General features: G+C 38.5%; 1 pseudogene; it reads left to right on the top strand.

The window, feature by feature from the left end:
• Nucleotides 1-24,399: 24,399 nt before the first annotated feature.
• LOC149211202 (putative disease resistance protein At1g59780) lies at nucleotides 24,400-63,308 on the top strand (annotated as a pseudogene).
• Nucleotides 63,309-72,089: the final 8,781 nt, after the last annotated feature.

Below are 72,089 nucleotides of genomic sequence, written 5' to 3'. Positions count from 1 at the left end.
GAGACGGACACGATTGGAGAACTTCCAAAGCGGACATAGCACACGGGCTTTGAGCCAAATCCTCCACAATGGAGTAATTTTGGGTGGCCCTAGCATTAGGGTTAATCGTCGCGCGTTTGGCGGAACCTTTCGGTATCCTAGGTATAGTCTCAACAAGCGATCGCTCAATATGAAGGTCATTACTTCCGGGAACCGTTTTATCCTTAGATGTTTCGGCTTCACCATAATCACGTGACCGAGTAGTCACGTTAACGTTTGAACCCATCATAAAAACATTTGATGCTTTTTCCCCTTCCTGGTTGCCCCCTGAGGAGGTCCTAGGATTCGAATTCGCGCCAGCAAGAAGTTGCTGCCCTTGGGGAAACGGGTTAGTTAACACAGCTTGCGAACTAGAAGTCCCTTGCTGTCCTAACAAGCACTGAGCGTCTTCAATTCTAGGGCAAAGATGAGTTAGATGGTCCCCACTGCATAACTTGCAAGGAAACTTAACTTTCTTTCTCGACTCACCTTTACCACCACCAGCGTTGTTGCCAGATTTATTTGCATCGGGCTTCCCATCTGAGTTCTTCTTCTTACCACGTCCTTTCTTTTTCCCATTGGAATTTTGATTTCCTTTGGGGTTATCAGATTGGACGGCGTTAATGGAAGAATTTTGGGAGGCTTGAGGGTTAGACATTGTGACTTGGTTGTTAGGAGCAGTTTGTAATGACAACTACTGCAATTGATTCAACAAGTTCACTGTAGTCGAGTCTACTGACCCCACGATACTATCCGCGTGCGGACCTGGCTTTGGCTTAGCTAAATCAACCTTAGATCCAGGAGCATCTGGCAAGTACTTTTGGAGGATCCCAGACTGAGAGTAAATCAGTTCTAACTGCTGGGCCCTGAAAATGGCTTGCTCCTTATAATAGACCCCAGACATGGAGACATCCTTGGAGATCTCGGGTTGCAAAGAATTCAAAAACCACTCTAGACGGTACTCCGGAGGGATTTCAGCTTTAATGAGCCTTTTTCTCTGTCTCCATTCCCGAATGTGATCAGAAATGTGGGTTGCCTTATCCTGACGAAAGGTAGCCAGAAGTTCAGTTCCGGCATCATAGCGGACAGGCAACTGGAGGTGATTCAAGAAGATATTGGCTAAGTCTGCGAACGATGTAAAGCTACCCCCTGGAAACTCTATATACCATTTAGCCGCATTACCAGTCAAGGTGCACTGAAAGAGTCTCAACCTAATTGAATCCACGATGAGGGAGTTGGATGAGCACCACAAATGGAATGTGGTTACATGATCGCCCGGATCTTCACCACTCTTCCCTTCGAATTTTGGTATATCCGAAGGGAGTTTGGTTGGGACCGGAGGCCAGACCGGATTGTATCTGATAGGGTCGTTCATTAGCTTAGTGAGATCTGGCAAGTTTAACGTTGCCAAAAACAGAAGCCTAGGAGGACCTAGGGGATTCCACCCAGACTGGGCAGAACTCCCAAAGCTCTGAAAAGATTGTCCTGGGATTTGGGAGGCACTAGGCTGCCTGAAGTGACCAGTAGAACCGGCTGAACCAAAAGGCAAGCCTTGTGGTCCAGCAAAATTCGGAGTTTGACCAACTCCTGCCGTATAACCTCCGTAGCCCGCAAAGTTTCCTCCTAAAGAATGGTAAGGAGTTGATAACCCCTGATATGGGTTCCAAGCCGAAGCAAGGGGAGGAATGCTTTGAAACATGCTAACTGTGGAATACGGCCTACTTCCTTGTTGGCCGATAAATGGATTCGCAGTTCCTGCAGTACTAACCCCAGGGTTATTCCAACCTTGGAAAGGATTGCTGCTTTGTCCTATTGAAGAAAAAGGCATGGATCCTACCGTCAGGTTGGAATGTGGTATATGACCACTTCCGAAAGGAAAACTCTGGAATGAAGCCGATCCGCCCATCATGGACGTAGCGGTACTGAACAGAACCGATGGAATACCCTGTGATTGGGTGCCAAAAAGGAAGGAACCAGTACTAAAAGCATTGGTTTGGGCATTTCCACTCGTGGACGGAATGGAGGTAGACCCAATTAAAGACGTGCTAGCAAAAGATCCGAACAAGGAAGCGGAGGGGATGGAAATGGTTCCTCCCCCTTGCACCGATGTTGGGGTTTTCATAGTCGCAGCACTCGTAGAAGCCATGCTTCCAGTAGTGATCATAAATTGTAAGCGCGTAGCGTAACCTGGACTCGCTGGTCTATGTGACGGAGTCCCAACGTATTGCAATACGTCCGGATAACTAGATGGCAGTGGAGAATTTGGAATCACTAGAGATTCTGAAAGTTCTTCTACCTCTACGTTATTCTCCGCTTGAAAGCGAACTCGAGAAAGGACTGGAGTGTCCCTCTCTTGCTCAGAAGTGCCAGGCCTTGCTTGGCCGCTAATATCCCCGAGAGGAGGATCAATCCCCGATGCGTCAACCGGCGTGGGACGGGCCCCACCGGTAGTATCCCCTCTGCGCCTTCTAGGAGAAGGCTCTAAACTAGGTGGCGAGAGACCACGAAGTCTTCGAGACCGTCTTGGAGACCGGTCAGCCACTTTGAATTTTTTGTTATGATCTAACTAAAGACTCAAAAAATTAAAAGCTAAGCCAACTAAGAGCACAGAGCACACACTATAAAGTTCCTAAAGATACAGCCAGTCAAACAACTTCCAAGTATTTCCGCTCCGGGTGATTAGGACCGGACACCAAAATACGAGAAAGTGAATCAAAGGGCCTTCCGAAGATAGTCTGGGATGATGAGGGCCCAGTCCTATCAGCGAAGGTATCAGAGGAAGTTACGTTGACCTCCTAACAACAGCCTGCGCCGGTGCAAGCCCCCAAGCTTCGCAAGGGTGCCCTCCAGTAGTACTGTCGAGAGTGATACAACGTCGACCTCAGGTGCCACGGGATTCCCCTCCGCAGCCACCTATGCAGATCCCTAGGAGAGGCAACTATGGGTACCAACTCGTCGCAGAAGCCAGGCGGAACAGTCGTGAGGTAAGTTCGGACAAGTAGGAGAGGGGGTATCTCTCTTCCCTGTCTTCACAGACCCTCGTGCTTAACTCCCAGATCCGGAGCTTTCCTGGTCTTCCTAACGCTATTGGATTTACTCTCGTTAATCAGACTCTTATGTTTGACGTTTTACGTGGCCTTGGAGAGTTAACTCTCCACTCGCCTAATCCAAGGCCCTAAAATCCTAGACTTGTTGGTGTAATAACTAAAACAAAAAGTTCTAGTGGATTTTAATTAAGCGCTTGATTTTATTAGGCTGTTCTTTAAGTCACCAGGTAATGGAGATGAAACTTGTGGTGTTTTTATGGACGCAAAAGAAATTAATAAAACTTAGCTACATGCACATGCACTTTTGTTTTCGATGAAGAGCAATTTCTATGAGGTTCAGAGGTACTTGTAATATAAACAAATTTTCTTTTTCTTTTCAGACTCCACACTCACAAAAACTAACAAAACTAAATATGCCTAAAAATAGATGCAAATCCTACCCTAATGCAAGAACTATATGTGGATGCAAGATTCCAAGACTACTCTAAAAACAAAGAAGGAAAGTTGCTGCTTTACCAAATTTTGTCTTGCCACTAAAATGCTTAGATAGAAGATGATGTGTTACCAATCATTTCGTCCAAACAATAAAAACAAGTTCTAAGATAAAAACAAAGCACTTTCACTTCGCAAAAAAGGAAATCAAATGAGAAGCAAGTTTAAGAAAGCGAAACTCAAAAACTTCCAAAAGATTTTCTTTCAATCAAACCAAAAATTCTTTTTCAAAGGAAAGCTCTCAAAAAATACTGACACCAATGAATGATAAATGGGCAACCAAACACTTTTGTGAATCGACACCTTTCAAATGATGAAAACTCAACCAAAATAAATGTGTTTGCAATCGCTTTTGACAATCAAAAGCAGCAATGAAAGTCCAAAAGATCAAAAGACAAGTTTCAAGAAAATGGTAACAAACAACTTTCTCGAAACGAAGGAGCAAGTGGTCACAAAAATGATTTCGTTAAGCAAACAAAAAGTGTCATGAAAACAAAAATGGACACAAAGATTGAACCCAATCTTCCTACTCTGCCGAAACAGAGCAATCAAGATTCTTAAACAGAAATCTTGTGTGTCAAAAATCAATGACGTTTGCAATCAACGAAAACAAGACTAATACTCCTTATGACTAGAGAGAGTTCAGAACAAGATGCCCCCTGTCAAACAGAGAATTGTTACTGGAAAAGTGACTGCTTGACACTGACCCAAACCACCAGACAAATATTCAGCAAAAAGAAAATTTATAAATCTTGAAATTTATGTAATATACGCGCCTGCAATTAAGTGCAGAATGCGTGTATACGCGACTGTAACTAAGGAAACCTGCGTATACGCGGGTTCACTTAGTGCAACTTGCGTATATACGCTTCTGTAATCTAGGAAAAGAGCGTATCTGAAGTCTTTCAAGAAAAATAAAAAAACACAAACTGAAAAACTGGAAAAGCTTGGAGTTCAATAAACGATCAGGCAGTCAGAGCCAAAAAACAGAGGGGCTGAGCCTTAATTGGCTTGAAGACTACCCAAACTAGGAACAACAAGAGTGTTGTCCCCATTGGAGTCACCAATTCTGGTTGAAGGGAAAATACCCCTAGGGTCCTTTGGGCTAAGACTCTACCAGACTGAAAATTGCTTATTCAAAGAAACACACACACAGCCATCATTTTTACTTTTCAGCAAATTCTAATGTTTAGGGTACGTACCTAAGGTCCTACGTTCGAGATGGCCTTCAGGGTCCAAACCCTTCTTGGAGTTCCCTTCTTCTTCCTTTGACCTGCAAGACAAACAAATCAAAGAACACAACAATACATATACAAATACTTATGTATAAACCATCTTTATGCTATAAAGTTAGTTATAAAAATCTTTAAGTAACTACTTGCATAAGAATTCAAAACAAGAATCTCATAAGCATAAAGAAAGATTGTTTTGGGAACAAAGACGTGTTTCTTTATATATAAAGGCAAATAAAGTACATATAACGGAAAGATATCACCTGAACACCTTCAGCAGGCTCCAAGCAAAGCTTCCTCCCGGATTCGTTCCAGCCTCAAGCCTCCAACAAGAGATCCTTCCAAGTCTTACTCAATGATGATATCAAGGATGAATGATCACCAATACACATGGAAACAAGGGTTTCCTATGCAAAATGGGGGAAGTGCAGAAAGCACCAAGGACTTCAGACCTGGTCTAAGGGGAAAATCTCAGCATAATAATCTTGCTCTCCTTTCTCCCTCCCCTTGGCCTTCCCTTTGATGTCTTTTTATACCCTCTCCAAAGTAGTTTTTTAGTTAGGAGTTGGTTGGGAACAGTTGGGCCACGGGCACTAATAGGTGATCCAGCAGGTAAAACCCGCGATCTCTGCCCGAAAAAGAGGAATTTATTATTTTTTTAAGTGTTTTAATAGATACACGCGGGTTGGGTATGACAGACCCGCGTGTACACGCGTTTAACTCAGGGCAATGTCGCGTATAGGGAATAAAACACTGTTTTTTAAATTTTTGGACCAGGTCTGGAAGGAGGGGTTGCCCTAGGCCATAAGTGCAGCATCACAAACCATAAGAGTGAGATTTGGAGCTATAACAGGATGTGGATGAAAGTTCTTCATTGTCAGATCCTTTAGTGTTTTCCTTTACCTTTTTTCTTTTGGTTAAATGGAACTCAGTAGGTTCAATACCGAGCTTTCCACTCTGAAGTCTGGTGAGAGGGTGAGGTAAATTGAACTGTGAAGTCGCACTGATTTGAGATACCTCAGATTTCTGTGGTGAAATCAAGAAGCTATGAAGTTTGTGGATAAGAGACTGGACTTCAGGGGATTCAAGACTTAGTCGTTCTGGAGTATGATGGGTTTGAGAAGTGGTAGTTGATTCGTCTTCTTCTTGTTTGGATACTCGAGAACCAACATGCAATTGGGAAGTACGAGGTGATGCGGAGGGAGAATTACTCTTAGAATGGTCTGCAGATTTGGGTTTGCTTGCCATTCACAGTTGATGGCCCTCCTTCTAGCACCAGAAATGTTGATGCCCCGAAAATCGTTGTATCAACATTGGGGGATAACCACCCAGTCTGGACCTTAATACAACTCCTTTTCCATTTGGAATGGTGGCTCCGACTGGGGACAATGGGACCAGTTTCCCAGCAATGAATAAACGGGATGAATGAATGATTGATTGACTAATCTAATGATAGGCGAATAACTTAATTTATCAGCAAAATAAAAGAACTACTACTAATCCTAGGAACTATTATACTTTGAAGTGTAGCGCTTGATGATCTATGTTTATTAACAGACATATAGATGACTCCATCTAATAAACATGGACATTTATTCATTCAAGGATTACTTTGCTTAAATAGTTAAACAAGGTGATTAACGCAATATTGCTACACTCATCATTTATATCATCAATACATATATGATCAAAAGAAAAGAATTACCATAAACATCCAATAGTGGAGGGAATAAAGAAATGTTGTTAAAACACATACATATATTCGATAATAGCAAAGACGATCAAATAACAATTCATATAAAAAGAATTAATTCAGACATAGATAATAGTACCATATGAGCTGCGAGTCACTCCCAATATCAATAGCTGTTTGAGATTCTTCCTCCAATGCAGAAATACTTTCAAACAAAGACAATAGTGCACATTTGCATAAAAGCTTCTTTGCCAAAATCAGAATGATTGGTCCAGTTTTATAAAAGAATATTCCTGAAGTACAGTAGTGCAACTTCAGGCTTTAAGTCATGTACAAAATTTTTTGACCCTTTCCAAAAACATGAAAGGGTCTATAAATACTGAATTAAACTAACTATCTATGAAACTAAAATCCTACTTAATTGGTATCAAATGATCTTGAATATCTCCTTCTCAGCAACCTGGCAGTCGGCGACATGAATCATCAAGTAGGCTGTTTGCCTTTAAACTTGAGTTAGCTTATCGCAAGCATTGGCTCCACTTCGGGCGATCTATTGAGGCGAGAGTTAAGCTGGGTGGCATAGGTGGCATCCTGAATATCGGGGATAATATACCCTATTGCATCTGTAAGGCGTTTGAGGGCGGCTCTTTAACTGTGCGGTTTTACCAAAAAGAACCTAGGCGTCCCATGTTAAACTGTTGATTCCAGCAATTAATCTCCCATTTTTCTCTACATCTAGATAACATGACTGCTCCAATGTTTTCGCCGCCGTCAATTTACCTGGAGTGCATTGGAAATCATGTTTGACAAGTAGAGAGTATTATTAACCAATTCAACCAAATTACTTGTGGTTGATTTGCATCTTGAGATTGCCCTCTCTGCTTTCATTAACAGGGACTGCCATTTTGTAAATAATATTTCTTTATGTGATTCTAAAATTCTTGGTAAATTTGCCGCTTTTCCCTGATCAGTATCTTGCTAGTCAAGAAATTCAGTTAATGTTTCTTCAGCTTGATCAAAGTCTGTTCTAGCCTTTTCTGTTTGTTTACTTATTGATGCCGTCAAATCGCATAATGGTTCCGCCTGGGCGATTTGTTGACATAGAAGCTTGATTTGTGTTATTAATGCCTTATTTATCTGTAATGCTTCTAATTTGAATTCGGCTATCTGTGGAAGATCCTTTGTCTTCTCAAGCTGTGCTGATAGTTGAGCAATCTGATCATCTTTTGACTTCAGCATTTGTTCATTTGCTGCCCTCAGTTGTGCCAAGGCCTCAGAAAACTCTTTCTGCTTCTGGACTGCGCTGTGATCAATCCTCTGTTTCTCTTCCCGCAATTGTTGAGTTAATTGATTATTTATTTGCTGTTGTGTTAACAATTGTTGTTCTGCCTGCTCCGCTTTCTTCTGTGCTTCTGTTAGATGTGCTTGCAATAAAAAGATTTCCTGGTCTTTTGTTTTTAATAAAAGACTCACCTCTGATGCCTTGTCTATTGTTGCTGCCGAATAGGCTCCGGCATATTGTGATAGTTTTGTTAGGTCATCAGAGGGGTCAAATTCCTCCTTCCAAACCACATTTCCTGTGACCGTTTGTTCTGGGAAAAGGGAAGGTTGATCAGTCCTTCTCCTCTTCCTCTGTCGTTTTACCACAGCTTTGTGCCAAGACATCCAAGGGAGGAATTTCTTCTATCTGCAAAATAATTTGATCGGAGGGGTCCTTTGGGATTATTTCTACTTCCTTTGAACTGGGTAGGCCGCTGGTTCCACTTGGAACTTGTTTTGAAGTGGTTTCCTGTGTATCTTCCACTTTCTAAGTTTCGGTGTCCTTTAAGCATTCAAGACTACTGATAATTGAATCAAATTGCTGCCATTCCTGGACCAATTTGGGATCAATTTGAGTGTCCACATTCACCTCTATGTTTCTCTGTTTCTGCTCTTTAGTCTGGGTTTCCTCTTGCACTTTCTTCTGTTTTTCTGTCGTAACCGGAGGTTCCTTAGGATGTTGTTGTTCAGGATCGCTTGGTCTTGTTGCTGGGGTTGTTTCTAATAGATCTAGAGGCAGAGTTTGCAACCTCTGTTCTCTAAGTCTGTTGAATTCAACTAACCCTTCATCTTTGTATTCCATTATGGCCAACGATCTAACTTGATACATTGATTCAGCTGAGGAGAACAGGTCATCAAACTTATCTTCTATATGATCAAACTTTGTCAATTTGGCCTGTTCAAGAGCATTATAGGCGACTTTGTTGGGATCAAATCGCCTGTTAGGGAGAGTCGCTAGAGTTAATGATCTCATCTTCGTAGCTTCTTCTTATGCATGTTTTAAATCATGCAAAGTGTAGACACCACATCTAAGAGGAAAGGAGGGCCAAACCTGCTTCTGATTTTTCTTTAGAGTTTGGGTAACTCCTTCGGAAATAATCTGATAGGCTATCTCCCTTGCCAACGTTTTATCAGGTATGTACAAAGGAAGGAAATGAGGTTCGGCTTGGCTGCTGAAAATTCTTACATAAGTAAATTTCTCCTCTCCGAACCATCTTCCTATTGATGTCAAATCAATCCCTGCTTGGTAAGAAATTTTAGGAGCAGGTTTATTAAAAATAGAATAATGAATGGGTAACATAAATCCGTTGCAGACTTGGTATAAATTTTGCTTATAGGAAGTCTTCCACAATTTTTGATGGTATATATGAATAGGCGTGGGGTCTTGTGCAGTCCACCTCCAACCGAGTACAGGAAACTCAGAATTAAAACACAGGGTATCTAGTATATAAGCACTGTAGTAGAATGCGGGAATAAGCCTTTCTGAGACGGAAGTTTTAGTTCTAAAACTAAGAACTGTTGTCACTAGCCTATCTGACAGTATGGTTGCCCAATCCATTATCTCACTATTACATGCCACTTCCATCAAGGGAATCATTTCTATAGTGAAATTAGCGGAATCGTGCAACCCCCACAATCTACACATCATTAACCCAGCATAACAATACAGAGAACATAGAGAATCAACAGAGTACTTACCGGAAGTTTCATGCTTGTGTTTCGCCAGATTTTGCCTCCATTCCCTAATGGGTTCGGATTCAGTTTCGTTCTCATTTCGAAATTTCTCTAGAAATGCCTTGTTGTACTTCTTCTCTGGCTCAGGCAAATGATACATTTGCCTCAAATCATCAGCCTTGAATGAACTGAAGATTCTCCCATCTTTGGTGCAGAAAGTTCTATCTGTGATTGGGATTTCCTCAATTTCCCACTTTACTACAACCGTATATGGGATAATTTGTTCCCGAGCCGCTATCTGATGAAGGAAAGAGTCGGCCAAGTCTTTCAAAGTACCATCAGATTTTCTATTGGAACCCGCTCTAGCTTGTACTGCCGTTACCTTTGGTTCTTCGGCCTCGATCAAATTATAGGTACTTTGCCAAGTGGTCTTGCCAAGTCCAGAACATGTAGTATCAGATATCAATCCTTTCTTTTTAGTTGATGGATCAGTGACGGCTTGTCCTGTGGCTGGTGCAGTGGAAGCGATTGCGGTTTTCTTAGACTTCTTCCCCATTCTGCTTGAATCTATTACTTCGGAAGAATTCTGCACAGTAGTGGAAATAAGCATAACACAGAGAATTGGTAGCGAAAACCAAATACGAGTGAGATATATTGATCAATGCATGATGAGGGATTAACTTAAAGTGGCCGCGGATACAATCTATGAGAAGATTTTTTAAGCTTACTATTTCATTAAATGGTCGTTAAGACCTGCCAATCCTTTAAATGCCCATCATATCTCTTATCGGCCGAATGATTTGTTTAAGCGTGCCTTGGACATTTTGGCGGTTGAGCGCAAGTGAATCACTATTTGAAAGATAAGGCCTTTAATACGAATTAATCGTAATACCTCTACTTTAACGGTTTTTTGAAGTTTGCGCTTTTTGGATTTATCGCAATTGGGTGTCGGGGAAAACTTAAATCTTTATATTGACACCTTTTGGAATCCCTGATCGCTGATAGCGATATCGCATCGCATCGCATCGGGAGTATGGGCACTTTAGAAAGCATGCATGGTATTTCCCCGATCGCCGATAGTGATATCGCATCGCATCGGAGCGAAAGGGACGTGATCGCATCGCATCAGAGAGAAAAGCATTTGTTCGCATCGCATCGGAGTGGAATTTACTTTTGTTATGAGAACTTGTTATTTCTAATATCCGATAGCCTTCTGCATGTCATCGCATCGGAGAAAACCAATGGGCCTTTAAGTTATGTCTCCTTTGTCATTGCGATATGCGATCTTGTGATCACTTTATCGCAAAGATAAAAGATTAATTATTTATATTAGAAGACCAAATAATTGGTTTGCCAAAAAGATTTTTTATAATGCTTTCATTTTGTTTTCGGACCTTTTTGAATAATACAAAGTTGATACCAATTAAAAATAAAAATGGACCCATTTCATATTATAGTTTTGTGAATAAAATGCTATGAAATGGGGGGTTGTTGTAGAGCACAACAACCCGATCGATCTCCTGGATCTGTTCAATGAACCTAGTTGCCCTGTCCACATCACTATATCCATCAACCATGGTATCTTTACCAAAGACAAAATCCAAAGGAGACCTTGGTATGAAACCAAAACAGGTCTCAAACTGAGATATCTAGGTAGAAGAGTGTTTGGCTCTATTGTAAGCATGTTGCACATAACACAAGTGTTCATCCCAAAGCTTAGGGTGTTTGTTGCAATACCCTCTCAGTAACTAGATCACTGCCCTGTTAACTACTTCTATCTGGCCATCTGTTTGTGGATGAAAATCTATGCTTTTCTTCAATTTGGTGTCCATTAGTTCCCACAGACTGGACCAAAACTTCCCCACAAATTGGGTGTCTCGATTAGATATAATAGAATTGGGTAATCCAAAATGAACCCATACATGTTCAAAGAACAATTTTTCAGTTTGTTCAGCTATAATCTATTTACTACAGGGTATCAAAATACACATTTCACTGAACCTATCCACAACAACATATAGATGATCATGACCCTTCCTATATTTGGGCAGTCCTCCAACAAAATCCATGGAAATGCTTTCCCAAGGGTGAGAAGGAACTGGCAATGGAGTGTACAAGCCTAGTTTTCTGTTGTTGGGCTTGCTTTTAGCACACATAGCACACCCCTTTACATATCTAGAAACTGTCTCACTCATTCTTGGCCAATAATAGAACCTTTGGAGTTGTGCAACTGTTTTACTTACCCTAAAGTGACCTGATATCAGAGAAGTGTGTGCTTCCCTAATTATCTTTGCTCTCTCAGTTTATGGAATGCAGTTTCCCACAATGATATAAGAACCGGTCCTTTACATGATAGTCCAATTCTTCTACTCTTTTGCCTTGACTCAAAGTTGCATATACATCTTTAAAGTCCATTTCCTGAGCATACTGTTCTATGTAGCTTTCGTGCAGCACAATATTATGCTTAAGTATGGTAGATGCATTTATAATGGGTGTAGATAACATGTCTGCAACCTTGTTATGTATGCCCTTTTTATATTTGATGACTAAATGAAACTGTTGTAGAAAACCCATCCATCTATGATGTCTTGATGTTGCAACTTAGTTTGGGAGTGTAAATATTGAAGTGGCTGATGATCAGTATGTATCACTGTTTCTTTTCCCATTAAGTAATGTTTCCACTTTTTCACACTCTGAACTAATGCATACAATTCTTTATCATAGGTAGGATAGTTGACTACTGTAGGATTAAAAGTCTCAGAATGATAACATATGGGTTTACCATGCAATGTCAACACTTCTCCCATGGCATAGTCACTAGCATCAGTTTGGATCTCAAATGGTCTCTGTAGATCTGGCAATGCTAGTACAGGTGCTGTGCTATTTTTTTCTTTCAAGGTGTCAAAGGATTTCTGTTGTTTACCTCCCCACTGAAACACCTTGTTCAATCCTGTCAAAGCATGTAAGGGAGCTACAATTGAGGAAAAAATTGAAATGAACTTCCTCCAATATTGTGCTACTCCTAGGAAGCTTCTCACTTCTGTAGCAGACTTGGGTTTAGGCCAGTTTACAATGACTGCCACTTTAGAGGGATCTATTCTCAATTCACCTCCCCCTACTATATGACCCAAATAATTTAGAGAGGTTTTGCCAAATTCACATTTGGAGAGTTTAACATAAAGGTTTTCTCTTTTCAAAACATCTAATGTCTACTTAACATGCTTTAAATGGTATTTCCACGTTTTACTAAAAATTTATAATGTCATCCAGATACACAATAACAAAATCATCAAGAAAAGGTCTGAGTACATCATTCATTAATCTCATGAAAATAGCAGGGGCATTGGTCAAGCCAAAAGGCACAACCATCCATTCATACAATCCCTGCTTTGTTTTGAAAGCAGTCTTCCATGCATCTTGCTCTGCAACTCTGACTTGATGGTATCCACTGTGCAAATCCAACTTGGTGAAATAAACAGTGTCCTTCAATTGATCTAGAAGATCATCTATGCGAGGAAGGGGATAACTATTTTTTATTATTATCTTATTCAATGCTTGGTAGTCAATGCACATTCTCCACGAGCCATCTTTCTTTCTCACCAAAACAATTGGTGACCCACATGGTGATGTGCTAGGCCTGATGAACCCCTTCTCGAGCAACTCCTGCACCTGCTTCTTGATTTCAACATTCTCTAAAGCAGATAACTTGTACATCCCAATGTTAGGCAAAGGAACATCTTGCTGCAAAATAATATCATGTACTATTTCCTTTTTGGTTGGCAGACCTTAAGGTTCTTGAAACAAGACATCATACTCTGAAACAATGTTTTCTATATCAACTTGCTGATCAGAATTACAACCCTCAAATACATTGGTTTTATCAGTTTTTTTTTCCTTTACAACCATCAGTAAGAACCATTTGCATGAATTTATCATTCTTTTCATCTGTCCTGAGTTTATGAGAGTATAATTATTCTTGAGATTATGAGATCTTACAAAATATTCAATTCCATATTTAACAAGTAGATACTTGTTCTCAGCTCTATAGAAAATAGCCTTTCTATCATACAAGTAAGGACTTCCTAAAACAATTCCACATATATCCAAAGGAATTACATCTAACTCAACCTCATCTACAAATGTTGACCCAAAATAATACTTGAGTTTGCACTGTCTATTCACTTGTAGTTGTGCTTTATCATTCAACCATCCTAATGGGTATGGCTTCTTATGAGGTGTAGTTGCTAATCCCAATTTCTTTACAATTGCTTCAGAAATCAGATTTACTTGTGAGCCACTATCAAAAAAAGTATCAATCTTTTGATTTTTGGAAACAACTCGAATATGGAAAAGCTCATGTCTTTTTCTCTCATGTTCTTCATCAATAAAAGATTGAGCAGAATTACTAGTAGATGCTTCTAAATTCTTACCTTTTATGCCTGTGGCTGCAATGATTGTTTCATCTCCCGAGTCTGACCCCAAATCTTTCTGAATAGCTGTAGTAGTCTTCTTCTTCTTGCCCTTGGACTTCTTAGGCATCAACTCTGGATGCAGAATCCAACAGTGCTCATCATCATGCCCCTCCTTTTTACAGTGAGTGCATGAAGCTTTGCCTTTCTGTGCAGTGTTAGCCTTCCTTGCTTTCCACTTCTGCTTTCTTTTCTCCTTGCTCTTACTTACAGTGGGTTGGGATGGTCCCCCAACTTCTGGATTTCCATTCTTTCCTCTAGCTTCTAGATGAGCAGCTTGTACAGATACCTCATCTATACTAGTGGGATTAAACATGAGGATGGTACGCCTCATGTAGCTGTGTAGACCACCAATGTACTTCAAAAACGTTTCTGGTGAGTCTAATGAAATACCCAACATCAATGCTCTATTTCTGAACTCTTTAGTATACCCTTGCACACTTTTCCCTTTCAACTGCCGAAGAGTTTGCCAACTCATCATGGCTTGTTGCATGTAGGCCAATGGATAGAACTGCTTTTTGATGGCAGAAACAAAGTCACTCTAGACAGAGATAGTCTTACCATGCTTCCTCATATCAGCTTGGGTTCTTCCTTCCCACGAAACCAAGGCAGTGCCTCCTAGGCGTAGGCTTTCCAGCTAAATCTTACTCTTGTCTAAGTCTATGTTTTGTACTCTGCAATACACATCAATTTGTCTTATCCAATTGTCCAACTTTTCAACATTTAGATCTCCATCATATACAGGCAAATCAAATTTCACATCTAACTTAATCAAAGATGCCTTCTTATTATTCAGAGGGCTACTAGGAGGTGTAGGGAAGCTTTCTTCTTTCCCCTTTCCTTTTGAGTGGTCATGGGAATGAGATTCATCTTCTTCTTTATCTTGCTTGGAGCCTGATGAATCTTCACCCTTATGCTTTCTAAAGTCCCCATACATTTCTTCTACCATAGACTTTATAGCTAGGAAATTTTCTATGAATTGAGGGTCTGGCCCTATAGAACCTTCCTCTAACATTGTCTTCCAAGAATAGACTCTCCCAATTTCAGGATTAGTTTCCACCAACTCTCCTTCTCCTAATTTGAGCTTTGATCTAGTGAGCATTCACAGGTAAACCAACACAAGCTTGTCTAACCTTACAACCTAGAGCTTTGATACCACTTGATCTAATAATCACCCTATGAGTGACCTCAGTTGAAGATTTATTAAACAAAAGGTATTACAGGTCCATGTGCTGGTGTGTGTACTATGTTATTGAAGCAACAGATTGATCAGATTGCCAATACAAAAAAAATAAATGGAAAGACAATAGAGAAATACAGTAAGCAACACAAAGACACAAGCAATTTTTAATAAGGAGTTCACCCTATTCTCCAGGGCTATGTCTCTGGTCCAACTTCAGTGATGGCCTTGTTTTATTAGGTCTTTCAGCATAGAAATTACAATACAGGGACTCAATGTGAGTTCTCCTGAAGCCGATTTTGCTTGGCAAGGTGGTTCTTGGATTCCCCAAGGCACTCAGATTACACAGACTCTTGTTCTTCCTACCAGCTCTGTGACTCTTGGTCTATAGTGGAAAGAGCCAACTGTGATGCTCAATCCGGATAGATTCCTCTATGGGAAGGCTTGATTCTTCAAGCTCTCTGGTGCTTGATGCTGCCTGTGGTCAGCTCGGCCCTCTGTCTCCTCTGCATGGCTTTACTGCTCTCTGTATTCAGTCCTCCTCTCAGGGTTTATTGTTCACTGTCTCTCTCGGTCGCTTGGACTCTTCTCTATTCCTCCTCTCTTGATTCTCCATTCGAATGTCTCTATTCATGCCTTTAGCCATTCGACCTCCATGCTTGTTCGGTTCCTGTCCTGCATACGTTGATTCGCCTATCGCCTATGCACTTGGAGTTCCCTATTCGGTGTCAGCATGAGCGCTCAGGAAGTAGCCACGTGTCTCCATTGGAATAGTGCCAGCCTGTTCGTCGCTTTGTTTCCTCCGTTATGTCATGAATACGTTCTTTCTCCACCGTGGCGGTCAACAGATTCCAAGTCCCCTTAAATCGCAGCTTAATTCCCTATCGATTCCACTTCTGTCTATCAGGCGGAATCTCAACTGTCCAATCTAGGCTCCTCCAGATCCAACGTCATACGCATGTCGAGCGCGGTTGACTTTCTTGACCGATAACGCACGATCATGGCGGTTTTTCTCTCACCTCTGCTGCCACGTGTCGATCGCTGAGTGGGATCGCTCCGCTCTCCTCCAAAACCTCTTATTGTTCAAGGGCATCTCGATCAAACCACCAGTTTCTAGGTCGTGGGTCCCACCGTCGTACGATGGCGCTTTCCGTTGCTCCACCAATGGTCCTTTGGCTCCCAATGTGACCGAGTGCTTAAGGCTCTACCATTTCAGCCCTGTTTGCCCAACGATGCACGATTACCGCTTGGTGCTAATTGGCACTAATCATGTATCGAAAATCAGCTCCTTTTCCCATTCTGAGGCTCCCAAGGGCTACATTGACCTCCTACGTAGTCTCCACGGGCCTCGATCAATGCGCTTTGACCGAGGTCCTCGTCGTTCCACGCCGGCTGTCATGGCCACGGGTTCAGGGTGTTTTTTATTGCTGTTTTGGATTTCATTCGAGATTTGTTTGACTTGATTTAGTCACGGTTCTTTGACGGTCATCTATGGATCCAATTTGGATCAATAGAGTAGTTGCAATTTCATTTTCAATCTTAGTTTTTCATTTAGTTTTGTTGCAATTTCATTTTCAGTTTTTCATTAAGTTTTGATTCTGCAATAGACTAAACAGTAGTTGTAATCTCATTTTCAGTATTTCATTTTAGTTTTGTTTTCATCATAGATAGCTACAATTTCACTTTTAATATTTCATTAAACTGATTAGACAGTAGTTGCAACTTCACTCTTAAGTTCCTCTAGTTCATGTTTTGGAAACAATAATAAGAGCAGAAATAGGAACTCTGTTTTCCTTTTCTTAACTAAACTTTACTTCTTAATCTGACTTTAAGCACTCTTAGTCCTCATTTCATTTCTTTAGCAGAAGTAGATTTAAGTTTTTTGTTAAATACATTGTACATCATTAGGGATTAAAGGATTAAAAACCCCAAAACAACTTAAAACTCAAAAACACTGAAGTAAGAAGGGCCATCTAGCACATATAGTGCACTACACTTCGTCAGTTTATGATACCCGGATTGATAATTTATGTAGAGAAATTTAGGACACTAAATTGACCAAACATTTTGGCGTCGTTTTCAGGGAAGTGTAACTAGGTAGCCTTATCTCTTACATTCATCAAAAAAAAAAAAAAAAAAACAACAAAAAAAAACAATGACATGCATAGACAAAGAGATTCTAGGGGCAGATTTATAGCTAGGGGCAGAAATTCGATTCCTACAACTCCACCTACTCCACCAAGAGTGAGAAAGGACACACCTCCATCCCAGATTTATACTCCCAGCTATATGATTCCTGGAATTCAAGGGGCAAAAACTCAATCAGAAGATTCTCCTACATCATCTACCAAAACAGTCCTAGGAGAGAAATTTTTTGAAACTCCAACAGCAGGGATAACCTTTTTCACCTCCACAGGAGAGCCTATTGTAGTTGAAGAACTAGGAATACCTGGTGAGGAAGAAAAGGTAGAAACTCCCTCTCATAGTCCATTAATAGAAGAACTAGAGGAAGAGAGAATAACCTTGCAGGTTGAGCCCTATACTGACTCTGAAGAAACTATAATGGAAGAAGAAGAATAAGATGGAGAATTATCACTGTTTGGAGGAGGGGGTAGAGGGAGAGGGAGAGGAAAGAAGAACAAGATGAGAATTCTCACTGTTTGGAGGAGGGGGTAGAGGGAGAGGTAGAGGAGGAGGTAGAGGTAATAATGGAGGAGGTAGAGGAAATAGGGAAGTAGACAGCTCTTTTGGATTCCCTATAGTGGATGAGGAAACACATACCACAACGAAAAACATCTTACCATATGTCCTCCCAAACTTTTATGTGTTGAGAAGTGAGGACCTTGAAACATTTTTGTTTGAGTTTGAAGTCTTGTGCAGAACTTATGACTATTTAGAAGACTCTCAAAAACTCAAATTGTTCCCTTCAACACTAAAAGGAGCTACTTTGAAATGGTTCATGGGGTTAGTCACTCAATCCACTAGAACATGGAATGACATGAAAAAGGAATTTTTGGATAGATACTTGGATTATTGTATGCCTACCAATCATAAAGATGAGGTGTTCAAAATGATGCAAAAAAAGGATGAAAACTTAGAGGATTTGCTTGAGAGATTCAACTATAATTTGAAAAGACCAAAAATGAACAATTTAGATGAAGAAACTTTGAAAGCTCTTTTGTTAAAAGCCATTAGAGATGAGTGGATAGATATCCTTAACATGATGGGGAAGGGAGATATCTCTCAACTTCCATTGAGTGACATAGCAGAACTATGTGTTCATCTCTCAAGAGGGAAATCTAAAACCGAGAAAGGGCCAAGAGATCCTTCTCTTGTTAAAGCAAACAAATCTGCAACTGGATCTGTAAGTAGGGCAGAAATTGGCAATATGCTTAATGAGTTCAAAACTGACATTTTAGGGAGCCTTAGTGAGCCGCTAGACACCCTTAAAATTCAAAACAAGTAGAAATAGAGGCTGATGCTTTAGCCATCTTTTGTCCAAAATGAAGAAAGAAACATGCTCTAAGGGAATGCCCTTTAGATGCAAAAATTGTAGAAACTTGTATGATTTTTTCAGAAAGTCATGAGACCAAGGGTTGTCCCTCAATCCCAGGTCTTAAGGTTGTCTTTCAAGAGGAAGCAGTCCCAAATTCTGCAGAACCTCTTTGTTTTGTTGCAAGAAGACCTTGGCAGGGGCCACAAAATCAAGGATTTAATAATCCAATGTATCTTCAACCCCCACCAATTTGGAATTCTTGGCAACAACCTTGGCCTCAACCTCAATCTCAGTATCAATCACAACCATGGGTGCAAGGGATACAAAATCCTTATGGAAGATTTGCTCAATATTATCAATATCCTCCATCCTATCAAAGTTATCCTCCCCCACAAAATCAGCAGCAAAATCAGCAACCACAACTTCAGAATCAGAACCCTCAACTTTCATTACCCTTTCCACAACAACCTCCACAAAAAAGTCAAAATCCTCAACTCTTATTTCCATTTCAACAAAATCCAAATCAGCTACCTGCCCAACCATTGCCAAACCCCAATAATAAAAACCCTCAGAATGCTTACATGGTAGAAGGACAACCATTTCCAACTTACATGATTACTCCTCTAGATCTTAATTAATGATGTTCAACTTAGATCTGGTAGGATATTAGAAAAGGAAAAACCTTCTATAGTCATTCAAGAACAAGATATCTCTGAGGAAGACTATAAAAGTCAATAAAAGTTTTGAGGGAACATCCCTCCAAAACCAAAACATTGAAAAACAAAACAAAAAGAATCAATGAAACACAACTCCTACCATTGAGCAACCAATATCTACTTCTACACCTCCTTTTCCTAAGAGATTACAAATTGATAGAGGGGTAGAGAAATAGATCTTGTTGCCCAATTATGACTTTCTAGATGAATTGAAGAATGTATGTATCAAAATTCCTTTGTTACAAGCCATTAGAGAAATTCCAATTCTAGCCAAGACAATAAAGGAGTTGAGCATTAAAAGACCAGGAAGGAAACTAAGAGAAACAAAAAGAATTCACCTGGTAGGAAAGATAGCAGACATCATGATGGGAAAGATTGCCATGCAGAAATATGTGGATCCAGGAAGTCCAATTGTCAAAACACATATAAATGGAATTGAAATTCCAAACGCATTGATTGAATTAGGGGAAGCAATAAACATTATAATAGACAAACTATGGAACAACTTAAACTTCCTAATCTTCTTTACACACCTACCTTGCTACAACTTGCAGATAGATCAGTAATCAAACTAGATGGTGTGCTAGAAGACATTTCAGTATCCTTATATTCTTGGGAATATCCTGTTGATTTCATGATTTTAACTCCCAAGAATAATCTAGGAGGACACTCACTCAAATTAGGAAGACCTTCACTGGCCACAACTGATGCTTTTATTAGTTGTAGATCCGGTGACATGTATATTTCTGATGGTAATTCAACAAATAAATTTACTTTGTATCCTCCAGCAAAAGCAATCACAGAAATAGATAACAAGGAATGGATTGATGATGAAGATGATATTCAACCTCTCTTTACTATGTCAGAAATTAGTGAAGATAGTCAAATTTTGAACACATTGGAAAATTTTGAAACATCTTCAGAATATGATCATGCACAATTCCAAGAAAAATCTAATGTTGAATAGTTGTCATCTAGGTAGATGTCTCTTTATTCTATGGAAGAGTTTGGTAGCTCTACAATTGAAATTTTTCCAAGTAGGACATTGAACATAAACAAAAACATTTAGAAACTACAACAAGAAGAGCTAACCAAAACATTACAAAAACATTCTGCTGCATTTGCATGGGAGTACATCGACATAAAAGGTATTGATCCTAAGACTTGTATTCATCATATCTATATTGAAGAAAACAGTATACCAATCAGACAACCTCAGAGAAGAATGAATCCAAATCTTAGGGAAATTGTGAAAGATGAGCTCCAAAAATTACTCAATGTAAACTTCACTTACCTAATTTCAGATAGCCAATATGTTTCTCCTTTGGTAATTGTGACTAAAAAGAATGATAAATGGAGGGTGTGCATTGATTACCGAGAATTGAATAAAGCAACCTTGAAATATCACTTTCCTTTGCCCTTTATAGATCAGGTATTAGATACATTAGCAGGTAAAAAGTATTTCTCATTCTTGGATGGTTTTAGTGGTTATAATCAAATTCAGGTAGCACTTGAGGATCAAGATAAAACCACATTTACTTGTCCATGGGAAAATCTTGCCTACCGAGTACCTCCTTTTAGGTTATGTAATTCACCTGCAACATTCCAAAGAGAAGTACTAGGAATTTTTTCTGATCTAATACATAATCGTGTAGAGGTGCATATAGATGATTTTACAGTCTATAGTAACACATTTGAAGAAGATTTGGAAAAATTGGAAAAATTCCTTAAAAGATGTAAAGAAACAAACCTTTCACTAAGCCATGCAAAATGCTTTATGATGTTTACAAAAGATATTGTTTTAGGACATCACATTTCAGGAGATGGGATTAAAGTTGACAAATCTAAAGTTGAAGTCATCTCTAAGTTATCCATTCCAAGTTGCCAAAGGGATGTTAGAAGTTTTCTAGGATTTATAGGATACTGTAAAAGATTTATAGAAAACATCACTAAAATAGCATCCACTCTTCAAATTGCTTACAAAAGATTGTGAATTCAAGTGGAATCCTGATTTCTAACTAGCATTTGAAACCTTGAAAACAAAAATATTTGAAGCACCTATTTTAAGAGGACCAAATTGGAAACTTCGTTTCCATATTTCTATAGATGCTTCAGATACAACTCTGGGAGCTGTATTGGGACAAAACGATTTGATACCTTATGCCATTTACTATACAAGTAAGAATTTGACTCCCACTGAGTTGAATTATATTGTGACTAAAAAAGAATTCTTAGCTGTTGTTCATGCAATTAACAAGTTCAGACACTATATAATGGGCTATGAAACCTTTGTTCATACAGATCACTCTGCAATTAGATATTTGATGAATAAACCTATTACTAATGGTAGAGTTAGAAGATGGCTTTTACTTTTGCAAGAATTCAATATTACTGTGCTAGATAGACCTAGAAAACAAAACACCGTTGTTAATTTGTTGTCCAGGATTCAGAATATCAAAGAAGACTCTCCAATTGAATATAAGTTTCCTGATGAATATCCCTTTGTAGTAACTACTCAAACTCCATGATTTTCAGATGTTGCTAATTACTTGGTTATAGGGAAGTTACCTTCACATTTATTTCCTAGAGAGAAAAGAAAGATTATTCAAGAAAGTTCAAGATATTCATGGATCACTAACGAATTGTATAAAATAGGGCCAGATCTTAAGATCAAAAGGTGTGTTAGGGAAGATGAAATGCCTGATATTCTCAAAGCATGTCATGATGAGCCGTGTGGTGGACACTTTGCTGATAAGAGGACAACCTATAAAATCCTTTCTTTAGGATATTATTGGCCATCCATCTTCAAATATGCTAAAGAATATGTGAGGAGGTGCAGTAGCTGCCAAAGGGTAGGGAAACCTACTCCAAATGAGATGCCATTACAAACTTCGGTACTTATCAAACCCTTTGAAAAATAGGTTTTAGACTTTATTGGACCTATTAATCCTCAGTCGAAGCAAAAACAATATATATTGGTATGCACTGATTATGTCACCAAATGGGTAGAGGCCAAAGCATTACTTTTTGCTAATGAAAAATCTCTAGTTAGGTTTCTTTTTGAGGATATCTTTACTCGCTTTGGTGTTCCAAGAGAAATTGTGATAGATCGGGGATCTCAATTCACATCCAACATGATGGAAAGGCTTATGAAGGAGTACAAGATCAACCATAGGAAATCTACTCCATATCATCCACAAGAAAATGGTCAAGTGGAGTCTACAAATAAAGTGATTGAAGGAATCCTCACCAAGACTGTGCATCTACATAGAAGAGATTGGGCAGAAAGGCTTCCTGAAGCCTTATGGGCATATAGAACTACATGGAGGAACACAACTGGACATACACCCTATGAACTTGTTTACGGTAAGCAAGTCCTATTCCCTATAGAGTTCCAAGTAAAAACTTTCAAGATGGCAGTTCAGTTGGGAATGGATTTATCAGAAGCTCAAAGACATAGACTTGAGAAATTAAATGAACTTGATGAAATCAAACAAGAAGTTGTTCAAAGGAATGGTCTAATCCAACAACAAAGGGCTAAGTGGCATGACAAATACATCAAGGACAAGAGGTTTCAAGAGGGAGATTGGGCACTGTTGTTTGATTCAAAGTTTAAAGATTTTCAAGGGAAGTTTCAAACTCATTGGCTTTGGCCATATGAGATTGAAAATGTTTTTATTAATAGAGTAGTAAGGATCAGAACAGTAGATGAAAGTCAAACTCCTCTCCTTGTGAATGGTCATAGATTGAAAATTTATCAAAAACCAATCTCAAAGGAGGAGTTCATCAAGATCTTTCAGAACAATTTTGAAATGAAGTTGGTGAAGAAGAATACTTCTTCTCCACCAAATTAGTCTTTGTTTTTCCTATCTAGAAAATAAATAAATTTTATAAGGTTGAAAGCCAATCACTGATTGGCATGCTTATACAGAAAATACAAGGTGAAAATCAGAAGACTCTGACACCCTATATTTTCCATTTCTTTTCTGAAAAAAATGGTGACTCGTTATGCATTCTACAAAATTCATTGTCTTATCTCATTTCACTTTGTTTTACTTTTGCAAGTTTCACTTCACTCCATTGCCATATTCCACCAATAAATTTTTTCTCCAGCTTTTCTTTCATCTCCATTTATCATATTATCATATTTTCACTCACACGGTTATTTCCATTCCATTCATTCATAAGCCATATTTTATTCTCTGTTTTACATTCTGCAACTATTTCCACGTTCTGCAGTTGTTCCCATTCCATAGCTGATCCTGTTCTGCAGCCAATATGATTTTGCAGCAAAAATTTGATTATCAGTCCAAGAACAAAGAAGCCAATTAATAATAAAATTTCATATGCAGGTAATTGAAGATAAAATAACTTTGAAGACCAATCACAGTTAAAGCACTTGTGGAAGCAAACATCAAGATATTTTCAAGTGGACGGTAAGGTTCTAAAGGTAAAAACAAAAGCTTATTTCAAAAAGCAATACAAAAACATAAGTTTGTATAACTTGTATGATCACATGTCCCCTTGATTAATAATTATGTGATTTGACTGCCACGATGACTCCACCACACGTTCCATCTTCAATGCCAAACGGTTCAATGATGCCTTCATAACTAATCTCCATTTTAAACTCCATGACTCATAATTAACTAGACTTCTACAGCCATACCTGTTAACGGTTAGATTAACGACATGACCTATCTATATACAACTCTTCAAAACCCTGATTGTTCATTTATTACACCAAGTTTTTCTCTCATACTTCCGCAACCTTTTTGTGCATACAGTCACTCTGTTTTCATATACTTTATGCATACAGTCATTCTATTTTCCACACAATTTACGTGTATAGCTACTCCATTTCCATATATTGTGTATATACAATCATTTTGTTCATAGTCATCCTGCTTCCATATATATTGTCATTCCGTTTCCATATCCATAATCGTTCTATTTTTATCCACCCAGTTGCCCCATTTTTGTATACACAATCCTCTTTATGCAGTCACTCCATTTCTTAGACAGTGAAGGGAATTTTGAAAAGTAGCCAAGAACAGAGGTAATGGGGCTCATTGTTAGAAATGAACCCATAGGGGTGAAGTACATGGAGGGTTATCCGCAGCTGAAAGGAATGTTACAGAAGGTTGGTTGGTTGAGTTTTATGGAAAAATTCAATGGTTACCATAAGGAAATCACCAAATCCTTTGCTAGGTCATTTGATGGAATGGACATGGAAATAGGTGATATAAAATTTGCAGTTACCGAGTCCTTTATAGCTAAAGAAACAGAACTCCCAAGGCTAGGAGAAAGGTGGTTTAAAAACAAAGAGTCTCATGATGAATCCTGGAAGGTCATTCTTAAAACTCCAGGTATGGACACTTCAGTTTTTAGAAAAGGGATTCCAATCTCTCGAGTTAGAAACAAATGGAGCGGCATGTTGTTAATTTTGCAAAATTTTATTGCATGCGAAGGGAGGTTTGGTTCTATGTATGTATATCATATACGATTGTTAATGAATTTTATAGAAGATGGAACCCTCAATCTACCATTTTTCCTGTTGAATGGTCTGAGAAGAATGGCAACTAATGTTCAGAAGAAAGTTGAGTCAATAGAAACCACTCTATATCACCATGGACTAGTGAATATTTTAGTTGAATTTCATTTGAGAAGTGTATGGGACACATGGGAGGACTTTTTGGTAAGGAACGTCTTCCAATATGCTCTAGAATTTCCTAAGGGAAGTCCTGTAAAAAGAAGTAGGAGAAGGAAGACCAATCTCACCATTCAAAACACCCCTAAAAATTCAACACAGAAAAACAATGAAGAAGAGCCAATCTCTGAGAAATTAATAGAGATCAGAAAGCAGACTAATCAGAGGAGAAAAATGAAAGAAAAGGCTGAAGAAATCCAGAAGGATATTCCTGAACCTTCATCACCTAACGAGGATGAACAACTGATTTCTGAGAGACTAATCAAAATTAGGGAACAAATTAAGAAAGATAAGGAGAAAGGAAAAAGGAAATAGGTTACAGAGGAAGAGATCATAGGCTCCCAAAACTTGAGGAGTTCTAGACTCCGGGGAAAACTGAAGAAAATGAAATCAAAAGAGACCCAGTTTATATATTTAGAGGGAGAAACTCTAACTCAGTCCCCTGACAATATTCCATATGAGAAAAACCCACAGAACTCTCCTCCATAAAACTTTGAGAGCAACCCGAGAAGTGCCTCTCCTGGTATTGATCCAATCCAACAACAAATTTATGACTACATAGAGTCATTGGAGAAAAAGAGTACATCAGTAGACCCAGGGATTTTAGTTAATCCAAAGCAGCCTACCACCTCACAAGAAACTTTAACTAGCTCCCTTAAACAGGAGATCTATGAGCTAGAAGTTCTAAATAGGCACATCAAAAGTGAAAATGAAGCCTTAAAAGAACAGAACAAGTTGGATAATATTATCCATGATAACACTATGCTTCACTTGGGTTTATGGAACAAGAAGAACATAAAACTAAAAAGGAAGAATAAGAAGCTAAACAGGGCACTTATTAACCTCAAGTACAGATTTCTCATGAGGAAGCCAAGGATGGCAGTTAGTGCAAAGAAAAGCAAGAAAAGGTTGGATGTTTTGGCTGAAGTCTCACAACAAATGTAGTAGGAAGAGGAAGTTCACAATTTTGATTGCATGGGGACATGCAATAGTCTTGCAGTGGGGGTATGTTGAGCTCTAAAACTGCCTTTTCCTTAGCAACTTTTCTCATCCATTCTTCTTTGAAAAATGCATCCTCATCATCAATAACCATTATACATTGCCTCAAGGAGAACATTTTAGTGATTTGCATGTTATACTTTTATGTTTGCTATTTGAATAAGTTTTTGTCTTTTAGCTACAGAACGCAGCCGCATTCTGCAGCTAATTGGCTATTCCGCAACTACCTCCATGCTTTTGTAGGTTCTAAGTGTCAAGAGGGGAAATGACTACATGGGTAGCTTGGAAAACATTAGGGCATCATCATGTCCTATTCACCTGGCCCAGATAGACAAGGAAGACTCTTGTCAAAGGGAAGTCAAACATAGAAACCTAAGGCAAACAGGACTCTGTTTTGTACACGTTTCTCAGTGATGGGATTCGAAGCAGGTTCCTAAGGCCATGGACTTCATCAGCCACTTGTGCAAACTAAATCTAACAGCCATTACCTTAGATTTATGTCTCTAGCCACTAAGGAAGAGAATTCTGTGGGCCTGTCTGCCTACATGTTTCGCTATAGCTCATTTTTCTCCATAAAGCAATTGTATAATTTCTCTATAAATACCTGTGTGAAGAATGCAAAACCAGTTTGGATTTACTCATGTGTTATGTTCAGATTACTGCTCTGTAGTTTTGAGAACTCATTCTCTGTTTTCAATATAAATACTATGTGTTTCAAGGATACTTAAAAGTGTTTGTTGGAGTGTTGATTAAGTGCATATAACCTGAGAAGTTGCAGAGAGCCCCTGCACTGGTTAAGGTTACATTTTATTTTGTTTTGTCTTTTATAATTGAGGTGTAAATTCATTGTATTTTTCCATGATGTTTATAACCATTTGCTAACCTTGTTCATAATACAGTTTTTACTATTTTCTTACTAACGCAGAACAACTTATTTCAGTACAGAATAGTCTTTTGGTTTAATTTCTTTTCAGTTTCTTATCAATAGCTTAAAGTTGAGTTCAGTAGTGTAGAGTAATTTATTTCATTTGTTTTTCATTAGTCTTTAGATTTTTAATTAAACAGATCAATGTCATTATATTATTAGTTTAGTGACTCATGTTGTAGGCGAATGTTTCTAAAAGCCCTTCTAGTTGATGGTTCATCTTAAACTAAGTGGTGGAACTTTTCACTTATGTAATGAGTCTTTTTCTGCATTTTTGTATTTATTTTCTCTTAGAAAAATGAAGTATGGAATTCCTCAAAATGTTATCACAAGGAGGTTTTTCTCCCAAAATTGTGTAGCAGAGTGATAAATCACTTCATTTAAGTTTTTATAGTAGACTAGTTGCAATTTCATTTTCAATCTTAGTTTTTCATTTAGTTTTGTTGCAATTTTATTTTCAGTTTTTCATTAAGTTTTGATTCTGGAATAGACTAAATAGTAGTTGTAATCTCATTTTCAATATTTCATTTTAGTTTTGTTTTCATCATAGATAGCTGCAATTTCACTTTTAATATTTCATTAAACTGATTAGATAGTAGTTGCAACTTCACTCTTAAGTTCCTTTAGTTCATGTTTTGGAAACAATAATAAGAGCAGAAACAGGAACTCTATTTTCCTTTTCTTGACTAAACTTTACTTCCAAATCTGACTTTAAGCACTCTTAGTCCTCATTTCATTTCTTTAGAAGAAGTAGATTTAAGGTTTTTGTTAAATACATTTTACATCATTAGGGATTAAAGGATTAAAAACCCCAAAACAACTTAAAATTCAAAAACACTGAAGTAAGAAGGGCCATCTAGCACATATAGTGCACTACACTTCATCAGTTTATGATACACGGATTGATAATTTATGTAGAGCAATTTAGGACACTAAATTGACCAAACACACATCATAGCCTTTCACATATTATTTGGTATCCTTATAGAGTGTAGGCCACCATTACCCTGCTTGCAAGACCTTCCTCGCCATTGCTTTTCCCTCGACATGCCCTCCCGCAACTCCAGAGTGGCACTCCCATAGTACATCTTGCCTTTCATGTTGGAGGAGAGATCATCACAAGACTTGATCGAGGCCCAACTTATAAATATGTCCTTCGATCAGCTGATAGTCAACTTCTCACACCACCATGTGTCACTTTTGTGTTGTTGTATGTCCCTCCAGACATTGCCCTGTGGATAGAAAAGCTGCAATTTCTTCCAAGTAGTCAGGTATTGCTTCTATGCGGAATAAATCAACATCTGATAGTTGATCATCTAGGGAGCCCCCACTTTCCCTTGATTCTAGTCTAGAGAGGTGATCTGGTCCCACATTCAATTGGCCTGGTTTAATGATAACCTCGAATGCAAACTCTTGGAAAAACAGTAGCCACTTGCAAATTCTTCCCTCTAAGACTGGCTTGTTGACCAAGTATTTTAATGCCGAGCTATCTGTAAAGAATTTGAACAGGGCTCCAAGTAAATAGTGCTGAAACTTTTGCAAGGAGTATACCATGGCTAGTTCTTCTCTCTTGGTCGTGGTATAGTTCTTTTCTACAGTTGACAACTTCCTACTTGCAAAGAATATTGAATGATACAAGTTCCCTTCCCCTGGTTGCACCAACACTACCCCTAGCACAATTCTTGATGTATTGATATGTGCCTGGAATTTTTTGTTCCAGTCTAGGTATACTAAGATGGGAGAACTTACCAAGTTTTCCTTTAGGGTGTTCAATGCCGCTTGACAAGTCTTCGCCCAATTAAATGTTTATGTATTCTTGAGTAGCTTCTCCATGAGGGTAGTTATGGATGCATAATTTTGGATCGCAACTACTTCATATTAGCCAACGGTTCCATATTTAAAATTTCCGCAACCTTTGGAGGGTCCACACAAACACCGTCTTTGCAATCGATGTGGTGCATCAACATACCAAATGGAACTGCAAAGATACACTTCTTTAGGTTTAGGGAGATTTGTAGCTATCTACACCAATCAAAAATTACTCTAAGTAAGTTGGCATGCTTCTTCGACAGGTTGTAAACTGTCCTATCGTCCATGTATACCTCCAAGAACCGGTGATGTAGTCTCTGAAGGAGGCAATGAAAATTTAGGAGAACATAGCAGGCACATTCTTTAGGCCACAAGACATGACATGGTATGCATATGAACCCCATTATGTGGTGAGCATTGTTTTCTTCTTGTCCTCCTCTTCTATTTGGACCTAATGGCACCCTGAGAACCTGTTGTAGTAGCTACAACCATCCTCCCAAAATTTTCCTCTGCCTCATTTTGGAGCCTCCCTACCAACCATCCTTGGTAGCATGTCTTTCATTGCCCAAGTACTTATGCTTTCAGTTGAGTTTCTTCGGCTTATCATCTTGTGTTTGCTAACTTGTTTACCTTTCAACTGCAAGTTGGCCTCCCTTGACTTAGTCTTCAACTTGTTCTTGTGATAACTTGGAGAATTGTGCAGAACTTGAGGGTAGTCAACCTTTCTCTCCAAAATTGCACAGTGCATACTGATAGCCAGAACAGCTCTCCAAAATTGCGCAGAGTATGCAGGATGCCTTCCCCAAGAAAATTGCACAGAGAAACCCATCACTGGGCTTTCTCTCAGAATTTGTGCAATTCTAACTGCAAACCTTGGCTTCTATCCATAAATTATGTAGAGCTTGAGGGGTAGTGAGAGCCACTCAGCCCAAAAACTATGCAAAAGTCATCCCAAGGCTTGTTTTCTGTTACATGTGCTCACAGGTTGACCGGTTCCCTCCATGACTATGAAATATTTCCTTGCATGCATGGGCAACCTTTTCCCGAAAATGAAAAAAGAAAAAAAGAAAAATCATCCCTAGATTTTAGGGATCTATTTTAGAAGTTGGGGGTTACATGCAAAAGCCATTTTAGAAACCTCCGCAAAGTGTCACATTTTCCTAGAGTTATGACATGCATGTCATAAGCCTCGATTGCGATATTGCAATAATGAGATTATCATAATCACACATCTCTTATACTTAATAAACCGATACAGTGATATCGCTATTGCATATCGGTGGGGTACTCGAAGATAAGTTTTATTTACCATTTGAAAAGGTTTAATGATGCGCTATATTAATGAATAATAAATAACTAAGCGAAGCCATGATTTCAGTTATTAAAGGATTCTAACAGTATTTATGATTTCAAATCCCAAGGAGATTCGATGGCTTGTTTAGATTGATTTGCATTTAAAATTCCCTTTCCTTCATTTCAAAGCCTTGTGTGTTTTTATGCTTCCATGTTTAACTCCTATTTCTCTTCATTCCTTTGTATTCTCAATTTTTAGGTTTCACCTGAGAAATAATTGTGTAACAAGATGACTAAGTCGAAGAAAGGAAAGAAACCCAACAAAGCTACACAATCCTCTACTTCTGATGTAACAGAAATTTCCCCATTATTCTCAGACACAGCATGCACTATCGACAGTGGTACTTCCTCATGGGAAACCATGTACGAGTTGTTCGAGAGCGAGGGTCCAAGGATAATTCAAAGTAAAGCAACAATAGATGCCACTACCTCTTCTTAAGCCTCCCACTTTGAAGCTACAAGTTCTTTCCTTCGCAGAATTGTTGCTCGACCTAAGATTTTACAATACACCGATATGGTAAAATGGATAATAGAAAATATTAACATTGCCGACCAAGCATTCTAGACCTCAAGGAAAACGATTATTGGATCCTTCACAGCGGAAGACTTGAAAAGCATGTATCATATACTAGACCCAAAGAAGGTGTATGATAAAGCCTTCGTCGAGCATTTCGTAGCCGAGAATGAGGAACCATCACACCCAATTAAGCAATGGAGGTCCAATTCAAACAAGCACAAATATGAGAAATCGAGTATGTATTCTATATCATCTCTTGATGCTCCCTACTCTTATATTGTAGATATGATGTGTAGATTGTTTGACTATGCCGATACCACTGAATTCTCTGTTGCGTGGGTTCCCATAATTGATGTAGTAGTAAATTATTTTATGATGGATTGGGGCACTATCTTGCCTAACAACCTTGCCTTAAAATTTTTGGAATATAGACAACACCGATATGTCACCTCTAGAAAAGTCCCACCATTTTTTATGAGTGCCTACATTATGGATGCAATCCGTTTCACTACCAGTTTCCCAACTATGGGGTGGAAATGGACTATTCAAGATCCTACCCCCATTCATATATATCACAAAATCCTGTGGGAATCCAATTTTCAAACCCATTTATGCAAAATCGACCAAGGAATTATGCTACCCATCCACCAAGTTGTTTTTGACAAGAGGTCCCCAAGGTAATCTGATGAGGCCAAGATTGATATTTTACAAATAGGTAGGTGGTTTGGGGAAGAACTGTTTACTTATGTCCGAGTCATCGGAAGTATAGCACCTCCCCATGTTCTCCCATGGTATGTACCAGATAAACTGCTTTCCAGAGAAATTTCTTACCAAACTGTAGGGAATGGGATAACCAAGACCCTAAAAGATCTAAAAATTCACTTTGGCCTTCCTTTCCCATACAATGCGGTATTTATGCATTACATGATTTCAAGCATGCTACTCTTGAAATCGATCACATTACATATTTAAAGCTTACCAACATTCGTGGCAGACAGTTTGACCCCAATAAGGTTGCATAGAACTTCACTGCTTCAGTAATATAATATAGTTCAACCATGAGGATGTTGATTTCGATGACTTGTTTGAGTCAGCTGAGATGTTTTCACAAGTGAAACATTTGGCTACTTTGAGATTGGACCCACAAGAGTTAGCTCGTTTCCACTAGTATAGAAAGAAAAGGTTACAAAAGGTCCCTTTAGATCTATTAGAAATCCTTTGGAGCATGTACTTAAATATATATTTAGAAGCTTTTTGGATTAATATTTTTTAATCAAATAAAAATGGTTGATATCAATGATTGGGTGATTTCATTTAATTTTAATTAACACTATTTTTAATAATATAATTATATTAATTCATAATAAAATTATTATAATTATTTATTAAATAAATGTATTATTTAGGTGATTAATATATATGATTAAAATACTTTATCGATGATGAAGATGATTCACTAAGATTGATATGGTTTATCAAACTTTAAGAAAGTACTAGTCTAGATTCTTGATCTATCATGCGTTGAGATTAAAATACTTTATCGATGATGAAGATGATTCACTAAGATTGATATGGTTTATCAAACTTTAAGAAAGTACTAGTCTAGATTCTTGATCTATCATGCGTTGAGAGGAATTAAACCCTTGAGGTGCAAACCTTTTTTTGGAATGTAGAATTTGAAGAATTTGACTTGCAATAAGCTTGTAAAGTAAATCATAAGTTGTTTTTTTCACTATATTGAATTTTGATTGAGATAATTACTTGCAATGTTGAATAGAAAATAAATCATTTATTTAATGTTCTCACTAATATTATGCAACTCTTGATTTAGCCAAATATATTCTATTTTGTGAAATCGTCAACTCTTCGTTAAAATTTAAACAACTTAATACACATTTAAATTTTATAATTTAACTATTATAAAAACACATAGCATTAGAAATTTACATCTCAGTTTCATCTCATATGTTTTCGATTTAGAAACTATGGCTCACCTAAAGTTCATACTTACTATTCAAACTGGTATCGTTCATAACTACCAGTCAGACTGGTATCATTCATAGGTACTGTTAGCACTCCAGGAAGCCCTCTTAGGTTGTAGCTCGGAGATGCCTGGAAAAATATAAATCTTCAATATCGTTCTCTAAACTATTGGAATGGATTGGGGTTTGGATCAAGTCAGATGACTGTTTCAACTCTATTTTCACTCAAAACATGCATGAGCACCCTCAACTTGACAATGCTTTCAACCACTAATGCTCAATAGTTTATAGATTCAATGAATAGATGGAGAATCCTGACTGTACAAGCAGATACATACATAAACACATATGAATGGCTAGCTACAAAAAGTAAATGAAGCTTACAAATCTAATTTATCAACACAGAGATAAGATGATAGTTATCTGGCATTCGACATAGAAGAAAACATGAATAACCCATTAAAGTGCAAGCATAGAACAGAGGGAAATATGGTGATTGAAAATATAACAGAAAAAGAATCTTGTATTACTAGAATGAAGAGGAGACGCTCAGAGGAGAAGAGTCTCCACAGTCTCCAAAATTTGAACTGCTCATTCTTCTAACTTTCAGCCATTTATAGGCTTTTTACAATGCTTTCAAGCTCTTTGAGGCTCGAGGTGTCTTAATCTATCCCCTTTGGCTTCTAACTACTTGATGTTGTGATTAGACAGACATGAGCCAGAGGTCTCTTTTTCTAACAACCCAGTAACCAAATTCTGGTAATTTTGTCGTGCTGTCAGGTAGCTCGCTTGTGCCAGCGATGCTCCATGATCACTTCTATTCGTTCGGCTGCATCATGATGTGGATTTTTCCCCTTCTGGCCATTTGTCTCCTTGCCTCTATCTCCTGGCCTCTGTACTGTAAGGGAATGGGTCTTTGGGCCTTTGAAATCCTTTTGAATATCGAAAATGATAGTTTTCTGTTTTAGACAGAGAAACGCTGAAACACTGTGAAACTCCACCAAAACTATGTTCATTCCGGACTTCAAAAGTCCTTAAATACAGCCTATTCCTCTATTGGGTCCATCCTCATTGTTATCACAAGTCGCTTCGGCCTTCCTCCTTTGTATTTCGTTAAATAATGAAATATGTGAAAATGCATTAAAAAATGCCTTTCGGCGGATCTCAAAATCTATGCAATAATGTTTATATAGCCATCAGGTCCGACTAATCACATCACATGCATGTATGGGTATAGGCCCCGCTCCATAATGTTTCTCCGATTGCGATATCGCGATGCGATTAGTCGTAATTGCATATCGCGATATCCCTAGGCCATTGTAAGCGCTCTATTGTGGTTGCTGATTGCGATTTTCTGATCAGATCTGGACCGTTGATTGGCTAGATCTGACGGGATTGTGCCTTCACTTGTTTATGCCTTTGATACTTTGTTTTTCATTGTTTTTATGTGTTTTTGGCCTCCCGATAGTGTTTCTTAGTCATTCTAAGCGCTCTTCTCATGCGATTTTTTTGATCTTTGGCATGATTTTACTAGCTTTTGAAGACTTAGAGAGCATATTTGGATCCATTTGGATCAGGACCTGATGCAATTATAGATGTGAGAGTAATATTTTGAAGTACGGCTTATGGCTAAAGCGGAGCAAGAGGAGACGTGGCTGTCAGAGCTAAAATAGGGGTCATTTCCGCTAAAAATAGCAGCACTGCACCTTAGGGGCTAACAGGTAGTAGTCATTTCAGTGTTTGTAGACTGGTAACGTTCATAGGTACCAATCATTTCAATGGTGGTTGATTTCTCTGATAAGTCACTTATGTAAGGCTTGATTCTTTTATTCCTGAAGACACGTGGAAATTTGAATACATCGATCCGGTCGAGCATTGACCTTGATTTGACGTGAGCATTTGTGTTTTGGGTGGAGAAATATATGTGATGATGTAACTATTGGCCAACTAATTCATAATATAGTAACATTAATTCATAATAAAGTTATTATAATTATTTATTAAATAAATGTATTTTTCAAGTGATTAATTTATATGATTGAAATATTTTATTGATGATGATGATAATGATGATTCACTAAGACCAATATGGTCTATCGTACCTTAATAAACTACCATCCTAGATACATCGAACTCCATATATATCATGCGTTAAGAAGGATTAAATACCTCGATGTACAAACCTTCTTTTTGGAATGTAGAATTTGATGAAAAGTTTGTACCTAAAGGAATTTGATCCCTCTTGGTGCATGATAGATCCAGAGTTTGATTGATGTAGGTTACTTCTAGTTGAAGGAAACACGGTCACATTTTTAGATTATCATTATTATGTATATGTTTGAGATAAACTTCATACTTTGAAATTTACACTATGTTTTCTTTGCTTGACATGACCATATCATTCTCTTCTTTAATTTAGTCTATATTGCTTGCCTTGAATGGTTTGTGTTTGGATGCTTTGAGTGGTTTGTGTGTTTATGTGTTTGGATTTGGATGGTATAATGTTTGTGAATGCATTGTGTTATATTTCTATATGTGTATGTAATTTTGTATTGGTAATTAGTTGGTGATGAAGGAAGGAGACAATTTTGTCAATAGTTTGTAGGAAGATTGATACTGCACATCTATTTCATTTAATTTTAGGTATCACAACTTTTGAAATCTAATTAATTCTTAATAGTGGCCCTCTAGGTATTACTAAATATATCTTGAAGAGTAGTTTTAATTTTAATTTTCTCAGTTACCTCAATTTGTTGAGATGATAGATATTTTTAATAATTTTAATAATGAAATAAAAAATTTGAATACAAAGTGAAAGTGTAATAATGTTGAATGACATAAAATGTGAATAATAAGAATGTAGTTAATACTAATAGTCTTAATTGTGATTAATCTCAAACTATTTTCTTCTACTATTCTTATTGTCACCCTTGTTAGTTTTACCATATTTTCATATTGATTGTATGAAAAGAAGAGTTGAAATCGTAAATCATTCAAATCTGTAACTTGAATTATTGTAGTAAACACCATACATTCTCTCTTACTCTCCAATATTAATAGGTTGAATTACTAAAACACAAAAATCAATACTTATTATCAATACCTTTTTTGTTCGTACACTGAAATCAATGCACATTGTTAATCCAATCACTTAAAAATTAATCTACTATCATACATCCAATTAGATCAAATAAGAAATCAACATCTACACTGAAATCAATGCATATAACACAAGCCATCAGATAGGATTAGAAATGAACATATACACTGAAATAAATGCATACATTGCAAGAAATAAAAAAGGATTAGAAAACAACATCTACACTAAAATAAATGCCTATAATGCAAGCAATGAAATAGGATTAGAAATCAACATCAACACTAAAATCAATGCATCTAGTGCAAGCAATCAAATATAATTAGAAATCAACTTCTACACTGAAATCAATGCATCTAGTCCAAGCAATTAAATAGAATTAGAAAACATCTACACTAAAATCAATGCAGTTAGTGCAAGCAATCAAATAGGATTAGAAATCACTACATTGAAATGAATTCATCTAGTTCAATCAATCAAATATCATTAGAAATCAACATCTAAACTGAAATCGAAGCATCCAGTGCAAGCAATAAAATAGGATTAGAAATCACCATCTACATTGAAATCAATGCATCTAGTGCAGGAAATATTATTCTCTCTCTCTCTCTCTCCTCCATCTATATCTATATCTCCCTTCATATCTCCTTCTATGTCCCTCTATCTCACCGCCAAACATACACACTTTCTCTTCATCTCTCCCTTTTCACTCCCTCTCTCTCTCTCCACTTTTCTCTTTCCATGTCTTTCTTCTTCGCTCTCTCTCTCCCCTTTCAACTCCATCTCTTTTTCCCTCCCTCTCTCCTCTTCTCTCTCCTTCCCTCTCTCTCATCCTTCATCTCTCCCTCTCTCTCCCTCTCTCCTCTTCTCTCTCCCTCCCTCTCTCTCATCCTTCATCTCCCTCTCTCTCTCTTCATTCCTCCTCTCCCCTCTCCTTCAGTTTATCTCCTTCAGTGCAAGCAATCAAATATGATTAAAAATCACCATCTACACTAAAATAAAAGCATCTAGTCCAAGAAATCAAATATTATTAGAAATCAACATCTACACTGAAATCAATGTATCTATTGCAAGAAATCAAATAGAATTTGAAAACTTATACACTAAAATCAATGCATCTAGTGCAAGAAATCAAATAGGATTAGAAATCAACATCTACATTGAAATCAATGCATCTAGTGCAAGCAATCAAATATAATGAGAAATCAACATCCACACCTAAATGAATGCATCTAATGCAAGCAATAAAATAGGATTAAAAATCACCATCTACATTGAAATAAATGCATATAGTGCAAGAAATATTCTTCCCTCTCCCCCCCTTCCATATATATCTATATCTCCCTCTGTCTCTCCTTCTTTGTCTCTCTAGCCCACCCCAAACATGCACACACTCTCTCTAGCTCTCCCTTGTCACTCCCTGTTATAGACATTTTTGTGCCTTACATCATTGAGCATGAAATGTCCATAATCCAAGGGATCCAAAGTCCCTAAAAGAGTTGTTCCTACCCCTAAAGGAACAAGGTCAACAAAAGATAGCTTCTCCCAGAAGTTCTCCACCAAAAACCACTCAGAAATGGTCAAATCAGGATCAATTCAATGGCTCCAATAGCTGCCTGCGTTGAAATGCAGAGGTTACACTGGCTAGTTGCACTGCAACGCAGGTAGAAGCACTACCAGGGTGCGCTGAGCGGGAAATGACAAATGGCAAGTTCATTCAACGAGGTGGAAAGACCCTGGAAGCTTCCAGAATCTTCCTCAATGACACTTGCCTCAATGAATTCGACCAAGTGATGAGTACGAGGTTTTCAACCTCCAAGTGGAAGCAAGAACTGACAGAGAGAAGCCACAAGTCAAAACATAAGCTGACTCATCCTCTCTGCTTACATCTATATATGGATCTCTCACCCAGAGGTTCAAGGGGCTGGAATTTTGTACTTTGGAGAGAATTGTTGTTGGTTTGAGATTGAGATTAGTACATTGGGTGATTTATTCTTTGTTGGAGGAGAGGAAGGGATTCTTTTGCTGGGAGGTAGATGCTGGATCGGGACTCATTTGGTTGTATCTCCTCTTGAACCTTGTTATCATATCAATAAAGCTACTTGAGTTTCTCCTATATGCTTGTATTTCAATGATGTTTTGTTATATATGCATATTTAGTTTATATCTGATCCTAAACTAGTTATGAATGTGAATCTATATCTTTTGTGTAGTTTTCTTCTCTTGTGATCTTGCAGGAACTGGGTGAAGCTGGACCAGTGAAAGAGCAGGCAGCGGGAAGTGAACGAAAGAGAGAGTGGTTGGATCGACAAACTAGCGGAAGACACCGGTTAGTTACATCCTTCTTTCTCTATTTGCATCCCATAAAGAAGAATACTCAGATAGCTTTCCTTGTTTGTTGCTAAGGCACTATCACCTCTTAGAGTGGGATAGGGGCATTCCGAATTGGATACTTTTCCCAACAATAAATTGGCGACTCCACTGGGGAACGTAACTTGTTGGTTTACTTGTGTTTCTATTGCTATTCATTTCATAAACTCAAGAGTGCCGAATCGAACTGCATTTGCCATCTACAAATGCAAAGTAGAGATCAGCTACTCTAGTCCACTCATTGGGCCTGTTTATGATCTGAACAACTGATCCACAAGTGCTCTAACAACCCTTTGTGATAGATCTTAGTCCTCCTATAAATCATCCTCCTAATTTTACCTAATTGATAGATTTTATCCGGCCAAAAACCGTAGATTAAACTGCAAACCGTGACCCAGAACCCAGAAACAACTCTCGTTTATGCTTCAACGCAGACTCTGTGAAGAGGTTCTGCATTTCAACGCAGGTCCCGTGAAGGCTACCTGCGCTGAAATTCAGTTTCTCTGTGTTGAGGGTGCGCTGATCAGTCTTTGCCTTGTGCAGCTGTGGTTCCCTGCTTCCTTTTGCTCAGTTTCATCTCTGTTTTTTGCAGCCTGTTATCAGTCAGTGTACCTATCTGAAACCCCTTTTCTTTGCCTCAATTCCACCTCAGTTGTATAAAGAAATTGTATTTGTTCTTTGTGTATTTGTTACATCATTTGCAGTTTCCCATTACAAAAGTAAACTAATCATACTGTCGCCCTTAGATCTAGACCTGTCGTAGGTGTCGTTTTGATCTTAGGAGTGAGTTTGTTTGCTGTTCACAGTTGATTACGCTTTTACTTTTATCGTTTGGTTTGAATTTATGCATTTCAAGTGTCGAAAAAAGTAAATCATAAAGTGTCGTAATCGTCTTTTTGATTTCAAAAAAGGAACTTGTTTGTGTTTTTCGCTTGAAATCGAATTCAAATTTGTACAACAACTTTCTTTTTAGGCATCAATATTAAGAAAGTGAAAACAAATACATGCATATGTGCATTTGCATTTTGACAGTTTGTATGTTGATTTAGGGAAAAGTGCATTACTGTGTGCTCTATGCTCTTTGAGAAAAGATGGTGTCTTTCTTTTCCCTTTGTAGCTAGGATTTTCATTGTTGAAAAGATATAAAAGCTTGCTTATCATCTTTAGACTGCATTTAGGAAATGTATCATACATCTCGTGGTGATCCAAAAAGGCAAACTTCTAAGAAAGATCAACCTAAAATAAATTGAATGAACTTAACAACGCTTTGTAACATAACGCACAACATAGAGGTCTAGGCTAGAGACGTGTTCCGGCATCGTAAAACTTGGTCACTGGTCACCTCACTGATGGTTGGGTGATTCCTCCTGAGAGACGATAAGTGCCAGTACGGATTGTGCTCCCACGTACCGTCGCGTATATATTGGGAGACCCCTATAGGAATATAACCTTTATCCATAGGAAGCCATGTCGGCCGCCCTACTGATCGCAATGCACTGAACACAGCATTCAGGAAGATTGACCGCCCGTACCCTAAAAAGTATTCTGCGGTTTTGCGAAAAGTTTGGCACACCCTCTACCTAGAACTCCAGAACAGTTCCTTTTGGCCTTTTTCAGACTCTATAACGGAAAAAGTCCATCCGAGCATTTGTCACTTCGGGCTCGTTAAAACATCGAAGGAGACTAGAGTCATCTTTAGCTTTTTCTCGACTCTTTAAAATTGAAAAAGCAAGTTGTGTCTAAAGCGTCTAAAACTTCATTCAATTCGGAAACACACTTTCCCCTTTTGTATTTTGGTTGATCGAGTAATCCGCAATCGTGGAAGAAAGTCAATTTAAACCCGGTCGATCACGGAGGCTTACGAGTCAACCGTCTTTGTCTCCGGAATCGAAAACAATACGGACAAAGTGAACTCATTTAACCGGTTTGAAATCTCCTATCAAAGTTAGAACAAGTGTTCCAACAACATCCGAGATTCCGGTTACTCCAAACATTTCTGGAACCCCTGCCTCTATAGAATAAGTTCAACAGCCACAGAGGGACAATGATACTGATCCCAGTCTGAGAGCAAACACTTGTGTTACTGAACCAGTTCCATCTGCAACCGGTTCAAAGAGTCTTGCTCCTCAAACATCTGGCGCTGTCGATTCAACCCCTTCTTCAGCACCAAAAATATTTTACGGACCTGACGGTCTTCCCCTTCCACCTGGTTTGATTGCGATAAAGGAAATTATAGAAGATCCGCAAGCAAGTACTCCAACACATTTTGGAGTCGGGGTCACTCTATTTCCTTCGACATCAGAAGTTAGTCTACCACCAGTGGAAGTTCCTGTAGAATCGCTAGGCAATCTATTGGATAGACTCAAAATGTCTGAACAACCGTCAACATCTAGGACTGTGTCGAATGACACAGCGACAGCAGAACTCCCTGCCGTCACTCCAATAATGTTTGCCGGCGTACCATCTGTCCCGACTAGCTCACAACCGCTAGAAGGACTCCATCCAGGGACTATTTCGACAGTGTGGTCCATTCCAGTTTGTTCCTCTGGAATAATATCTAGAAACTCTTATGTTGAGACTCGACAAATCGATCCATTTGGAGGTCAATTTGGGCCATCCAGTCCCCAAGGGCAAACAATTCCCTTGAGCTCCCGATTACCACCGTATGGGGGCAGTATGCCCTTTCATCACCCCCTCCAGGAGGATATCCATATGGGAGTTCTCAACAGTATTCAGGTTATACTGGAGTTACGACAAGCGGTTGGGCACCTATGCTACCCCAACAACCAAGAGTTGTGTATTCTATGCAACAATGTGTACCTATGTCGAACATCCCGACAACACCAGCTATTGTAACAGTGTCACAAGTTCAAACGATGCCTGTTGTATGTCAACCTTAGATTTCTCAGGTTGTAATGCAACAACCCCTTGACCTTGTGACTCAACCACAATCACCAACCGGTGGGGCGACACAGGTCCAAACGGGTACAATTACCCCACATCTTGGTCCGGCAGTTAGTATAGCACAACAGAGCATGGCTTCACAATCGTGGCTGGTGCAATACCAACAACCACAATTCCAACAAGTATACCAAGGTTCTGAGCAACAGATCTTTGCGAACAGTGGACAACCGTACATTCAAAACGGTCAAAATCAACCACTTTACGGCGGTCATGTCCACCAACCATATCAGTCATACCAGCATCAACTACATTATGCTGGTATGCAAAGGATGACTACTCAGGCGATTCCATCGTATCCTCGGTATGCTTCACCTAACCTGAATCAACAGTTACCATTCATGGCAACTTTAGAGTTTCCCAATTTACACCGGTTAACAAACGATCCAATTGCTTACGCCCCTTGGTGGCCAGCGATTCCTCACAAACTTCCATCAGACATTCCTAAATTTAATGGAAATCCAGGTGAAGACCCATCGAATCACGTGATGACATTTCATCTGTGGTGTTCATCAAACACCCTAAACGATGATTCGATAAGGCTTCGCCTTTTTCAGAGGACGTTAATGGGTCCAGCAGAAAAATGGTATATTGAATTACCTAGAGCTTCGTTCGACAATTTCAGCACCTTAGCCACGACTTTCTTAACCCATTTTCAATTACCGATAAGGTATGAAACCTGAACGGAAATCTTAACCAACTTCAAACATACAACGGCCACTCACATATCTGATCATATACATGAGTGGCGACGTCGTCGTAGGATGGTAAAAACGTACGTTCCCAATCAGCTATTAGCTGAATGGTTTATCAAGTCGTTACTTCCTGCCATAACGGAAGATGTGGTGAAAGGGGGAGTCGTAACGGAAGAGCAAGTTATCGCTCGTGCGCAATATCTAGACTTGGTCTATACTCAGTCTGGCACGCTCTACGACAAAATACCTGACGCCCCTAGACCGGAATTCTCAATTCCTCCTCCTCCTAAATCAAACAATGACTCTCATGCCGGCGATGGTGTGATTGGCACGACAAACGCGAAATCGACAAAGGCTACCTCCAAGAAATCCCGTAAGATTTCATATCAAAATGCAAAAGACGAAATTCTTGCTTCGGAAGTAAATGCCATATCAGCAGATAAGGGCAAAGAAACCAAACAACCAGGAAGCAAGAAGAAACAAAGCAAAGGGAAGAAGAAGAAACAGGATGAATCATCTCCTGAAAAAACTTCTTCAAACCCTCCTGGAAATAGGAAACCAAAAAGTCCATGTTTTATATGCGATGAGGATCATTGGACAACCGATTGTCCATACAGAGCTGAGCTTAAGAAATTCTTTAAAAGTTTGAAAACCTCAGCTGTGTTAACTGATCCGTTTCCAAATCCAGGCACGAATCTGGTTGATAGTGGAAATGCTTCCCCGTCACAAGTGCTAATGTTGTCGATTTCCAAGCAACAAAATGATGCTTTGATTTCGACAAGGAACAAAGATTACGGGAATCCACAACTGTCGAACGACAAAGGTAAAGATCAACCAAGTAGTTCGACAACAACTTCAACAGAAGTTGTACCACCCATCATTCCTGAATTAACAATAAAACCGCCAAAGGGAGTAGTACACAAGTCGACATTTAATCCTCGCGCCAGAGCGGCGCAACATTATAACATAGTGGAAGATTTGGCCCAATCGCCATCCGCTATGTCGACTCTTGAAGTACTACAAAATTGTCCATCCCAAAGGCAGGCTTTGTTATCAGCCATTGGTGGGGTTGATCCCAAGGATTCCAATCTTGTATCCTTCGACCACAAAGGATACGATCCTCAGTTACCAGCTCAACTAGCTTTCCTTATTCAAGTGAAAGCCCTCAACAAAACTGTTCACAGAACAATTATTGATGAGGGGGCATCTACATGTATTATGTCGATGAGTTGCTAAAAAACTTTAGGATCTCCAACCTTGTTGCGATCTTCGACGACATTAAAAGCATTCGACGGAAGGACATATACCCCATATGGTATCCTAAATAACTTGAAGGTTGAACTAGGGGGAAAAACAGTAGAAATAGATGTTGAAGTCATCGATGGGAATCTTGATTACAACATCCTGCTAGGAAGACCGTGGATATATGCCATGGCAGCTGTTGTGTTGAACTATTTTAGAAAGATCGCATTCCCCTTTCAAGGGGGGATTACGATCGTCGACCAACAAAACTTCCTCCCCAATGGTTCACAAGTTACAGGAAGCATTCCCATGATCCATGGAAGCCCACATTCGCTTCAGAATATCGGAGTAGGCCTACTGAAAGATACTATACTAATGGGAAATTTCGCTCTTCCACCTCCAATTGATTTTGCGAAAGTAGCGTCGATAGGTACCTGCAATATGATATGTTCCACGAAGATCTCAGAAGACGATATCAACATGGATCATGCAATGGTTTTGCCCCCAAGCCCAAAAGAAATATTGTAGAAATCAATGTTTCTAGCATGGGAGGCAAACCCGAATCAACGCTCATCAAGCGTTTGGGTAGATAGGTCTAGAGAATATGGTACCCCTTCAGATCCTTGGTCGAGAGTGCATGGAACCGACGAAGGAATCCTACAATCAATGTTGATTGAGGGGGTACCATGGAATGATTGCCACCATCGTTCCCTTCTTCTAGATTATGAAGAAGATATTCAAGATGACCTTTATCACCCTTCATTTTTTGAATTCCTATCAAATACTGTAAATACGGTGGATTCCGAGTGAAACTTATCCAATATTGAAGAGACTATAGCCATAAATATCTCGACTAAAACAAATGTTGTAGAGAATATTTATGTCAGCAAAGGTTGTTCACCTTCAGAACTGGAAATATATAACACTCTTTTTCACGAGTTCAGAGATGTCTTTGCTTGGTCATATGATGAAATGCCAGGTATTGACTCGAGTATCGTTGAACACGAAATTAAAATGTATCCAGATGTCAAACCGGTAAGACAACGGCTCAGGAAAGTGCACCCCAAGAAAGCCGCTGCCATTAAGGCAGAAGTTGAAAAACTTCTCCATGCTGGTTTCACCTACCCGGTTCCTCTAACCGATTGGGTATTGAATATTGTCCCTGTTATGAAGAAACAAGGGACAATTAGAGTGTGTGTCGATTATAGGGATGTAAACCAAGCTTGTCCAAAAGACAACTACCCTACACCCTTCATCGACCAGATAATTGATGAATGCGCCGGATGTGAAATCTTTTCATTCATGGATGGATTTTCCGGGTATAATCAAATAAATATCCGCCCACAGGACTAGTCAAAGACTGCATTCATTTGTCTGTGGGGCACATTCGCATATCGAAAATTACACTTTGGTTTAAAGAACGCAGGGGCGACGTTTCAGAGGGCAATGAATTATGCCTTCCATGACATCAAGAACATCATTCAACCATACCTCGACAACCTTCCGGCTCATTCGCGAAAGCGGACTGATCATCCGCAGCATTTAAGAGCGATATTTCTACGTTGCCGACACTACAAGATAAGACTCAATCCGCACAAATGTGTATTTTGCGTCACTTCTGGTCGTTTACTTGGCTTTGTAGTCTCTGAGGATGGGATTCGTCTCGACCCTTGCAAGGTCCAGGCAATCATCAATTTGCCTCCACCTTCGAATTTGCTTCAGATTCAGAAACTCCAAGGGAAAGCAAACTTTCTGAGGAGGTTCATTCCAAATTACGCAGAACTTGCTAAAGGTTATACACGTCTTTTGAAAAAGGAAGTGCCCTTTGTTTGGGATCAGGTTGCGCAAGCTTCCTTTGATGCTTTAAAGGATTCCTTAATAAAAGCATCATTAATGTACGCCCCCGATTATCAAAGAGATTTTAACCTGTATCTGGCTGCAGCGGATACAACCATCGCAATGCTTTTAGTTCAAGAAGTCGACGGAATTGAACACCCTATATATTATTTAAGTAGAAACTTAAATGATACATAAATAAAATACTCTTATGTTGAAAAACTAGCGCTTGCAGCTGTTCAAGCGATACAAAGGTTTCGACATTATGTCCTCTTTCGGAAAACTACCATTCTGTCAGATTGCAACCCCATGACTTATATATTGTCGCGACAGTTGCTGGGGGGCAAATATTCAAAATGGATAGCGATCCTTCAAGAGTTTGATCTGGAATTTGTAAAATCCAAATCAAAGAAAGCTCTAGTTTTCGCAGAATTATTGTGCGATCTCCCATCGTCATCCAACGATGAAACATCCGAAGAATCAATAGTGGACGAGAATTTGTTCCTAATATCTACAAGCAATGAGTGGTATGGAGATATAATAATTTATCTCCAAACCCAAAGGTTCAGGCCTAACACCTCTCACTCAGAACAAAAACGTATACGATACCAAGCAAAAGACTACATGATCGTCGGTGATACGCTTTACCGTCGTGGTATCGATACAGTTCTGAGAAGGTGCCTCACCCATGAGGAGGCCGAAAAAGCCCTGAATGAGTGTCATTCAGATGCATGTGGGGGACATCAATCTGGATATGCTACAGCACAAAAATTTTTACAAGCAGGATACTTCTGGCCAACCATGTTCAAAGATTGCATAACTGCAGTTAGAAGTTGCCATGCTTGTCAAATTTTTGATAGCAAAAACAGAAGACCACCCGCACCTTTACAGCCAATAGTAGTTGTTGGGCCTTTCGCCAAATGGGGCATCGATTTCATGACATGTAACCCCACCTCGACCGGGGGGCATGGGTATATTATAGTCGCCGTTGACTATTTTACCAAATGGGTCGAGGCGATGCCTACATTAGATAACACTGGTGAAACAACTGCCCTTTTCTTTTTCAATCATGTAGTCGCCAGATTCGACGTACCACAGGCTATAGTTATGGATCATGGATCGCATTTTCGCAATCACATGATGGTTGAATTAGCTGCCAAGCTAGGGCTATCTCACGACAGCTCTACCCCGTATTATCTGCAAGCCAACGGACAAGTTGAAGCGATCAACAAGGTCCTGAAGCGTATGTTGCAAAGGATGATCAGAGTTCACAAAAGAAGGTGGCACCTAATCCTGTACTCAGCCTTGTGGGCTTACCGAACATCGGCAAGGAATGCGACCGGGTTCACACCTTTCCAACTGGTATATGGCCTGGAAGCAGTCTTACCATTCCAGTGCGAAATCTCGTCTCTTAAACTCGCAATCGATCTCCTCCCCTGAACTTCAGAAGAAGAGGCTCGTTTCTTGGAATTAATCCAATTGGATGAAACCCGTCGTGATGCCGCTTTGGCTAACGAAGCCCACAAGAAACGAGTCAAGGCACAGTTCGACAAAAATGTCAAACCCCGTGTCTTCTCAGAAGGTGACTTGGTCTTGCTTTACGACCAAGAATCCGATAAATTGGGAGCAAGTAAATTTAATTCTTTATGGATGGGCCCCTATATTGTGAAACGAGTGTTAGCAAAAGGAGCCTATGAGTTAGTGGATTATGACGGAATTCCACTGGCGCAACCTCGCAATGGGTTGTACCTTAAGCGTTTCTATGCTTAAATAGTAACCAATGTGCTTTTGTTGTATTTTTTTTCGCTAAAGTGATCATTCTGGTCGAGTAATCCACCTTTTTACAATTATTGCAGATGTCGAACCTTTTGGAGACATGTGTGGGATATGCTGACGGAGTGAGTCGTAGTTCGCGGAACCTGTCCTCCGCAGCCTGGGCCATTTTTGATCCAAGCGGCGAGTTAGTAAGTTTCAGAGGTGTATGTATTGGTCAATCAACGAATAACATCGCTGAATATAGCGCGTTGATAGAACTGCTCTCTGATGCCATCACCCATGGTATACGCTGACTAATCGTCAGGCTAGACTCACAACTCGTAATACTACAGCTCAATGGTATATATTCCGTCCGCAACCTAGCTATTTATCGCATGTTGCTAAGGGTTAAGATTTTGGAAAGACAATTTGATTTAATTCAATACCAACATATTTCCAGAAACTTAAACACATTAACCAACTCATTAGCAAACTATGTGTTAGATAGAAATTTGCGACATTTATAAAAAGAAACACATCATCAATGTTGTACATATGGATCATATAATTCAACCAGAATAAAACCTCGAAAATCAATATATATATATATATATATATATATATATATAAGTTGTTTATGGTTTACATATAATGTTCTATGACCAAGAAAAAATCGGTCGCATGACCCAAAAGCTCAAAAATGCTAGGGGGCACCCTAGTCTAGTGATGCTCATGATAGCACGTCACGGCCTGTGCAATCATGCGTAAGAGACGAGTCCATCGTCTAGGCACACCAGTAGTATGCCGCTGCAACTGTAGAGGTAACTCGTTGATCCTCACATCTAGAATGCCGAGAGTAAGGCTCTCAACCTGCTCCTACACAGCTGTGAGAGTCTTGGCCACATCAAGGTCACGAAGAATAACGATCCCGGCAGTCTCCCCTGCTGGGGCAGCGGCTAGCGCTCTCAGGCGAACTACTGGACGAACAGGACCAACATCTGCATGCACACATGAGTTTGATTAAAGTCTTGATAGAATAAAGCACAAGGACATTATGAATAAAAACAGTAAACAGTGATATGGTCGAAGATTTTACCAATAGCGCCCCACTGCTCGCCTTCCGGTAGTACCAAATCCGGATCACCCCGGAAGTCCATGCCAACATATGGATACTTGGAATAGACCATCTCCTGACACTCGAACCACCTGAAGAAGGTATCAGAGAAAGAAATCTGAGATGACCGACATGCCTAGACATGTGATCAACCCATCTCTGCATGCGTGGTTCAGTAGGAGAAGGCAAGTCGAGTGCAATGTACTGTGGCTGCATCAGTGGTATCTTCTCCAAAGCAAAGGCAGTGAAAATAGAACCAAACCCAAAGTTCTTCAACTTCCAGTCCTTTACCTTGGTCAACTGACTTTTCATCTGAAGAAGTACTGCATCACACCAGTTGAATATTTTCGGTTGGAGGCACTCCAAGGCATGCTGCACATAGGATCTGTTGGCTACATGAAGAGACGCACTACTGGCCATCCTACCAATAGTGTACAAGATAGACCTGAGAGACCTGTCAGCAACCTCACGGATAACGATCTTGCCATCTTTACTCGATTGAGATCCTTCCCTGCAATACTGGCAGATATAATCTCGCACAGAGTCACTCCCTCGGGCCGGACTTGACAAAGAAATGGGAGCACCCCGCCTTGACAAGCAAGTCAAGAAGTAAATATCTACTGCGGTCAAGGGGATGGATTTGCCCCTAATCTGGAACACTTGGTTGATAGGATCCCAAGCATCGAGCAAATATTGCAGTAGGTTGATTTGCTGTCTCATGCTAGAGATGCGGAAGAACTTCAGTAGACCACAGTTCCGCAGCGCGTTCACCGTGACAGGATCATGTAGGGCAATCATGTCCTCTTCTTCATGTTCTCGTTCTCGCCATGTAAGGGTCATTTGCTCCAATATCTCTGAAAAACAAACATGAGAGGAGTTAGATCCTGGATTTGATGAGAAATTGGCAAAAATTTTCATCAAAAACTGTGCAACGAAACTCTTTTTCTGTGCCTAGCGCACCTACCCAGTGTTCCACCTATGTTGAAGGTCAAACTGCCTTCATGCTGCTTGACATTCAGCGTAGGTTTCGAGTGCACTAGGTGCGCTGATGGCAGAGCGCCCCCATCAAACCCCAGGGGCTCAGAAGAACAAGAAATCAAACACAAAATGCAGAAAGGAAACCATGAAATGAAAGAGCTCAAGTTTAGCTCCTACCTGGTCCAGACGGCGCCGAGAATCGTCCACAGAATCTCCCGGAATCAGCTGATGAAAATCAAGGGGGAAGAGGCACCTCCAAATCTCCAACAAACCAAGTTCAAATGAAATGGTAAAATGAGAGGTAAAAACACTTTTTAATTGCTTTTTACGTAGTTCAAAGCGAAATATTAGGGTTTTAATCTCATTTTCAAGCAAATGTTATTCATTTCTAACTAGTTTGATGCAGCAATTGAGGGTACAGTACTATCTTTGAAAAGGGCAAAGCTAGTTATGGTAAAAAATCAAAATTAGACCATGTAATCGAGCATTTTTAGCGTATAGTTCATGCTCGTTAAAAAATAAACATAAAATTGAGCAGTTTTAACACATAGTTCATGCTCATTAAAAAATAAACATAAGATCGAGCAAGTGTTTCAATCCGCGTTTAAGCTCGTTAAAAAATGAACTACCCGGTAAATAACCACAGCGAATGTAGATTTATCAGCCATTGAAGCCTTGGTCGTGTTTGCACCGTCACCTCCACTTTTCCATTGGCCGATCATTCACCTCCATTTGATTGTTTACCCATTTTCAGGAACAGCTGCGAAGAGTGATCTCACTTAGCCATCCTTGTGACACTGTCGTGATTGGAAAATTCCAACCCTTACTTGGAATCAGCTGCTAACCCGTTTTATCACTCGTTCCTCAAAAGACGAGTCTTCTTTAAGCTCTTTTCATCTGACTCGTAAAATATGAAAAGATTTCCGAGTTTTGGCCTTCCAGCTCGTTAAAGCGACCGGAAGTGCTATCCCTCCTCTAGATTTTAATCTTTTTGGACCTGAGGGATTATTGCACAAAAAGATCGAGTGCTTGTTTTGTTCGGCTCGTTAAAACTATCGAAAATCCATCCCTTCTGTATTGTTTTATACTTTTTCAGACTTAAGGGATTAGATGACGAAAAAGGAACTTTGGAGTTATCTTTACGTACCTTCTTAGACTCTCTAAAAATGAAAAGGGACCGAGTTATCTTTGTCGTTAAACTCGTTAAAAAACATTAATAGCGACAAACTTGTCTTTACACGAGAACGAGTTTCAGTATCGCTAGGCTCGTTAAAACATAGCGATGGGTTTGCCCGAAGGGCAAATTATAGAACAAGCATATGTTATCCTCCTCAAGCTTGACAAAAATAAAGAGGTACTGGTCAGAAATGACTAGGGAAAAATTGGGAAGAAACTCAAAGAACTTTTATTGGTAGCAAGTCGCTCTTGAACATAACACTTCCACTCTGTGCCTGAGTCGGGTTGGGTTGTTTCATTCACCGGTCACGTCACCATGGTCTCGCCATACCATCCACCTTTGGGGTAAATGCTACCGATCCATCACACAAGTGTCGCCGATATGTTCAAGAGAAGTCATCCAGAGAAGTCAACCGTGTCCCATCCACTACCATACATTATCCTTCTTCCTTTCATGACTGCCACCCTGAACCATATATCATCAAATCGTTTTCACCTCCATCAAAATCATTTGCTCCGTTCCGTGTCACTGATGTGGGATACACTAAGGCCCTCCTTTGACGGATCGCTTCTTGTCGACATCAACTCATTATCCAAGAAGTTGATCTAGGAACACCCCCTTCAGTACTTTGAAGCTTGCATGCCTCAATGGCAAGTTTCTCACTTCCGACGACAGGTATACATCAATGACCTTCGACCGAAAGATTTTGCATGGTGTTCGATGCCAAGTCCTTTATTCACACCACGTGAATTGTACTGCAATACCTTGGGGGTCATCATCATTATCGGTGATTCCTCTCGCGCTTGTTAACAGTTTACATCATTGACTGGTAATCAAGCGATGTCTTTCCATGTTCGACTTCAGAAAATTTCTCACATGGATCGAATTGTACTTAGAGTGAAGATCGAATGAGACTGAAGACCCCGGATCTAGTTTCATCCATCCAGGCTGCGATATATATTCAGGAAAAATAAAGACATTTGACATGTACAGCATTGCAGCAGATAATCATCCTACCAAAAGGATGATGATTTCATCAAAATCATCAGTCTACCATCAGACAATTGCCTGTTCTATGTACAGAAAAATGAATTTATAAAGCTGAGCATGGGAATGCCTGCCTCAGCTAGATCATGAAAGCAGTATGAAAAATAATGTATTGTATTGTATCTTATTACAGGTCTCCTCCCAGCATTGGAAGAACTTCGGATCCTCCTAATAAAGCATTTCACCCGATAAATAGCCTCATACTTTAGGGGGCAACTGTTATAGACATTTTTGTGCCTTACAACATTGAGCATGAAATTTCCATAATCCAAGGGATCCAAAGTCCCTAAAAGAGTTGTTCCTACCCCTAAAGGAAGAAGGTCAACAAAAGACAGCTTCTCCCAGAAGTTCTCCACCAAAGACCACTCAGAAATGGTCAAATTAGGATCAATTCAATGGCTCCACTAGCTGCCTGCGTTGAAATGCAGAGGTTACACTGGCTAGTTGCACTGCAACGCAGGTAGAAGCACTACCAGGGTGCGCTGAGCAGGAAATTACAAATGGCAAGTTCATTCAACGAGGTGGAAAGACCCTGGAAGCTTCCAGAATCTTCCTCAATGACACTTGCCTCAATGAATTCGACCAAGTGATGAGTAAGAGGTTCTCAACCTCCAAGTGGAAGCAAGAACTGACAGAGAGAAGCCACAAGTCAAAACATAAGCTGACTCATCCTCTCTGCTTACATCTATATATGGATCTCTCACCCAGAGGTTCAGGGGGCTGGAATTTTGTACTTTGCAGAGAATTGCTGTTGGTTTGAGATTGAGATTAGTACATTGGGTGATTTATGCTTTGTTGGAGGAGAGGAAGGGATTCTTTTGCTGGGAGGTAGATGCTGGATCGGGACTCATTTGGTTGTATCTCCTCTTGAACCTTGTTATCATATCAATAAAGCTACTTGAGTTTCTCCAATATGCTTGTATTTCAATGATGTTTTGTTATATCTGCATATTTAGTTTATATCTGATCCTAAACTAGTTATGAATGTGAATCTATATCTTTTGTGTAGTTTTCTTCTCTTGTGATCTTGCAGGAACTGGGTGAAGCTGGACCAGTGAAAGAGCAGGCAGCGGGAAGCGAACGAAAGAGAGAGTGGTTGGATCGACAAACTAGCAGAAGACACCGGTTAGTTACATCCTTCTTTCTCTATTTTCATCTCATAAAGAAGAATACTTAGATAGCTTTCCTTGTTTGTTGCTAAGGCACTATCACCTCTTAGAGTGGGATAGGGGCATTCCGAATTGGATACTTTTCCCAACAACACTCCCTCTCTCTCTCCACTTTTCTCTCTCTATGTATTTCTTCTTCACTCCATCTCTCCCCTTCCAACTCCATCTCTTTGACCCTCCCTCTCTCCTCCTCTCTCTCAAGTCCTCTCTCGTCCTTCCTGTCTCTCCCTTTCTCTTTCCCCATCTCTCTCTCTCTCTTTTTCCTATAACCATTTCACTATCTCCCTCACTCTCTCCACCTCTCCCCCCTCCATCTTTGTGGCCCCCCTCTCTCTTGCCCTTCTATCCCTCTCTCACTCCTTTCTTTCTCTCTCTCTTTATTCCTCCTCTCCCCTCTCCTTCAATTTATCTCCTTTAGTGAAAGTAATCAAATAGGATTAGAAATCACCATCTACACTAAAATCAATACATCTAATGCAAGATATCTTCTTCCCTCTCTCCCCCTCCATCTATATCTATATCTCCCTCCATCTCTCCTTCTTTGTGTCCCTATCTCACTCACCAAAACACACAATGTCTCTCTCCATATCTATTTATCTCTTCCTATCTCTATCTCTTTCTTCTTCCCTCTCTTCACCTTATATCTATATTCTCCCTTTTTCTCTCTTTTGTCTCTAATTCTCACCCCCAAAACATATACACTCCATGCCTATTTTTCTCTTCCTCCCTCCTCCTCTCTTTCTCTCTCTCTCTTCCCCTTCTCTCCCTCTCCCCCCCTTCTATCTCTCTTCCATCCTACTCTCCCCTCTCCCTCTCTCTCCATCTCCCTTATCACTCCCTAGCTCTCTTTCTCTCCACCTTTCTCTCTTTGTGTCTTTCTCCTTTCCTCCCTCGCTTCCTCCTTCTCTCTCTCACGTCATCGCTCTTTCCCTCTCTCTCTCTCTCTCTTTTTCTCCCACCTCCCTCTCTCTCTCTCTCTCTTTCTCTCTCCACCCTCCAACTTTGTCACTATATCCCTCCCTCTCTCCTTCTTTCCCCCCTTCTTTCCATCTCTCCTTGTTTGTCTGTCTATCTCACCCCAAAAATACACACACACTCTCTCCATCTCTCCCTTGTCACTTCCTCTCTATCTCTCTCCACTTTTCTCTCTCAATTTCTTTCTTCTTCCTTCCCTCTCTCCCCTTCCAACTCCTCTCCCTCCCTCCCTCTCTCCTCCTCTCTCTCAATCCCCCTCTCTCGTCCTTACTCTCTCTCCCTTTCTCTTCTACCTCCCGCTCTCCCCCTTTCTCTCCCTTTCTCTAACTCTCTCTATCTCTCCACCTCTACCACTCTATGTATTTGTTCTTCCCTCCCATATATATATAGAATTAATATATATCATGATATATTAATATATATTATAAGATAACAAATATAATATTGTATTAATTCAAATTTATTAAATTCAATAATATTAATATTAGATTTAATGATGTGTTTTACATGGCATGATGACAAAATTATAATAAAGATATATCAAATTAATATTTTCAAATATTACAACTTTGACGTGGAAATATTATGTCTTTAAAGATTTTAATATATCCATAAGATATGGTTTACCTTTTAAAGATTCATTTTACAAATATTTAATTAAAAGAAGGATTTTGGAGCATGATTTCTTTGTGTTGAATTAACTTTTTTACTTTGGTTTAATAAATGGTATTTCCTTTAGTAAAGAGTAAAGATGTTTAAAATTTTACCTAATTTGGAATTTTAATGTAGTAAAAAAAATTGTTTCGAAGGTAAATTTATGATCCATTTGAATTCAAAGTATATGAAAAAAGAACTATTAAAGGCATGAGATAATTGTATTATAGTTTTCTTTTATCTATATGGTTATTTTCATTTTTTTTAGGGAAGACATTTATTTTTTTTATTATTATTATTGTTTTATTGGACAAATATAATTACAAATTTCCCTCATACTAGCAGTGGAATGCGCCTATATGAGCAATGAGATTAATTGATATTTTTTAACATATTATTTATATGCTTGAAAAGAGTGGAGAGAAGTATTCCTAGATCATCCTAGTTTTGCTACCTTAACAAGTCAAGAAGGTCGGTAGTGTGGCAAAGATATTGAAAATTAGAATTGATGTGAGTAATATCTAGACAATTGAATAGAAAGTGTTTTTCATATTCAACCCTGTTAGTATCCCAAAGATGACTCTTTAGTTACAAGGATTTTTGGGAATTGACCAATGGCTAGTTTCACTTTGAAGCTCGCATGAATTAGTTTGTATTTTAACAATGTTCATTTTCTTCTTAGCACTATTCAAGACACGGAACAATATGATTTCCTCCTTATGGAGCATCCTTGTATCATCCTAGCTTGAACCAGAGGTGAAAGATTTGGTTAAAATTAAAAATCATTTTAGAAAACCTCTTAGCTTCCCATATAAATATATATTAACTATCTTTAATAATAATATTTAATTTAATAATAATATTTGGTTGATGTTTTTGTATGAATTGTGAGCCACCCTTGAACAAGGGAGTTGAAATAGTTGTCAAAAACTAATGAAAGAGGCAGCCAAGAATAAGGAAAATCTAGAGTAATAAATGTAGCTAATCAAATAACCCATGTTAGAGATGCAAAGGAGACTACTATGTAAACCTAGATGTGATCTCAAAATAATATACCAAATGATTACGTTGTTAATATCAAAAGCTAGAGAACAAGTAAAGATTAAAAGGTGAGTTAGAAATGTAAGAGATCCAAAGGAGACTCCTATGTAAACCTAGATGCTAAGTAAGTAAAAATAATAGACGAGATGATTATGTTGATTAATTGGAAAGCGAGAGAACAATCAAAGATTGTAAATTGAGTTAGAACAAGTAAAGGTTAAATGGACTTTTTATATCACTAAGCTTTTAAAGTAAATTACAGGTTGTCTTTTTTTTCACTATATTGAATTTTGGTTGAGGTTAGTTGTAATGTTGAATAGAAGAATTAATCATCTATTTAATGTTCTCATTAATATTATGCAACTTTGGATTTAGGTAAGTATTTTTTAAAACAATTTTTATTTATGCAACTTTAGATTTAGCTAAATATCTTTATTATGCAACTTTCGATTTAGCTAAAGAACTTTTAAAACAATTTTTATTTATACAATTTTAGATTTAGCCAAATATCTTTAGAACAATTTTTATTTATACAATTTTAGATTTAGCCGAATATCTTTAGAAAAATTTTTATTTTGTGAAATGATCAACTCTTCGATTAAAATTTAAACAACCTAATACACATTTAAATTTATAATTTAACCATTAGAAAAACACATACCATTCGAAAATTACATATCATTCTCATCTCACATGTTTTCGATTAAGAAAATGATTGCACCTAAAATTCATGCCTACTATTCAGACTGGTATCGTTCATAGCTACCAGTCATTTCAGTGATGGTGTAACTATTTCCCCGCTGATTCATATTTTCCCTACACATTTTCATGGTTAATTAGACTATATTAACGTCTAGCTTTAGGCAAGATCACGACATTAAAATCATCAAGAGAAAGGAGAAAATATGGGAGATCTTGGATTTGTATCTGGATCAATAGGCGTTCTTATTGATAGGGTGGTTCAAGTAATAGAGGGGCACATCAAGATTTCTCGTTGTTGCAGAAAAGAGTTGGGGATTTTGGAAAATTTAGTGAAGGAGATTCAACCTATAAACATGGAAATTCAACAATATTGAACCTGTTACAGTTAACCACTGGCTTCAAACATTGAACAGAATTATGGAATATGCAATCAAAATAGTGCATAAATGTCATGTTCCAACATATAATATGGTATCTCGATATTTGTTGAGTAAAAAAATCAGGAAGAGTATTAACGGTTTGCAGAGTCATCTGGAAAGACTGCCTTTCATTGGATTCACTCATCAACTCCGTTTTCAACTGCAAAACATACAGTTACAGAGCCATGAAGCTGCTCAGAGCCAATCTTCAATTCCTCCAACAAGGCAGCCAAGCCTTGCAAGTTATAGGCAGTAGCCAATTCAAGAGGCGTGCATTGTGGGACAAGATGAGGCATTCGAAGCTGTAGAATATGAAATGACTTATTTCCAGCCAGCTGATAAGCCAACAATACTATGAAGAAAAATACATATAAAAAAAATCAAACAAGTAAAACACATTTACTGTGTGACCTAAAAACTAATGCAAATCTCATATATTAATTGAAGCATTAGCGACATTCTTATATAGTAAAATTATTACTAAAATCAACTCTGAAACAAATCTAATGGCATTACAGCTAATTCCCAGCACTTTCTAGCAGTGACCACCCTAACAATTTGCTACTTTAATTTCATAGAGAACTCAAAATCTGCCAACTAATTTGTTAGCAATTTACATAACTAATTAAGAATTATTCCCAACACTCCCCCTTAATGATTAATGAGGATTTACTATCTTATCTCGTAGTGCTAAAAACTGATGTTTTGCAAGTGCTTTGGTGAAGATATCTTTATATGCTTCAATTCAATATCCTTCTTCTGCACCAAATCTCTAATGAAGTGATATTTCACGTCAAAATTCTTTGTCCTACTATGATGAACTGGATTCTTTGCTAAGTTGATGGCACTTACATTATCACAATAAATCACTGTAGGCTCAATTTGTTTTTCTCCAATTTCTTCCAAAATTTTTCTGAAACAAAGATCTTGTGTAACTGCTGAGGTAATTGCAACATACTCCACTTCTGTGGATGAGAGGGCAACAATGCTTTGATTTTTTGAGCTCCATGTAATCAAACCAGAACCAAAAGAGAAACAATTTCGAGATGTGGACTTACGGTCATCAAGACTACCTCCTAAGTCTGAATCACTAAATCCAACAATATTGAACTTTTCAAAAGTGTAGTAATGAATACCAAAATTTAGAGTGCCTTTCACATACCTTAAAATCCTCTTGGCTACCTTCATATGTATTTTAGATGGATTTTTCATATACCTTGAAACAAGTGAAACTGAATATGTAATATCAGGCCTTGTGTGGGTTAGAAATATCATGCTCCCCACAATACTTCTGTAAGTTTTCTTATCAACTAAATCAACACCATCATCTCTACATATCACCTCTCCATGAGCACTTGGAGTAGGGGATGGATTACAATCAAGCATGTCAAATTTATTTAGCATATCCTGTGCATACTTTGTCTGACAAATGAAAATCTCATCCTTACTTTGATAAACCTCCATTCCTAGAAAATATTTCATGATGCCTAGATCTTTCATCTCAAATTCATTCATCATAGAAACTTTGAATTTATCATTCATCTTAGAACTACTACCCATATACAATAGATCATCAACATACAAACTTATGACTAAAATATCAATACCTTCTTGTTTGTAGTAAAGGGTAGGATCACTCTTACTTCTCTCGAAGCCATTTTCCTGAAAGTATCCATCAATCATTGCATACAACGCTCTTGGTGCTTTCTTGAGACCATACAAAGCCTTCTTCAACTTGTAGACATTATTCTCCTTTCCTTCCACTTCATAGCCTTGTGGCTGCTCCACATATACTTCCTCTTCTAAGTACCCATTCAAGAAGGCACTTTTCACGTCCATACGATGTATGCTCCACTTTTTATGAGCTGCTAATGAAATCAACATTCTAATGGTCTCCTATCTTGCTACTGGTGCAAATGTCTCTTCATAATCAATTCCATACTTCTATGTGAATCATTTAGCAACTAATCTTGCTTTGTGTCTTTCAACACTCCCGTCACTGTTATATTTATTCTTATAGACCCATTTGGTTCCAATCTTTTTCTTGTCATGTGGAGGCTCTCTCAACTTCCAAGTGTCATTCCTTTGAATGGAATCCATATATTCTTGCACGGCTTGCATCCAAACCTCGTTACTACATGCATCTTCAAAACATGATGGCTCAAAATCAACCTTGGCCAATAAAGCAAAATTGACTATCTCACCTATTGGGCTTTCTTCATGTGCTTGATTTGCACTCCTCTGATAAATATCACTCAATCTTCTTACCTTCCTTGTAGAACTTGGAGAAGAAGTTGGACTTGAACTTGATGTTGAAGAAATTGATGAAGGGCTACTTGGTGGAGTTAAGCCACTAGTTACAGAAACATTAGTTGGCTACTCATGATCATTATCAACAATTATATCATCATTCAAAACAGATTTTGTCTTCTCAACATGGCCTTTTTGATGACCATAAACTCCCCCTTCATAAAAAATTACATCTCTTGAGACAATAAGCTTGTTATTTAGAGGATTATACAATTTATAAGCCTTGCTTGTCTCACTATACCCAATAAAAATACATAACTCACTCTTTGCATCTAAATTTTTTCTATTTTGATCAGGTACATGCACATAAGCCAAACAACCAAAAAATTTGAAATGATTAACATTAGGCATTTTTCCATACCAAGCTTCATAAGGAGTCATCTTTTCCAGTGCACTGGTGGGGCTATGGTTGAGGATGTACACTATTGTAGCAACTGCATCTCCCCAATAAGAGTTTCTCAATCCCTTAGTTTGTAACATGCATCTTGCCATTTCAACCACAATATGATTTTTTCTTTCAGCTATGCCATTTTGTTGGGGTGTGTATGCTGTAGTACATTGCCTCCTGATGCCATTCATATCAAAATAACTCTGGAAAGATTTTGAGCAGAATTCTCCTCCACGGTTAGTCCGCAAACATTTGATCTTGCACCCTCTCTTATTTTCTACAAGGGCGTTGAACTTCTTGAATGTATCCAGGGCTTCACTTTTGGCCTTCAAAAAATATACCCAACAATTTCGTGAGTAACCATCAATAAAAGTGATGAAATATGATGACTTACCCAAACTATTAGTATGCATAGGACCACATATGTCTGAATGAGCAAGCTGAAGTGGGTGATGATCCCTCCATGTAGTTCCCTTTGGAAACCTTTCCGTTGCATGCTTTCCTTTAGCACATCCTTCACAAACCTCCTTATGCTCTTCTACCTTGGGCAAACCAGAAACTAATGCATGTGAGGTTAGAAACTTCAAACTGTGAAAATTTAAATGCCCATACCTCAAATGCCATAACCAACTTGAGTCCTCATAAGCCATATTTGAAAGGTTGTTGTTATGTTCACCAAACCTCAAGGGAAACATCCTATTTCTTGTCATAGGCACAATAGTGATCACCCTATCTCCCTTATTCTTATCATAAATAGTACATGTCTTATTTTCAAAGACTAATTTATAATTTTTCTCACATAGCTGCCCAACACTCAACAAATTATGCTTCAATTATGGAGTATAATAAATGTCATGAATACTCTTTATACCTTCTTTTGTTTGGACCTCCATAGCTCCTTTGGTAGCAACCTCCAATGATTTATCATCACCAAGCTGGATCTTGGATTTGAAACTTACATCCTTTGCTGAAAACAACTTCTCATTCCCTATCATATGATTAGAGCATCCAGAATCTAGGTACCAAACATCTTTACTAGTATATTTACCTTTGGCATAAGATAAAAATAAGGGATCTAGAGGATACTCACCACTTTCTTGAGCATAATTAGCATTTTTACCTTCTTTCAATCTGCATTCTCTTTCAAAGTGGCAATACCTATTACAATAGTAACATTGAACATTTCTCTTATCAAATCTACCTCTACCTCTTTCTCTAAAACTACCTCTTCCACTTGAGCCACCTCTTCCTCTACCTCTTGAATAATTTTGGCTTTGCCATTTAACTTGGCCTTGATTGCTTTTGGTACTGTTTCTGCTTGCATCTTCATTCTTTGTAATTTGTAATTTAGAGGAAAAAGCTTTCTCTACACCTTGAAAAGTGTCCTTCAATTTTTCTTCATGAGACATCAAAGATCCAACCAATTGATCAAATTGTAATTTTTTCAAATCCTTACTTTCGTCCATGATTATGGCGACATGATTCCATCTATGTGTTAAATATCTCAATACTTTTTTAATTAAAACTTCCTTACTTACAGTTTCTCCAAGTGTAGCCATTTTATTGACCACATCTTTGACTCTCACACAATAGTCACTCACACTTTTAGCTTTTTTCATCTTCAAATTCTCGAACTATCGCTTCAATGTCTGAAGCTTGCCCACCTTAACTTGATCACTACCTTGGTAAGCTTCTTGTAGAGTCTCTCATGCAGCTTTGGCATTTTTTTCTCCTGATATTCTTGGAAATAAGCTCTTATCAAGAGCTATCTGAATGTGAAACAAAGCTTGAGCATTCTTCTTCCTTGCTTCCTTTCTTGTTGTTATTTCATTGGCTGTAAGGACATTCCAATCAACTAGCTCCTCATATCCTGATTCAACAATCTCCCACAAATATTTTCCAATCAAAAAGGTTAGCATCTTAATGCACAATAATCATAATCGTTCCCATCAAATTCTAGAACTAGCATCTTGTTAGAATTCGACATGATTAACTTTGGCGAAATTCCAACAATACAACTTTAACCCAAAACAATTTTACCTACTCTGGTACCACTTGTAGAATATGAAATGACTTATTTCCAGCTAGCTGATAAGCCAACAATACTATGAAGAAAATTAAATATAAAAAAATAAAACAAATAAAACAGAGTTATTGTGTGACCTAAAAACTGCTGCAAATCTCATATATTAATTGAACCATTAACTACATTCTTATATAGTAAAATTATTACTAAAATCGACTGTGAAACAAATCTAATGTCATTACAGCTAATTTCCAGCACTTTCCTGCAGTGACCACCCTAATATTTTGTTGCTTTAATTTTGCAAAGAACACAAAATCTGCTAACTAATTTGTCTGAAATTTACATAACTAATTAAGCATTATTCCCAACAGAAACCCTTAAACATCTGCTAACAGATGATAAGGAAATCGCAGCCTCTGTGACATCCAGAATAGGCGTTTTTGGCATGGGTGGATCTGGAAAAACTCTGCTCCTCAAGAGAACCTTGAATGACAAGCAAGTGCAATAACACTTTGAGAAAGATTTGATTCTGTGGTTGACAGTTTCCCAAAATTTGTAAATCATAAATCTATGCAATAACCTTGGGATACAGATAGACCTCGATATAAGTGAGGGCTTTGACATGAGATGGAGCCAAGAAGATGTCAAGAGATGGATTTATTAAAATACTAGCAGTAGGAGATTCTTGCTATTTTTAGATGATATTTGGGATGACAATGAAAATCTATTGAAGATGTTGGGTGTACCAGACGATCAGAGGAATGACACCTCTAAGATCATTGTACCGACAAGAGATCGAAGAGTCCTTTCAAAAATGAGAGTGGGTACCCAAATTGCCATGGATAGTCTGTTTGCAGATGAGAGCTGGAGCCTCTTGTGCTTTCATGCATTTGTAGGTAACCAACACAGTCCACATGTTGGAATCGATTGCCCAGGATGTCTGTGTGGAGTGTGATCGGCTACCCCTTGCTCTCAAAGTAATAGGAGCAGCCATGGTGGGCATCACTACGCCATTAGATTGGTAGTTGAATCTGGAGAAGTTGAAAATGCGGATAAAGTGGACCCTCATGTAGAGAAGAAACTCTATAATCGATTGAGATTGAGTTATGACGCATTGTGCACCTCGCAATATTTACCTTTGCAGCTCTGCTTTCTCTACTTGGGCGCCTTCAAAGAGGACGAGGAAATGCATGTACATGATTGATAAACTTGTGGATAGGAGAGGGCCTTATTCCCACGAAAGATGGTAAAGATCCATTAGAAGTTGGAAGGGCTTATGCTAACTTTTTAGTGGATCGTTGTCTAATCGAAGCTAGTATTAAGGATGTTGATGGACAGGTGGTGATCTTCTCTGTGCATGATGTTTTACATCATCTAGCACTGCAAATTGCCAAGAAGGAAGAGAATTGTTGTTTCAAAGCAGGTAAAGGTTTAGTGGAATTCTCATTGAAACATTACGCCCGTAAAACCAGGATTTCTCTGAGGGCCAACAATTTTAGGTTAATACCTAATGGATATCGAGGTCAGGGTATGCGGGCTATGTTCCATCAAGAGTGGTCACGACTCTCACCTCTCTTAGACTTCTTGATTTTTGAGGGACGTCCATCAAAAGTTTGCCTCATAACTTTGGAGCGTTGAAGCATCTGGTCTTCCTTTGTTTAGCAAAATCGCCAATAGTGAAGTTGCGAGATTTAGTAACATGTTTGAAGAAGCTTGCGATACTAGATCTGTTAGAATGCTACCAACTGAGTGAGTTGCCTTATGAGTTAGGTAGGATGTCAAGTTTGATATATCTAGATCTAAGTTTCTGTCAACAGTTGAAGTGCATGCCTTGTGGGATCTCTGCGTTGACATCGCTATAGTATCTGAAAATGGAAAGATGTTAGAAAACCTGGCCACAAGCAACACCACCACAAACAAAACTTATTTGTGATCCGATGGGAGGTCGTGCTCGTGCTCGCTTCCAGGATCTGCACCCTCTGAAGCACCTTAAATGGTTGGCGCTAGAGTGCTCGAAGGAGCCAATTACAGATGGCGTAGTTGACGACATGACAGAGATGAGGACTCTCATCCTAACGATGTCACATATGCAGGAAATACCAGAGGACATAAGAGGTATGGTAAAGCTAAACAGTCTCTTTGTGGAGTCCAACATTTTGGTTAAGATCCCATCGTGGATATGTGGTTTCCAACTGCTAACTTGTCTAATAATAAGAGATTGTCCCCAACTGGAGGAGATCCCTGGAGCATTGGAGAAGCTTGAATGGCTAAGGAGGCTGGATATAGTTAAATCCTCGTCTTTAAAAGAGTTACCCGATGCATTTGGAGAGGCAGGTGCCTTTTTATGCCTAGAAAGTTTCTGGTTGGAGGAAACTAATGTGGTTGACAATTTTCCTCCGATAAGGGATGGGACTCTGCCTCTCTTGAAGAAGTTGGGCTTAGTCTTTTGCTCTAACATCAGGACCATTCCTCCAGGTCTCAAAAATTTACAGAATCTGAGGGAACTGCATGTGTATGGCAGTCCCTTAATACTCGAATCTATTGAAGAAGAAGGTGGTGAAGCATGGTCTGCAGTTCGAGCAATGGAAGGAGAAAAGCATGTACAGATACTAAGGAAGTGGATTGACGAGCACCACCATAAAGATGGGATGGGTTGCTCAAGCATATGCAAATGGGTTTTCCCATCTAAACCATGGTCATGGTTGTTGGGAATTTTCTAATTAATTCCAAAACAAAAATAACTTGAATAGAGGATAATGCTTTATTTTAACATAGGATCTTAACACAGGGAAGCAAAAAAAATTGTTTTCAGAGGACTGAGCTTTTCCAAACACACATAAAAGATTTCTATTCATTAATAAAACTGCTGATACAATATTCTTCCTCTCACAGAGGGATTTCACCAGGAACGATTCAGTTCCACACAAGAAAAATTACTCTGTCTCTCCTTTGAAATTTTTACACTGTTGTGTGTAAAAATTTCTTACATTTACTGCTGTAGAAAAAACCTTCTTGTTTCATTCACACTGCTGCATTACAAAATAAAAACTCTGTCTCTCAAAATACACTGCTGTGTAAATTATTTCTTCATTCACACGCTGCTGTGGATATGCATTTTCATTGCATTTTCAACGAACAACAATTACTTCAACCTGCTGTAAAAATTTCCTTACATTCGTAGTGGTGAGCTTCTCTTTACATTTCATATGCAAAATGAACAACACTACTTTCTTCACGCTTCTACGTATGTTTCATTACATTTCATATAAAACAAAAATCATGACTATATATTTACCTATGCTATACTCCCATGCAAAATAAGACATTAAAATTAAAACATTTACCTACAATCTATGAACACAATTAATTTCATTAAATGTTTTACTGGCAAACCAGCGGTCAAACTAAAAACTTTCACTTCACATCAGTATTCATGTTGTAGGCCTGTATCAACCGTTGATCTAATCTGACAGTTGTCAAGCATATCGCGCTGCCCATTTCTGTCGAACTTTATGCTCCGATGAAAAACTCTTTTGTAAAACTGTTGTGCACGTGTCAGCTGCTGGGTGTTATCGCTGCCCGCCAGAGGAAAACCACTTGCTCGTCAAAAGTGATGCAATGGAAGTACTGGTGGTTTTCAAAAATTTACGGTCGTTGTTTTAATGGAGCTGCAGTTGAAATTACATTTCAACACTCCCCTTTAATTTCAACTGCTGGGTTATCAATCATACCCAGACATTTCCTCAAAAACTCGAAACTTTTCTGTCCCAATGTCTTGGTTAGAATGTCTACAACCTGCTCCTGAGTTCTAAAGTGTTGTAAAACAATTTCTCCATTGTTTACCAATTCCCTGATGTAATGAAACTTTGTGTCAATGTGTTTCGTTCTCTTATGAAACACCGAATTCATGGATAATGCAATAGCTGAGCTATTGTCAGAAAAGATCACAGTTCCTTTTGTTTGCTCTTGGCATAAGCTCCTTAACATCCTTCTCATCCAAACTGCTTGACATGCTGCTGCTGTAGCTGCCACATATTTTGCCTCTGCTGTAGACAATGCTACAATAGGCTGTTTTTTAGAAGCCCATGAAACGGCTCTTGAACCCATGTGAAAAACATAACTGGATGTGCTTTTCCGATCATCCACACTTCCAGCCCAATCACTATCAATGTATCCAATTAAATCTGAGCATTTTGAAGTAGTATATAAAATTCCAAAACTTTTAGTACCTTTAACATACCTCAGAATCCTTTTTGCTGCCTGCCAATGTGCTTCTTTTGGCCTGTCCATGAATCTGGAAATTAAACTAACAGCATACATTATATCCGGCCTAGTTGCAGTCAAATACATGAGGCTACCAACTATGCTCTTATACAAGCTAGGATCAAAATCCTTGCTGCTGTCCTCTTTGTTGACTTTTAATCCCATCACTGTGGGAGTGATTGTTGTTTTGCTTTCCTGCATATTGAATCTTTCCAACACTTTATTAACATATTTCGCCTGTGAGATAAAAATCCCATTTTTATTTTGTTCTACTTCTATTCCTAAGAAGTATCTCAGCAAACCCATGTTAGTCATCTCAAATTCTTCTGTCATGACTGTTTTGAAATTTTCAATAAGGTGATCATCATTACCTGTAAAAATAACATCATCAACATATATCACAACAATTAGTAATTTACCATCATTTTCTTTGATGTAGAGGGTGGGTTCTCCCTCACATTTTTCAAATCCATTTTCTAGCAGATAGGAATCTATCTTACTATACCACGCTCTTGGTGCTTGCTTCAGCCCATAAAGAGCTTTATTCAATCTGCACACTTTGTGCTCTTGGCCTTTCTTTTCATAGCCTAGAGGTTGTTCAATTTAAACCTCTTCAATTAACACTCCATTTAGGAATGCTGACTTCACGTCCATTTGGTAAACTTTCCACTTGTTTTGTGCTGCTATGGACCACACTGCTCTCATGGTTTCCATTCTAGCAACCGGTGCGAAAGTTTCCTCATAGTCTCTCCCATACTGCTGCTTATATCCTTTGACAACCAGTCTTGCCTTGTGTCTTTCTATTTTGCCTTCAGCATTACTCTTGGTCTTGTAGACCCATATAACTCCAATGGCTTCCTTTCCTTTTGGTAGTTCAACTAAATCCCATGTCTTGTTTCTTTCTATGGCATTCATCTCCTCATCCATAGCTTCTATCCATTTCCTATCCTTAATTGCTTCTTCGAAATGAACAGGGTCATCAACATGACAATATAAAGCAAACAAAGAGTTCATAACTTCATTTGCTGCCTCTTGTTCATAAATATCACTTAAATTTCTTAACTTCTTACCTCTTTCATTTGGTGTGCAAGTTCTTGAAGAAGCACTTGAATTTCCTCCTTGTGGTGTGCTTGGAGAAACACTTTCATTTCTCCTCAAGGGTGCCCCTTGCGGTCCTTGTGTTGGTGCTGCTATTTGGGGATGTATTTCAGCCATCTCTTCATCATTTTCATCATGTGACAAAGATCTTTTAACATTCATTGTTTTCTCTATGCTTCCATCCCAAGCTTCCTCCTCAATGAACTGAACATCTCTACTGACAATGAGCTTCTTGGTGGATGGGTTATACAACCTATAAGATTTGGATTCCTCACTGTATCCAATGAAAATACATTTCTCCTCTTTGCTGTCCAACTTCTTCCTTAGCTGATCTGGAATGTGTGCATAGGCTACACATCCAAAAACTTTCATGTGGATGACTCCTTGCTTTCTCCCACTCCATGCTCCTTCCGACACTCGGTTCATGACTACTTTTGTAGGGCATCTATTTAAAATGTACGCTGCACAATGTACAACTTCAGCCCAATAATCATTTGGCAAATTTTTTGCCTTTAACATACTCCTCACCATATCCATGATTGTCTTATTCTTCCTTTCGGAAACTCCATTTTGCTACGGAGTGTACCTAGTGGTAAACGGCTTATGAATTCCATTGTCTCTACAAAAACGTAGAAATTCTTTGGAGATATACTCACCTCCTCTATTAGTTCTTAGAACTTTGATATGTAGCCCACTTTGGTTTTCTACAAGTGCTTTGAAATTGCAAAATCTTTCAAACACTTCACTTTTTTTCTTCAGGAAGTAAACCCAATTTTTTCTAGTAAAATCATCAATGAATGTTAGTATGTAGTGGCTACCTGCAAGTGATGGAGTTTGCATCGGTCCACATAAATCTGAGTGGACAATCTCTAAGGGTGCTTTTTCCAGATGGAAAACTTTCTCTGTGTTGTTTCCCCAAGATGCAACCTTCACAAAGGCTGTCTGGCTTCTCTATCATTGGTAATCTTCTTACCATTCCTTTTCTATTCAACAAGTTAAGACCTCCAAAGTTGAGATGTCCACATCTCAAGTGCCACAACCAATTTTTATCCTTTGGGTTGCTTTGGAAAGCCTCTTGAGTCATTGCTGCTATTACTTCTTTATTTTTCAAATCTGCCTTCATTCTGAGAGGGAGAATATTGTTCCTTGTCATCTTCACTTCAGAAATACATCGTTTTCTAGGTGCTCTATCCATGATGGTGCATACATCATTCACAAAGAAAACATTGTAACCCTTTTGAACAAGCTATCCAATACTTAAGAGGTTACATTTCATTCCAGGAACATAATAAACATCTGCTATGGTTTTCTTTTCACCTTTCTTTGTTAAGACTTTTACTTCTCATTTTTCCATAACAGAAACTTATTATCAGTCCCTAGTGTGACTTGTGACTTCACACTTTGATCTAACATAGAAAACAGGGCTATGTTTCCTGTCATATGGTTACTGCAACCGGAATCTAGAAACCATACATCTTCACTCTTTTCTTCAGCCATATTACAAGCTAAAAACAAACTGTTTTGGCTGATATTTTCTTTAGTGAAATTTGCACTAGTTCTATTACTCATATCATGTTGCTTCTTCCTACATTCATTTGCATAATTCCCATATTTTTTACAATAATAACATTGGATATTGGATTTATCATACCTTTGTCCTTGAGCATGATGTTGTCCACTTTGTTGGTTGATGCCTTGGCCTTGGTTCTGATTTGGATTGTTGCCTCTTCCTTGAGCATTTGCTAGACTATTTCTTCCACCTCTGTTTTGGCTTCTACCTCTTCCTCTTCCAAAGGACATCTGGGTCTTGAAGGCATTCTCTAGAGATGAGTTTTCATTTCTACTCAATCTTTGCTCATGTGTTATCAGTGATGCATGTAGTTCATCAACTGTGAAGTTTGTGAGATCCTTTGTCTCTTCTATGGTGGTGACAATCACATCGAAATTTTACGGTAGGACCCTCAACAGTTTCTCCACAATCCTCCTTTCTTCAAGAATCTCTCCATAAGACCTTATCTGTGTGACCAGACTAATCACACGTGTGAAGAATGAGTCAATAATATTCGACTCCTTCATGCAAAGATTCTCAAAATCTCTCCCCAGCAATTGTAGTTTTGTTGTCTTCACTTTCTCCATGCTTTGATAGGATGTCTTGAGATTTTTCCATGCTTCTTTGAATGTCTTGGCTGCTGCTATCCCTGGAAACACACTCTCATGCACTGCTTGATACAAAAAACAGAGGGCTTTAGAATCCTTCTTCTTATAGCTCTTCAACAGATCTTTCTCTGCCTGATTCAAGTTATTAAACTCATCTTCATCTGTTGGTTCTTCAAATCCATCCTCAACAAATTCCCATAAGTCTTGGGAAGCAAGAATAGCTTTCATAGTTATGGCCCAATAGTCATAGTTTTTCCCATTAAAATGTGAGAGCTGAGTATTAAAGATACCCATACTAGTGTTGGCTCCAACCATTCTTGCACTCTTAACTATGCTTCAAAATACTTGACTGTGTATTTAAAAGTAACTGATTGTCTTCAACAAAAAAAAACTAATCTTGAGAAATACCTTGGATTATTTTTACTGAGTCTTCACTCTGTTGGAGAAGCTGTTGCAGAAATAAATCCTTCCTTCAGCGTCTTTGACACCTTCAAAGAGCCTGGACAAGCTCTGATACCATGTTGGGAATTTTCTGTTTAATTCCAAAACAAAAATAACTTGAACAGAGGATAATGCTCTATTTTATCACCGGATCTTAACAAAGGGAAGCAAAAAAAATTGTTTTCAGAGGACTGAGTTTTTCCACACACACATAAAAGATTTATATTCATTAATAAAACTGCTAATATAATATTCTTCCTCTCACAGAGGGATTTCACCAGGAACGATTAAGTTCCACACAAGAAAAATTACTCTGTCTCTCCTTTGAAATTTTTACACTGGTGTGTGTAAAACTTTCTTACATTTACTGCTGTAAAAAAACCTTCTTGTTTCATTCACGTTGCTGCATTACAAAATAAAAACTCTGTCTCTCAAAATACACTGTTGTGTAAAATTTTTCTTCATTCACACGCTGCTATGAATATGCATTTTCATTGCATTTTCAACGAACAACAATTACTTCAACCTGCTGTAAAAATTTCCTTACATTCGCTGCAGCGAGCTTCTCTTTACATTTCATATGCAAAATGAACAACATTACTTTCTTCACACTTCTGCGTATGTTTCATTACATTGCATATAAAACAAAAAACATGACTATATGTTTACCTATGCTATACTCCCGTGCAAAAAAAAAACATTAAAATTAAAACATTTACCTACAATCTATGAACACAATTAATTTCATTAAATGTTTTACTGGAAAATCGGCGGTCAAACTCAAAACTTTCACTTCATGTCAATATTCATGTTGGAGGCCTGTATCAACCGTTGATCTAATCTGACGGTTGTCAAGCATATCACGCTGCCCATTTCTGTCGAACTTTATGCTCCGATGAAAACCTCTTTTGCAAAATTGTTGTGCATGTGTCAGCTGCTGGGTGTTATCGCTGCCCTCCGGAGGAAAACCACTTGCTCGTGAAAAGCGGTCCGATGGAAGTAATGGCGGTTTTCAAAAATTTGCGGTCGTTGTTTTAATGGAGCTGCAGTTGAAATTACATTTCAACAATGGTCTTGTCCCTCATGGTACTACCCATAATGCTTATTATGTGAGATGCCCTATGGTCGTTTTCATTCATTGCCTTATCTTCAATAGTTTCTATTTGCCACTCATTCCACTTTCACACAGTTGGAATCACTTGAGTTCCGAGACCATGATTGACTCTTCAAATTTGCTTTTACGTAAATTATCTCTTCTTTCATGAATCAAGATGAAGATCATGATCTTTTAGGGAAACTATTCTCTCTTCCTTCAGGGAATCAAGATCATGTGTAAGTACAGTGAAGATTGAAATCTCCCTATCATATTATGAAAAAAAATGTGACATTATCAATTTGCATTGATTTTTTAAATGCTTTTGAAATGGGAACCAGAAAATTTATCACGAGAATTACAAGTTAGAACTTAGTAAATTCAATATTTTAATGTTATTTTCATATTAGAGCCAGATGTAGTTGAAAGGTTTATAGCACTAAGTACATGGAGGTCGCTGCACTGTTGGATGGGAGGAAAAATTAGATTTGAGTGGTCACGGATCAGAACCAAAGAGGTGTTGGAAATAATAATCCCAACCACCGCAATAAACAGCTCGTCAATAGCGATATTTGTCAGTGGTATTTTTGCAGGTTGCGTCCCTGTTTGAAGATGGAAGGATTGAAGAAGGCATGAACCATTCTGAAAAGCAACAAGGAATTTGAAGCAGTCAATGTACTTTGATAAATATATATGGGCAAGCATTTATTCAGAGACTATTGTCCACACTCCAGAAACACTTGCGCGATTCTAATTACACTCAACAACAACATCATATTAATTACTTTGCTCTATCATGAATTAAATGTAAAATCTTATGTTGAGGTATATATGAATGTAAAAGTCATTTTGTAATAGGTTAGAGAGTAAGAGGGTAGACAAAAAGAGAGCACAAGTCTCCGGGGAGAAAATGGTGGAGCAAATTTTGGTGGGCACATAAAAACAACAATTACAGTATTTTACTATGTGTTATTCTACATGAAATTTTAGTTTTTACTTGATGAATGAGCCGTAGTCTCATGTGAATGTACTTTCATGTTTTACAATTTAATACTAAGTTTTTATTGTGTTGCTCCAAACCTACTTTGTTACTTTTGTCGTGAGTGAATATTATTCATTAAGTCTCTAAAATAGCTCCACCTTCTGTGAGTGAATATTATTCATTAAGTCTCTGAAATATCTCCGTCATGCGCGAAGGTAGCTACACGAAATTAGCTCCACGGTGCGTGAAGCTAGCTGCCCAAACATAGCTTCGTGAAATTCATAACTCTCTGCCCTTCACGAAAATTAAATTTCCTAAATATTTCTAACATGGTATCAGAGAAGGGTAAATATTATTAGTGTAAAAACAAGTGTTTTTACTAGCAGTAAGAATTGTTTTGAAGGCAGATTGTTTTTAGCATATTTACGAGTAGGTAGAAAGGTTTTTTTATGAAAAATGGAAACATCAAGCACAAGCTTGACTAGTCCTCAAATACCTCACTTTAATAGAAAAAATTATGATTATGGGGCTATTACAATGAAGGCCCTGTTTTCTTCTCAAGACATTTGGGGTTTGGTGGAGAATGGTTTTCAAGAACCAACAGATGCAGCAACATACAATGCCTTATCTCAATAAGAAAGAGATTTATTAAGGGACAACATGAAGGAAGATTCAAAAGCTTTTGTTTATATTTTCCAAGCAGTTCATGAAAGTATTTTCCCAAGGGTTGCAGTAGCAATGAAGTCCAAGCAAGCATGGGACACCCTCCAGACAGTCTACCAAGGCATGAAAAAATTCACGACAGCAAAGATGCAAATGTTGAGGAGAGATTTTGAAACACTTTGTATGAAAGAGTTTGAGAATATAGACTCATTTTTTACACATGTAAGTGGGTTGGTTACTCAAATCAGGTCTCATGATGAGACACTTGAGGAAAGAAGAATAGTTGAGAAAGTTTTGAGAAGTTTGCCAGCAAGGTTTAAGTCCATTGTTGTGGCCATAGAAGAGACAACAGGATCTCTCACAGTTTTCAGTGGATGAGCTTAATGCATCATTAATTTCTCATGAACATAGACTGAATAAAACAATAGGCTCCTCATTGGAGCATGCCTTCTAGACACAAGTATCATTTGGTCAAGTTCGAGGCAGAGGAAGATCATATGCTAGAGGAAGAGGAAGAAGCCCACACAGAGGTGGAAGAATCAACCCTTCAAGCTCAAATGGAAGAGACAGTAATCAAAATCCAAGTCAAGGCCCAAGCCAAAATCAAGCACAAGGTGACAGGCATGATAAATATCAAGTTCAATGTCATTACTGTAAGAAGTATGGTCATTATGGAAATGAATGTAGAAAGAAGCAATATGATATTAGTAACAGACCAAGTGTAAATTTCACAAGAGAGAATCAGAACCATGATAGCATGTTTTTATCTTGTAATGTAGCGCAAGAAAAAGAGAGTGATATATG

Source organism: Pinus tabuliformis, chromosome 1_2, assembly GCF_031772625.1.
Source record: "Pinus tabuliformis cultivar Carrire ecotype Pingquan chromosome 1_2, CPIR1, whole genome shotgun sequence".
NCBI lineage: Eukaryota > Viridiplantae > Streptophyta > Pinopsida > Pinales > Pinaceae > Pinus > Pinus tabuliformis.
Note: the sequence above shows the minus strand (reverse complement) of the source record. Positions and strands in the feature narration are given on the sequence as shown.